Source organism: Juglans microcarpa x Juglans regia, chromosome 8S, assembly GCF_004785595.1.
Source record: "Juglans microcarpa x Juglans regia isolate MS1-56 chromosome 8S, Jm3101_v1.0, whole genome shotgun sequence".
In the NCBI taxonomy this organism is placed as follows: Eukaryota; Viridiplantae; Streptophyta; class Magnoliopsida; order Fagales; family Juglandaceae; genus Juglans; species Juglans microcarpa x Juglans regia.
This window is the reverse complement of record NC_054609.1, coordinates 1,221,400-1,282,347: the sequence shown is the minus strand read 5'-3', so window position 1 is coordinate 1,282,347 and position 60,948 is coordinate 1,221,400. Positions and strand designations below refer to the sequence as shown.

General features: G+C 35.5%; 7 protein-coding genes and 1 long non-coding RNA gene across 20 annotated transcripts in view; 3 read left to right on the top strand and 5 right to left on the bottom strand.

Moving 5' to 3' along the window:
• Nucleotides 1-2,243: 2,243 nt before the first annotated feature.
• On the bottom strand, nt 2,244-15,996 carry LOC121243904 (eukaryotic translation initiation factor 5B-like). 2 transcript variants are annotated; one of them, XR_005936324.1, is made up of 13 exons: nt 13,335-15,996; nt 7,214-7,785; nt 7,018-7,125; nt 6,827-6,927; nt 6,628-6,718; nt 6,429-6,539; nt 6,286-6,351; nt 5,579-5,638; nt 4,868-5,425; nt 3,273-3,392; nt 3,066-3,173; nt 2,533-2,652; nt 2,335-2,390 (listed from the first exon to the last, which is right to left on the bottom strand). XR_005936324.1 is itself a non-coding variant. In XM_041141963.1 (12 exons), the coding sequence occupies exons 1-12, from the start codon at nt 15,517-15,519 to the stop codon at nt 2,325-2,327; spliced, it is 4,158 nt and encodes a 1,385-aa protein (XP_040997897.1). In that variant the 5' UTR covers nt 15,520-15,994; the 3' UTR covers nt 2,244-2,324. The 2 variants fall into 2 exon arrangements, 1 of the variants encoding a protein (XP_040997897.1); XM_041141963.1 differs by lacking the exon at nt 3,066-3,173 and having other exon boundaries at nt 2,244-2,390; nt 13,335-15,994.
• A 160-nt stretch (nt 15,997-16,156) lies between these two features.
• On the bottom strand, nt 16,157-18,837 carry LOC121243953 (protein WHAT'S THIS FACTOR 1 homolog, chloroplastic). 3 transcript variants are annotated; one of them, XM_041142011.1, is made up of 2 exons: nt 17,231-18,837; nt 16,157-17,005 (listed from the first exon to the last, which is right to left on the bottom strand). In XM_041142011.1, the coding sequence occupies exon 1, from the start codon at nt 18,485-18,487 to the stop codon at nt 17,243-17,245; it is 1,245 nt and encodes a 414-aa protein (XP_040997945.1). In that variant the 5' UTR covers nt 18,488-18,837; the 3' UTR covers nt 16,157-17,005; nt 17,231-17,242. The 3 variants fall into 3 exon arrangements, with proteins under 3 accessions (XP_040997945.1, XP_040997946.1, XP_040997944.1); XM_041142012.1 differs by having other exon boundaries at nt 16,160-16,892; XM_041142010.1 differs by having other exon boundaries at nt 16,906-17,035; nt 17,231-18,836.
• A 683-nt stretch (nt 18,838-19,520) lies between these two features.
• LOC121243950 (ubiquitin carboxyl-terminal hydrolase MINDY-3-like) lies at nt 19,521-27,168 on the bottom strand. Its single transcript, XM_041142008.1, is given in 8 exon segments — nt 19,521-20,671; nt 20,806-20,877; nt 21,950-22,135; nt 22,278-22,398; nt 23,395-23,534; nt 25,861-25,939; nt 26,513-26,645; nt 26,648-27,168. Coding segments are annotated over 8 exon segments (1,818 nt in total). The 5' UTR covers nt 26,913-27,168; the 3' UTR covers nt 19,521-19,849.
• Nucleotides 27,169-27,346: 178 nt separating this feature from the next.
• LOC121243954 lies at nt 27,347-29,632 on the top strand. The gene is made up of 3 exons (XR_005936349.1): nt 27,347-27,763; nt 28,522-28,523; nt 28,990-29,632. It is a non-coding gene; the product is annotated as an uncharacterized LOC121243954 (long non-coding RNA).
• A 1,755-nt stretch (nt 29,633-31,387) lies between these two features.
• On the top strand, nt 31,388-34,732 carry LOC121243951 (pentatricopeptide repeat-containing protein At2g37320). The gene is made up of 3 exons (XM_041142009.1): nt 31,388-33,137; nt 33,928-34,015; nt 34,116-34,732. Exons 1-2 carry the CDS (start codon nt 31,533-31,535, stop codon nt 33,928-33,930), a joined length of 1,608 nt encoding a protein of 535 aa, XP_040997943.1. The 5' UTR covers nt 31,388-31,532; the 3' UTR covers nt 33,931-34,015; nt 34,116-34,732.
• Nucleotides 34,733-40,266: 5,534 nt separating this feature from the next.
• Nucleotides 40,267-44,498, top strand: LOC121244704 (fructose-1,6-bisphosphatase, cytosolic). Its single transcript, XM_041142881.1, has 11 exons — nt 40,267-40,660; nt 41,093-41,140; nt 41,299-41,373; nt 41,451-41,512; nt 41,617-41,683; nt 41,810-41,923; nt 42,181-42,267; nt 42,745-42,881; nt 43,440-43,526; nt 43,677-43,752; nt 44,207-44,498. The coding sequence occupies exons 1-11, from the start codon at nt 40,502-40,504 to the stop codon at nt 44,315-44,317; spliced, it is 1,023 nt and encodes a 340-aa protein (XP_040998815.1). The 5' UTR covers nt 40,267-40,501; the 3' UTR covers nt 44,318-44,498.
• Nucleotides 44,499-45,150: 652 nt separating this feature from the next.
• On the bottom strand, nt 45,151-48,280 carry LOC121244947 (sm-like protein LSM3A). Its single transcript, XM_041143199.1, has 3 exons — nt 48,061-48,280; nt 46,463-46,558; nt 45,151-45,385 (listed from the first exon to the last, which is right to left on the bottom strand). Exons 1-3 carry the CDS (start codon nt 48,175-48,177, stop codon nt 45,305-45,307), a joined length of 294 nt encoding a protein of 97 aa, XP_040999133.1. The 5' UTR covers nt 48,178-48,280; the 3' UTR covers nt 45,151-45,304.
• A 9,386-nt stretch (nt 48,281-57,666) lies between these two features.
• LOC121244500 (tubby-like F-box protein 8) overlaps nt 57,667-60,948 on the bottom strand; it is a 6,129-nt gene continuing 2,847 nt past the window's right edge. For all 10 annotated transcript variants that reach the window (XM_041142590.1, XM_041142589.1, XM_041142591.1 and 7 more), the window contains exons 5-6: nt 60,131-60,263; nt 57,667-58,674 (exon numbers count right to left, since the gene is read on the bottom strand). In XM_041142590.1, coding sequence (XP_040998524.1) covers nt 57,939-58,674; nt 60,131-60,263 — 869 coding nt within the window. In that variant the 3' untranslated portion in view covers nt 57,667-57,938. The remainder of the gene's footprint in view (nt 58,675-60,130; nt 60,264-60,948) is intronic.

Here is a 60,948-nt window from a genome sequence, read left to right as displayed (position 1 = left end):
TGGGGTTGAGTCGATTTGAGAATTGGAAATTCGATCAAGATTTTTCTTTTTTAATTCTGTTTTGTAACTGAACTTGGCCGGAAAGCTTATACAAACGTACAGTAATTGAACCTAACTCAGACATGGATTATTTGCAAATATGTGTGTGTGTGTGTCTGTGTGTGTGTGTGTATATATATATATATATATATATATATATATATATATATATATATATATATAAGAGAGAGAGAGAGAGAGAGAGAGAGTAGATTTTATCTAATTGTAAGCGATTTTACGTACTAATACGCGCACCTATTCAATCTGATTGATCAGAAAGTAGATTTTATTGAAAATATTACTAATTTAAATTTAGAATATGAAGGCAGCAATATTAGTATACAGATTGGTAAGTAAACTTGCTTGTACATAACAAAACTCTGAATACATATATATAGAGAGTTTTACTACTCATCATTCCCACACACCACACACCACATTTATTTTATTTTTTTAAATTCTTAATTTTTTTTTTGGTTTGATTATTCTTAAACTTATTGAATTTTTCTATTCATCATCTATATACCACATATTTAACAAGATTAAAAAATATATATATATATATAATATGTAGTACGTGAAGATGATAAATAGAAATTTTCATATATATATATATATATATATATATATATATATATATATATTACAATAGCTTGATTAACTTGCTGTCTTTTTCCTTCCTTTAGGCGCATAAAGCGAAGTTATACTGTTATAGTCAAGAAAGTTGGCACTTAGTAGTTCGCAAAACCTATAACTTTTATCCTGAAAGCACGATAAAAGATAAAGGAGCATGTATTAAAACTATCTAATTTAGTTGGTTACACAAACTATTATCTCATTTAATTATTATAATTTTTTTTAAATTTTTAAATAAAATATAAAAAAATTAATTTTTTAAATTCTAAAATAAAAATTATCGTACTTTCATTTCATCTTATCTCATTTTATTTATATAACCAGACGAGCATGAACCTAATATTTTACATACTTTCCAACATGTGAACCCACTGATCTATCAGTTATCAACGCAACCATGGCAACATTTTTTTGAAATCGACTTCATGGCCTTTTAGCTTTTCAATGATTTAACACTATATCCATACCTAATAGAATTTGTATTATGGTTGGCAATCTGAAAAAGCATTTGTTAGGGGCTTAAGTATTATTGATATAAAGAATAACGCTAGATACAATTTTAAGGTGTGCAAGTCTCGTGCACTCCCTTTAAAAAAAGTTGATAAATCTATAGAGTGTGCGAAACTTGCACACCTTAGAAATGTAAATATTATTTCACCGATATAAAAACTTAGACTATTTGGTTAAACTTTTATAGTTTTAAGAATGTTCAGTTACAATTTATCTTAAGACCCCATCCTGGATCCCTTCATGTATTAAACCTCAAATTAAGGTTCACTGTAGATCTTAGAGTCCAAAACACTTGAGTTCACACGTTTCATATCTTTATATAGGATTTGAGCATCTATCATCTTCGCCCAAACAACCCCACCAACTGAAACAGGCTATGTTCTGGACCAAATTTATGGAATAGAACAGGAGAACCACTGAAATCATCATCCAGTAAAATAGGAGATCCACTCAAAAATTGCAGCCAAATATGCTTTGCGCAAAATACCAATAGGAGCATGAATGCTATAACACATCATTTAGACCAATGTATCACTTTCAACTTTCCCCACTTCGCAACTGGATGGACCCTTACCTTAACAGCACTTCCTCCGATTCATTAATTGCTGGTTTGATCCATTCTTGGACATTATGCTTTTATTTCTTTCGAATGCAATGCCTATAAACAAAAAGAAAAGAAAGGAATTGCATGTTTCATACCCAAAATGTAGAAGGGAGACATGACAATAAATGACCAAAAGATGAAAAAAAACTTGATATCTTCTGATACTTGTCTGTGAATTACCATGAATGGGATCACTGTGTTTGAAAATACCAGCCGGTATATTATATTTTTTTCTTTTTTAACAAATTTATTGCCAAGATATCAACATCATATGACCCCTCTATATAATCATTATCACATTCCCTCGGTTGCCTGTTTGTACAGAAACCTCTTTCTTATGCCACCACCAAAAAAAAAAACAAAAACAAAACAAAAAAAAACAAAACAAAAAACAAAATAACATGATTTTCACAAAAATCAAACCAATTTAATTGGTCACTTTGGGCAAAAAGGCTTTGGCTTCTGCATCATTGTTTGTAACAGACGAGTCTCGATGAAGCTCCTTGTTCTTGAAAAGCTACTCGAAGTTGCCTCATCATTGTATCTTGAAAAGAGTCTTCAATTTCACAACCAACTTCCACTCCTCAATAGACAGATCATCCTGCATATTATAGAGTTACAAAATAAGCAACAATTTAAACATAATGCATGAAGAATGGCAAAACCAAGCCACCCGATGCCACCCAGGGTTAACGCGATGAAAGGTCAGTATACAACCCGATGTGTGAGATTCAATCACTTACCCTATAATTAGCTTTAAGTACATCAATTGACTTCCTTGAGATGTGGCTGACAAGTTCATCCTCAAGCTCAAAGTGCCTACCAAACATCTTTTGCTGTTCCTCAGGATTGGTGCCAACTATCTGTAAATGTCAACTAACATTATGGAAGCAAGGGCATTGCATTGAGATAAAAAATTCCCATTTCTTATATTCTTTTTTCTTTTATATGTAATCGAAGATTTTTTTTTATCAGTGCAATCAAAGATTTCTTTTTATCAGTGCAATCGAAGATTTTATTAAAAAGTTCAAAACGTATAGTTTGAGTTATGTATACAAGAGGAACACCTAAATAGGAATAATTATGAAGTCATTTGGTTGAAGCACATTTGTTTTTAAAAAAAATACCAATAATAGACAAATAATAATTTTATTTGATAGGTACCTAAAATAATTAGGATTTACAAAAGAAAAAAAAAAGGCAATTCACTTTCAAAAGCTTTTTGATGTTACTGAATTCTTGTAAAGGTCGATTTATGAAGAGTCTAGTGGTTTACCCAAGAAATTAAGAAGGGCCCCGGCATATTTATTTTATTTGGAAATGCCAGTGCAATGACTCAATGATGACATGTGCACATGGCGCAGAACAGAAAGCTGTATGGACTCTGAGAACAATTTGATGTAAGATTTTTAAGAAATTCATCACTAGACTAGGTTTGTTTTTAAAAAAGATTGAATCCTGCATCATAGGTACGAACATATACCTTAATTGCAACCTTCTGCCCTTTCTTTGCAATATCCACAGGTTTATGATTATTTTCAATGGATGCAATTCTTCCAATATCAATAAAATCCCTCTGAGGAATACAAATCGGAGTCCCAACCTGTGCAGAAAGCAAATAACATCAGACGCAATACACAAACTCTATGGGCATCTCATAATAAGCATCATCTGAAGCCCACAACTAACCCACAGTTATAAAAGTCAACATTGTAGAGAAATTTCGGGACTGGTATTCATTCACATCAAGAAAACTCATGAGTTATGTGCCATACATGATATTTACGAGTCTACGACAACAAAAACTGTAAATCAAGCAAAAGATCAGAGAAACTGAGTTAGCCTCAGTTGAAAAAGTAGACAGACAAGATGGAGCATCCCAGCCTCATTCAAGCCATAGAAAGAACTTTCTTTTTCCCCTATAAGGATGCCATAGAAAGAACTTAAGCATATACACATGAATTCTAGAGCTGGTAAAAAGTCATGATAAAATAAGTTCAAACCCTTTAATCACATTATTAAGATAAACGACAAAGCATGCTACTGCAAAAGTGTTCCCAAAATTTCAGCTACTTGATCTACAAGATCTTGAACTTTTAGAGTTTCATAAGCATATTATACAGAAAAACAAATAACAAAAGTCCCATATTTTGACAACTCTGCTAGGTCATACCATTCAAAATGGACTACGTCAACCCGTGAGCACAGAAAATAACAAAGTAGCATCCATGGGCTCTGTATCTGTTGACTACTATCTGACCAACGAACAAAGCCCCCAAATCATGCACAACTCAACAAGCTAACTAATTTGATATTATTATCATTATCGCCTCATGAGTGTGTAGTGGTAACATTTAGAACTTTACCATCTCCCCCTTCCTCTTACTTCTTTCCTGCATGACAGCATAAAGAAAGGATAAACTCTCAATTCCCTTTCCTTTCCCGTCTCTTTCCTTCATTTTTTCATCCCTATCAATTCTAGTGCAGTTTTCTAGGAAGGGGGAAGGAACTATGAAACTGAAGAACAAATAGAGTAGGTATATAAAACAATCTCTAGGGTAAACTTTGGCCTCAGAAAAGTTCACATATGTAGATGGCTTCATTGACTTGTTCTGTTGGGAAGTACTAAAGCCAGACCTCCAAATTGGGCACATAAACAACAATACCACCATGTGCTCAAGAAAGTTGATTTGGAGGTCACTACATAGCCCCCGGGTTTTATACACAAAGACACAGATTCCTTATGTACATACCCAGTTTTCCAAAGCATAACTCCTAAGCAACTCAGCAAGTTTAAAATTGAATGGATATTTCACGGAAATTATAGAGTACTTGTTAAGCCAGCTTCTTGTTTTAAGTCTATTAGTGGTTTCCCTTTTTTCTCACTTTACTGAGATCCAAAAGTAGCTGGTCTCAACAAGATCTCCTCTTTTCTCAAACCCAAGACGTGTGAGCAAGTACAGTGCAGAAATTATCTGGTGCCTATAAGGACATCATATCCTGACAAATGATATTTCACTAACATTATCGTGTCCCTCAAACAACAGAAAATAAGCCATATCGGCTGAAAAATAATACCTTAGCAATGCCTTCAAGGATATCAAGCCCCAATACAATTGGATCCTTCTTGTTGAAAATGCAGTTGGGTAAAATTTTAAGGACACATGGGAAGACCGCATCATCAGCAGTTTCCTTCTTCTTTTCCTCCTTGAGGTTGTCAATATAGGCCTTAAATTGATCAAACAAGTGATAAATGATATCAGCCCGAAAAATTGTCACACTTAGAGACTCTGCAAGTTCCTCAGCATCCTTCATAATTTTTACATCAAATGCCAAGATAGTAGCATATTCCTTTTTCTTTTCAAGCATTACACTGGCCTTCATGACATCCTTTTTATGTACCGGGCCTATGCCTATGCCACTAACAGGAATGTTTACAGCTGGGGACTTCAAGAACTCGAGCAGTGCTTCCAATGAGCCTAAGGTAGACGCTTGCACGTAAACTCCCTCACCACTCTTGTCAATCCTGCTCATGACTGACTGCATATCTTCCATAGCTGATTCCTTGACATCCTCTAAATCATCATCTGAACCTACAATATATAGACCAGTGCCAGCTATAGCATGGTCAAGGCCCTGCATTAAAATAAAACACAATATATCAGGTACTTCCTTCAAAAGAACCAACAATGTTCTCTTTAGTAGTGAAAATGTATGTATTGCTTAAATAATAGATAAAGCTAATAATTAGGCAGGATTGGCCTGACTTCAATATGTGAAAAAAAATACCTGTGCCGTGATCTTGATACCCATTGCTGCCTTGATTTCCTTATGGTGCAGATAAGTCCCCTGAAATCAGCATCGAATTAGATATAGAAAATGATACAAGAAGATAATCAAAACTCAGGTTGTTATAATCTATAGTGGCTGCCCAAAGGAACAATGTATTGAAAAAAAAGATTTTAAGCTCATCCATTGTCCAGCGATTCTGATATTGTGGCATAGCAGTTCTAAGGTCGTACAACACGACTTTCAGATACTGTGGCAGATTTTTGTAAACTTCTCTCTCATCATGTTGTCTTTAACCCTGCCTCAAAGGTTTAATGTCCCAAATAACTCACTGTTTAATTACCAGAGTGCAAGTAGTGCAGCTTAGCAACCTTTTTCAAGATTCCAACTACTCTCTTTGTGTCATAAGCAGATTCCAAGCATTCAACAGACTACTGTTGCAGATTACCTTCAAGACCTTGGCCTTGAAATTCAATCAAAGAAAGATTCACTTTAAAGTCTCTTCTGTATGTTTGTTCTTACCAAAAAAAAGTCTCCTGTATGTTCAGATAGAATTTAATGTAAGGCTCGACTATCTCTTTTTTGCCAGTTATTTTGCTAGCAGTTACGGGAGTTCTATTTTTCCTACTCGAGAACTTTTTTATATGTACTTTTCCTTCTCAGGCACTACGAAAACAATGTGAGAATGTCAAAAGAGAGAACCATACCTTGACTCGAAGTTCCTTCATTGGATGAGGCGTCAATAAAGCTCGAATTGTGGTGACAATAGGTCCCTACAAAGCGAGATTCATTATTAAGGATTTGAAAGCAAGCATGAGATCATGAGGAAACATGCTTTATAGGTGCTTGCCTGCATGCCACAAACAACCATTTGATCTCCTTCATGAAGCACACCATTGACTAAAACAACATCAATAGTTGTCCCATGACCTTCAATGACCTTGACTTCCAACACTGTACACTGGTGAACAATTTACTCACGATCAGATTTTCCACTCTACTATCTTGAGGTACTCAAGCAAATCAAACATATCGAAAATATCACAAACCTGAACTTCATTGCTATATGTAAGTTTCTCAACCATAGTTTTCTGAGTCCATTGAATCAATAATAATAACAAATCTGGGATGCCTTCGCCACTGGATTACCCACAAAGCCAAAATATCAGGACAATAACAAAAACAGTTTGGCAGCTGAAGAGCCCAAACAAGTTATGTCAATACAAGACTAAAGTCCACAATTTGTACCTAATAGCACTTGTAGGTACAATGCTAAAAGTTTCCCCCATTTCCTTATTCTTATAATACAATTCAGTATTTAGACCTTGCTCCTTGAACTGGGTTACAATCTGAAAACCAACAAAAACAATCAAAATGAATGAGTTATAAGTCAAACGGACAATAATGAAACAAATAAGAAATGGCAGAATGTACAAAACCTGAGTGACCCTCATGTTGAATTCATTTTGTACATCCTTAGATTGTTGTTTCATGGCCTTCACAATTGGTGCATTGCGACACGTTTTCCATCCATAGAGCCTATCTACCTGCTCAATTGAAAAAACAGTTCTTTTTTAGTATTGAAAAACAAAATAAAATACCCACACCAAATGCAAATTAAATAACGAACCTCACCTTATTCAATGCAACAATGAATTCTGTATTCCTCATTTTCAAAAGGTTAAGTGATTCTATTGTTTGTGGCTCCAAGCCATGCATTATGTCGACAACCAAAATTGCAATATCACATAAACCCGAACCCCGTGACCTCAAATTAGTAAAGGATTCGTGCCCAGGGGTATCAATAACCAATAGACCCGGGACCTTCAGTTTTGCATCAGCTTTCAGTTCCTTGGTTCTCTCGCGAATGTTCTCAGCAGGAAAATATGTCGCACCAATTTGTTGAGTGATGCCTCCAGCTTCACCTTCCTGAACGTTAGTGCCTCGGATACAATCCAGCAACTTCGTTTTACCAGTATCAACATGGCCCATGATGCAGCAAATTGGGGAACGAAGGTTATCTTCACTTGGTTTGGAGGTAGAATCAGACCTTGAAGCTTGTTTTTTCAAGGATTCATCTTTTCTATTATTTTTTTCAGCAACTTCAGCTTCCTGTTTTTCCTTGTTCTCAAGATTCAGACATGTTATTGGATGGGAAGGAGTAGTTTTCTTAGCAGCACCCATTGGTTTGGCAGTTGCAGGAGGTTCTGTAGATTGAAAAACCAAAGAAAGGCAATAGGTAGATCAGTGCTAGGACAAAGGAAAAAATAAAGAAGCACGATAGTTACTCCAAAGGCAATATACTTTAGCAGGGTAATTCCTAACAATGCCATGAAATGACAATATGCCTAGACCCTAGACCTTGCAAATTCAGAGACAGGTTAAAAAACGCACGATTTATCGACATGTTTATTTTTATTTTTTACTTTCTTCTTGTTTGGCAATGTGGGTTGTACAATAGGCATCTGCTATGCCAAGAAACTTGAGGTGATTCAACATCTCTGTAATCCTTACAAATAAAATTTCCCACTTATGCAGAAAAACATATATGTTGCTGGAAAGTAGGACCATAAATTCCCATTTCAGATTAATCAAGTTAGATCCAATACTAGTAACAAGTCATAGTTCAAACAAAACAAAAGAAAGAGCATTAGACAGAAAACAAAAGTTGTATGTAACGCCCCACTCAGTCCCATATTGGGTGAAACATGATAAAGGTGAATGTGCATTGAGTGCCACGTCTCAAATTGGTCCCTTAGTAAGTTGGACTGAGCTTTTTAAGGATACCAAAGAGCTCAAATTTCACCTTGCCAAATTGCTTCCTTCTAGTTTGCCTAGGTGTGTAGAAAAAGCTTCAGCAGAACTTCCTTTGGGGTGGGTTAGGTGAAGAGATCAAATTTCACCTCGACAACTGGCCGACGTATGCACTTCAACCTCTTAAGGATGGTTTAAGAGTTCGAAACCAGCTCTTAATTGATTGTGCACTCTTGGGAATTGGCTTTGGTGCTATCAGAACTAGAGAGACCTTGTGGAGTTCAGCTGTGAACTCTCAATACGGATCTTATGGGTGGGATTATGGATTAACACAAGAAAAGGTTGGGTGAAGTTTTTTTTAACATACTAGAATTGAAGTGGGAGATGGAGCTACAATGAGATTCTGACAAGTTATGGTAGTACGGCTCTCAAGGAACCTTTTCCATATGTGTAGTGTTGCTCATACTAAGATGCTTATGTGATGAACCATTAGCTTTATCTGAAAAGCTCATGAATGAGAGGTAGATGTCTTCACTGCATTCTTCAATTTGTTATAGACCCTTAGTTTGAGACGAGGACATAGTGATAACCTCCTTTGGGCTCCTTGCAGTACACCTCAAGAACATCACAAAACCACGGTGGTGGCAGTGCTGGCAAGCTGGAGAGACCTTTTGTGGAGCTTGTGAGGCAATTGATCCGCAGCTTGTGAGTGTATTGGAGAGACCTTTTGTGGAAGATGAGATTTTCAAGGTCATATCTGGTATGGCTAAGGACAAAGCGCCGGGTCCGGATGGTTTCTCAATGGGTTTCTTTCAAACTTGTTGGGATGTGGTGAAAGGTGATGTCTTGCGGGTGTTCAGTGAATTTCATGCTTATCAAAAGATTGAAAAATCACTTAATGCGACTTTTATTGCACTCATTCCAAAGAAATATGGGGCGTCGAATATTGTGGATTTTCGCCCAATAAGTCTGATTAGCAGTGTCTATAAGATTATTTCAAAGGTCCTTGCTAATCGGCTTAGTCTAGTGCTGGAAAATATTATCTCCAAGCCTCAAAATGCTTTTATTCATGGGAGATATATACTTGATTCGGTGCTCATTGCAAATGAATGTTTGGATGCTAGATTGAGGGAGGGAAGTCCAGGTATTCTTTGCAAGCTAGATATGGAGAAGGCTTATGACCATGTGAACTGGGATTTCCTTTTGTATTTATTGAAGAGGTGTGGTTTTGGAGATAGGTGGATTTCTTGGATGCGTTTTTGCATTTCAACGGCTCGGTTTTCAGTGTTAGTTAATGGCACTCCTGCAGGTTTTTTTCATAGTTCGAGGGGTTTGCGACAAGGTGATCCATTATCTCCCTTTCTTTTTGTCATAGTTATGGAGGCATTGAGCAAGATGTTGCAGGCTACTGTTAGTGGGGGTTTTTTATCTGGTTTTCAGGTGGGACATAGCTCTAGTAGCTCTTGTACCATTTCACATCTTCTTTTTGCAGACGACACTCTGTTGTTTTGTGAAGCGGATAGGAGTCAGGTCCAAACTTTGCGTGCATTATTACTTTGTTTTGAAGCAGTATCAGGGCTTAAGGTGAACCTTGACAAGTCTGAGTTGGTTCCGGTGGGTGTGGTCCCTAATATACGCAATCTAGCAAGTCTTCTGGGTTGCAGGGTGTCCTCATTCCCAATGAAATATCTGGGTCTTCCATTAGGTGCTACTTTCAAGAGTAGAGCTATATGGGATGGGGTGGTAGAAAAGATAGAGAAAAGGTTGGCTGGATGGAAAAGGGTGTATCTATCGAAAGGAGGTCGTCTCACTCTTATCAAGAGTACCCTTACAAACCTCCCCACTTATTTTTTATCCCTTTTTCCTATGCCTGCAGGGGTGGTGAATAGAATTGAGAAACTCTTCAAGGCATTTCTTTGGGGAGGCTTAGGGGAGGAGAAGAAAGTTCATTTGGTTAATTGGAAGACAGTATGTTCTCCAGTTGAGTATGGGGGGTTGGGTGTGTGTAACTTGAGAACTTTTAATAAAGTGTTGTTGGGGAAATGGCTTTGGAGATATCATATGGAAGAGGGTTCTTTGTGGAGGGAAATAATAGATGCTAAATATGGGGTTGATTGGGGTGGGTGGCGTTCTAAAGAAGTGAGAGGGGGGCATGGAGTGGGGCTATGGAAGTTTATAAGGAAGGGGTGGATTATTTTAGTAAATCATATTCGTTTTGTCGCAGGTGAGGGTGACCGAATCAGTTTTTGGCGGGATGTGTGGTGTGGAGATCATGCATTGGAAAGGGTGTTTCCAGCTTTATATCGTATTGCAATTAACAAGGACGCTTCTGTGGCGGAAGTGCGATTACTTGCCCATGGTTCGCATCAGTGGAATATTCTGTTTAATAGAGATATTCATGATTGGGAATTATCTATGGTTTCAGATTTTTTCAGCTTGCTACATTCTTTAGGGTCTACTATGGCGCAACAAGACAGCTTGAAATGGAGGCTCCAGGATCATAAGAAATTCTCAGTAAAAGCGTATTATAAAATTTTGATTTCACAGGATCACACCTCTTTTCCTTGGAGGAACATTTGGAGGTCTCGAGTGCCCTCTAGAGTTGCTTTCTTCGTTTGGAATGCCGCCCTTGGGAAGATCTTAACCACGGATAATTTGAGGAAGAGAGGATGCGTTGTACTGGATTGGTGTTACATGTGTAGAAAGAGTGGAGAATCGGTAGATCATCTTTTATTACATTGTGATGTAGCAAGAGGGTTGTGGGATGAGATTTTTCGACGGGTCGGTGTGGCTTGGGTAATGCCTAGGAGAGTGGTGGAGCTGATGGGTTGTTGGAGGAAATTGCAGGGCAGTCATCAAGTGGCAGCAGCTTGGAGAATGATTCCGTTGTGTATCATGTGGTGTATTTGGACGGAAAGGAATATGCGATGCTTCGAAGACAAGGAAAGAACAATGATGGAGCTGAAGAATTATTTTCTGCACACTTTACTGCTTTGGTTTTCAGCTATTGTATTAAATGGGGATGATATACATGAATTCCTATCTTTAGTTTAACGCTCTTAGAATGTATCTAGGTGTTCAACTGTATACTTCCTGTGTACTAGGTATATGCCTATTTCATTCACATCAATAAAGTTTATATCTTACTTATCAAAAAAAAAAAAAGATGATCCCTATATGCATTATGTGGTGTTTGTGGTAGAAGCGCAATGACCGGACGTTTGAAGACAAGGAGAGATCGCTGGAGGAGCTTAAAGATTTAATTTTTAGAACACTATGTACATGGGCCATAGGCCCATAACTGTTGATTTCAATGGCATGGACCTACATGATTTTCTTCTCCATAATGCGCCTACCCAGCCTAGGGGCTGCCTTTTGTATTCTCTTTTAGAATTCTATACATGGCTTTGCCTATTCTTTGATCAATATAATTTGTTTACTTGTCAAAAAAAAAAAAAAACAAAACATCTCAAAACCCACCTCACGAACTGATTAAAAGGTTTTGCAAGAATGAAACAGAAACATATCATTCATTAAATGGCTCATGAGCTTCTTTTTAAGGTCTAGACATTATTAATGAAACAGAAACATATTATTCATTAAATGGCTCATGAGCTTCCTTTTAAGGTCTAGACATTATTAGAATATAACTAAATCATGTATCCATTTCCATCATCTTCATTCCCATAATTCCATGCCGATGTGTTTACAACAGAAAGTTGTTGCTCAACTCGTTGCTATACTCCTGGACTGCTGGTTCTGCTTTTTTCCCCAAAATATCATTTCACAAGCATATACAAGCCAAATGTGCAGAACATGTGGCGCCAAATGCTGAATTGCTAATATAATTATACAGGTCTGCACAGGATGCTAAGAAAAAAAAATTACAAAAAAGGATAAAAAAAACAGATATATCAGCGACAAAATTGTAACTCTCCTTCCTTTTTATTTTTTTTTTAAGCGTAACTCTGCTTACTAACAAAGAAAATTGTACTTATAAAAAAAACTAATAAAGAAAATCAGGGGTGTTCAGCGGGTGCCCGCCACCCGCTGCACCGCCCCGTTCGCCCCGCCCCCGCCTGGGTGAGGCGGGGGATCCGCTCTGCACAGACGAGGCGTGGGGCCCCCTGCCCATATGAAAGGGGCGTTGCGGAGGCGGGGGACGAAGGGGGCTCGGCCCCGCCCCTCCCCGCCCCGCCCCGCCCCGCCAGGATTCCTTAGTTTCTCGAACTCTCTCGTCCCAGATCCAGACTCCCAAACAGCCAAACTCTCTCGATCTCTCTCAGATCGTTTGCCATGAAAGTAACAGACGCCAGCAGAGAGGACTCAATTGGGTTTGTTGTAACAGACACCGCTGAGACTGAGAGGAATCGATTTCGTTTGCCATGAAAATAACAAATGCCGAGGTAGATGAATCTCTCTTGGTAGATGAATCTCTCTTGGGTTTGTTCGTTGTTGTAAAAGACACTAAGATGAATCTCTCTTAGGCTTGAGTTTGTTGTAATCGATTGGGGGAGCCGAGGAGGAGAGGAGGGGGGCGGGGGGCAGACGGATGGAGGTCCACCCCGTGCAACGGATGGGGTACCCCGCCCCCACATGGACGGAGGCGGATTACGGGGAAAAAATCCCCACCCCCGCCCATGCGGTGGCCGGGGACAGGGAAGGGGTGGCCCCGCCCCGTAAGGGGCGGGTAGCACCCCAAAAGAAAATTGTAACTCTCGAACAAAAAAAAAAAAAAAAAATGTAGAGTTGGCACGGTGCTCAGGATTCCTTGTCATGAAAAGATTGTGACTCTCCAAATTCTGAAAATTCTATATGTAAAGAACATCTAAGGCTAAGGAGGAATAATGGAGAAGGTAGTAGCCGAAACAAAATGGACGCGAGACATACCCTTGCAGGTGAATGTAAACAAGTCCAAGAAAATTAAATAGAAAACCATCATGATAATATGCCCATCAGAAAACAAGAAAACAAGGAAATGATATTTCAACATAAAACTTACCTGCATTGTGAGAAGTTGGTATTGCAACCTTTGCCTCCTTTTTAACCACTGGTTCAGGTTCAGAGTCGACCTCTTCATCAGCAAACGCACTATTAATAGAAAGATTAACAGCAACATCATCCCAGCTCTTTGCATCCCATTCATCCTCATCATCATCTTCTTCCACTCCATTATCTTCGACAGCCTCGGCAACTTCAGACTTGTCCTCCATGTCAATAGACTCCTCATCAACTTTCTCTGAATCGATGCTATCCATCTTGGCCAGAGTCTCTAGTGGTTCTTCCTTTGCTTCTACATTTTCCACCCGCTTATCAGGGGCACCACCATTTGCTTTATCGTGAGTTGGTTTTTGCTTCTTGTTCTGATATTTGGGACGTTTATTTTGTGCAACAGTGTCTGTAGATGGGGGAAGCATCCCTGCATTAGCAAGGAACTGGTTCTTCATTGCTTCCAACCTCCGGGCTTCTTCCTTCTGCTTCGTAGTCAAAAGCTTGCCTTCCGCCTTTTTTCTCTGCAATTTCTCTTTTTCCTTTTCCTTCTTTCTACGCTTAGCTTCTTCTGCTAGTCTCTCAAGTTCTTCCTGCTTCCGTCGCTCCTCTTCTTCCTTCCTCAACCTCTCCTCTTCTTCCCTCTTCTTCCTCTCTTCAGCTTCTTTTCTCCGAGCAATTGCTTCTTGCATTTCCCTAACATGTTTTGGCACTTTCTTGTCCACAGCTTTACTCTTAGATTCGTTCTTCTTTGGCTTTGTTGGTTCAGTTATTACTTCATCCTGGGTTTCATCCTTCACCTCCAAAACAGTGGCAGCAGCTGTGGCTGCTGCTGCCTTCTTCTCTTTTTCCTTCTCCTTCTTCTTCTTCTTCTTCTTCGCTGCAGCAGAATCCACACTCTCTTCTTCACCTTCCTTCTCATCAGCCAGAGCAACTGGTTCAGGTTGAACCTCAATTTTCTCTTCTTGTGGAGGAGCAGCCGGCTTTGATATAGGAGGCGCCTCACCGAGCTCTGCAAGAATCTTTTCTAAATCATCCTCCTCCTCAGCTGTCCTTCCACTCTTCTTCTTTTTCTTCTTAGTTTTAGAAGTCCCCTTCACCTCTTCACTCTTATTAACTTTATACACTTCAGCTACCGCATTACTAGTTCCCATACTCGGTTGTTCAGGTTCATCTACACTTCTAAGTTCAGCTTCATCTCCCAGTTCAGTAAAAACACCACTACTTTTTTTCTTTGAAGACTTTTTCTTCCCCGAAAATGTGATTGCAGAGAAATCTTCATCCCTAACAGTATCATCATCACCAGCTCTAGTATGTTCAGACAGAGAAGTATCTTCATCATTCTCCTCATCAACGACAGCCAACACAGCACTAAAGGAACTACCACCAGTCTTCTTTGAAGACTTCTTTTTCTTACCCGAGAAAGTAAGCGGGGCAACATCTTCATCCTCTTCTTTCTTTTCATCCCCATCATCCAGCCCATCAAAATCAGACTTTGTGAACACACTACCACCACCACCTTTGCTGCCAACTTTGGCCTTGGATGACTTCTTCTTCTTTCCTGTAAAAGCAATTACTTGCTCATCTTCATCATCGCCATCCTCAACTTTACTTTCTCCCAAAGAATTATCCACCTCCTCCCCCTCATTATCATCAAGATTGTCACCATCATCATCAATAGCATCAAACGCAGATGCACTAAACAAACTACTACCACCCATACTGGAGTCCTTGGACGGCTTCTTCTTCTTCTTCTTCTTATTCCCTGAGAAGCTTGCCACTTGCTCATCATCATCTTCCACACTGTCTTTCTCATCAGTTAGTCCAGAGCGTCCATCCTCATCGTCATCCTCGTCTCCCAACAAACCGAACCCAGAAGCGCTAAACGTGCTATTCCCACCGCCCTTCTTCGACTTCCCTTTCTTCTTCCCAGTGAACATCGTATCAAGAGCCTCGTCCTCTTCCTTTTCGACATCGTCACCCTCATCGTCCTTGGGGTTCAAAGCTTTCGCGCCCCCCTTCTTACCCTTCTTCTTCCCAGTTACAGCAACCCTATCTTGAGCCTCTGGCTCCTCGGACAGCTCAACTCCGATAGAATACTCATCGTCATCGATGACGACCTCCTTCTTCTTCGACTTAGACACCGCAGCCGGGGCGGTCTCGTCGTCCCCACGAGCCATCGGCTTCTTTCGACCCATCAAAAATACGTTCTTTCCTTTCGACTAATTGGATTCGATAACTAGACCGAGAACCAGAACCTATACAATCAGATCCATCCTACAAAATTTCATATGTAAAAGACCTGAAATTTATCACTGAAAAATGGAAAGGAGTCTTAAAACAAAATCAATCAATCGAGAGCAGACAACCGTAGAGAGAGAGGTTACTTGGGGCGACGGAGGGAAACGAGAAAGAGAATCGGAGCAATGGCGAGAAAAAAGGAATTGAAAGGAGGTAAACGGAGTAGGGAAACTGGAAGGAATGGATAGCTGACACAGGGCAAGAAGTGGTTTGGAGAAAAATGCAGAGAAGACGAGAAGGAAAGTGGAGAGGGGAAGGCAATATATACTTTGTTCAAGGGTTGTCTTTTGGGTCTGTGCATGATTTATTCCATGAGTTTGGTCTGGTTGCAACTCTGCATCCGTCTTGGACTTGCGAAGAGGTTGCAATTCGTGTTTAGATAGCAACAATCACAATCCCATCGATTCAATCTTATTTTATTTTATTTTTATGAAAGAAGGAAAAGACCAAACTTTATTGATAAGTTCTACATTACCGCGACGAATACCATCTAATTTTTATTCTAAAAAAATTGATTTGAAGTAATAAAAGAATAATGTCAGAAACCGCATTCTTATATCAGTTTTAACACATTATATATAATGCTCATCTCTTATTTTTTAAATAAAAACACTTTGCCGATGATCGATGTTATCTCATGACAGTAAGATGAGAGTGTACTGTCTAGAATTTTTTTGTAATAATTAAGTTGCTACCAATAATACACTTTTTGGGTATGTGTGGGTGATTTCAATCACATTCTCACAAATCAAGAAAAGTGTTGGAAGGGAATGAGAGAGCTGTGCCCAAAATTGTCTCTTTCATAGAATTGCTGGACAAAGTATAATGTTATCGATCCAATATGTAAAGGCTATGCAAATTTCAGCTCGTCTAATACTCAATGCAAGGTTTGAGATTAATGTTACTCACCAATACACTTTTGTCTTCATATTACCTGATACCGGTTTCTATGTTCAATTGTTTCGTTTTGGCACCATACTCCCAATGAAAAACATAATGATGACTATGTCTGTAACACGCCTTAAGTAGCATTATCGAGATGTCATTTCAGTGCAATGTCTTGAATGATTCGGGTCTAAAAGTACCACAATTTCTTATTATTCAGAAGTTAAGAGATGTCATAATTCTGAAGACCCAGACAATCAGTGCCAACATGTTCTTTTGAGAGGTTCAGGTGTCGGCAATGGAGATTTCCTCAAGACAGGGCAGGAGAGAGAGAGAGAGAGAGAGAGAGAGAGCAAAAGTCTCAGTGGGAAGCAAATCGCCATTCCTGCCAACAAAGAATCCTTCATTGGAGTATTTATGCAACTTTCACCCTCAAGTCTTCTTCATCATGTCTTCTAAACTACCTGGATCGAGTCAATATTCAGATGCTTTCCTGACCTTTTTATTGTCAGAAAAACAGAATTTGAACTGTTACAATGTCATATATAATCCGATTACATATTCCCTGATACATAATTAAATTAAAAGAACCATCTTGAATGATCATTGATATTCCAATAAATAAGAAAAAATGGTGATGGGCAAGCCATGGAAAGATACGCAACCTCCAAAAACTGGGAAAATTACATACTGAAAGTTAATATCTTGAACCCAAGAACATACCTCAATTAGATTTTATGGAACAGCATCATCAAAGAGAACTTTATAGAATCTTTTTCTTTCTTCCGGATCAAACAGACCTCCCAACTTAACTCCCCCATCATCATTGTCGGACATTTCAGAGCTTCTGGTCTTGTTTTTCTCCAATCCCCTCAATACAATGTCTTTCTTTTTCTTCTCCAAATTCAGTAAATGTCGCCTCCGATTATATTCATGAAGTCCGTCCTGCATCAGTTCCCCAAAATTTTCTTTAGCAACAACCAGAGGATCTTTATCAATCAGCTCTGACCCCTTATATCCTTCTCTAAGAAGCACAGTATAGATTTGATACTTATTCGAAACGTAGAAAATGCCTGGATGTTTGAGCAACAGAACATTCAGTTTCTCTGGCAAGCCAAACTCTCTCCTAAAATGTCCTAGCTTCAAAATTGACGCTTTCTTCCACAGTGTCAACGACAACAGCTCGTGCACCAAGCCCACAGTCCTCTTCTCCATCTCCATTGATCCCTCCATCAAACCTCTGATTTCCAAGTATGGCGAAATGTACGGCGTTGAGTTGAATTTACGAGATCTCTCCCATGACTTCACCCAACTAGAGGGCAATGAACATGAAAAACATGGCTCAGAACCCTGCTTCCTAGCGGCGGCTTCAATGGCAGAAACTGCGAAACCAGGGTTCCAGGAAGCCAGTTCAATCTCCATCGAACTCCGTCTTCCGCTGTAATTAACAACCCGAAACATATCCGAATACTTGGGCACGATTCTAATCAGATAGTCGTCTGGAAAACCGAAATTCCTCTTTATTTCATTAAGTTTAACGACATTGAGTCTATGATTCGAGCTCATCATAAGCAACTTCCCCAATCTCTCGACGAACACCGGTTCCTGCATATCTTTGACAGCCTCTTCCTCTTCCACCAAAAACATCATCCGCTTTGTCAGCCGGCAGTAGTACTCGTCGCCTTCGAGATAAACGTCGAAGCAGCACGGGTATTTCTTGAGCCAGTTCAGAGCTTTGCCCTGTAGATCAAGGGTCTTGAATTTCTTCTGCAAGAACTTCACCGGCGCCACCCGGTCGGGGCACCGAAGAATGATGTTCTTGATCTGATTATTGACAACCCACCTACGGTTCCTAGACAGAGCGGATTCGAGATCCGGTTCTTTCTTCATTGACCAGAGTGAGAATTTTCGGACAAGATACTGAAGAGATTGAGGAACATAAAATGGATTGTTCCTAAAACTGGGGTTTTTCCGAAGCATTTCGATTAACAAAAAGTTCGGTTCTTTGCAAACTGATCTTCAAGACCCAGTACTGAGGGATAACACGGGTGCCTACCGTTAATCTCCTCGAGGTTTTTTCAACTTCGCCGTGCCTTTTTTTCTAACGAATATCATGCACATTGATTGTTGATTCTAAAAGAGCTGCTGCCCCTTTCCGGGCCTTCGGCTAATAAGAATAGTTTAATGGCTGCACAGAATGAGAGTACTTATTTTTTCTTTTTAGGTTGTTTTATTATTTTAGCAAACTTTTACTTTTATAAATTATATATTTTAATTAATAAAAATAGAAAAATATTAGTCTTTATTTTAAATTTTATCATTCCAAATCATTTAAATGGATCAAATATAACATTAATAGGTATAATTGTTGAAAGTGACAAAATATAGAATAAAGAATAATAATGCTCTTAAAAATAATCTAACATTCAACAAATTGACTCAAATTTCATAACAAAAACCTTCTTTTTCAAGTAGAGAATTGTGTATATAATCTGCAATTTATTGATGTTAACTAATGGAAATAATTTAATTTTACCGGAAAAATTGACTCAGCTCGACTAATCTCTTTAAATTCAAATAAGGTTCGCCCGACCTGACCCGACCTTCTAATCCAAATTTTGTATTTTTTCATTGGTATAAACAGAACTAACAAGTAGGAGTGAGTTAGGAGTCTGTTTCCCAATCCAAAAATCAATAGATCCCTTTATTTCATTTATTTTGAAAAGATTATAACATGAACTAATAATGATGGGGGGATAAGTAAAACAAGTAGCTCTAAAGTCTAAACTGCAACACTTTAAGCATTCTGAAACAAAACAAATCAAAAGCAAAAACAATACGGAAATAAATAAAATGATACAGAAACAAGACAGTGGAAAAGGTACCAGTTGGTTAACAGGTCAATATGTTTTCCCAGTCAAAACATCAGAGTGAGAAAAACTAGGGACAAAGGAAACCTCAAAAAGCTAAGGCCATGATATTATAACAATAACAACAACAACAACAACAGAAATGAAGAAAAAGAAAATGTTCCTCTAATAGATAAAGGTAGACATGAATGAATTTTACAACTCGAGTGACAAGAATATCACAAAGTTCCTTCCGTTTTCTTGTGTTGGCATATCAAAATCTAATTGGGAGTCAAACATACAGAATACAGAGTACAAATGGCTATGCACATATTTCAGACTGACAAAACCAGTTCATGGACCCGATTCATGTGCCCCAAACGCAATCAAACCAAACAAGCAAATCTATCCTCACTTTACCTGTGCTTGCTTTTCCATTCATGCTGTCTATGGTTCCCACAACTAAGAACGAAGGACCCAATCATTAAATCTTTCACACAATACTAGGGTGATCCCCCACCCAATTGCAAGTAGCACGGGGCCAGCGTGTTCTTATGCAGTCCACCAAAGGTGCATGCTGAGATGGCTCCGGTTTAGCTTCAGTCTCTTTCCCTCCAGATTCGTTTCCACCAGAAGCCGAGGACACTGCTACATCAGCCATGAATTCCTCAGGCGTCCACCTTGGTGGTACTGAAACCCTCAATTTTGTAAGCCTTGGTCTTTGCACGGGAGTTTCGCCTCCAGTTGATATGTGGCTGCCATTCAAATCTGATTTTGCAATCCCATTAAAATGGTAAAGGTCAAACACCTTCTTGCCCATCAATCCAGATGAATCCTTTAAACCTCCCAAGCTCTTGTCCAAATCTAAAATAACCTGCCAGAACTCACTCCATACAATAAAACCCGTGTTGCAAAGGTGATCAATTTTCTCAGGGGTGAGCTTTATGTTTGTGTCCCTGAGTACTTGATGGAAGCCTTCCACACTAATGAAGCCACCACCTCCACTCTGATCTTGAGCATCAAAAGCTTTCCGTACCTGTGATTCCCTTTCTTCCAGCTCATTCTCGTCTTGAACAGTTGTATCAAGAGAAAATATAACTGTATAATGTGACTCACTCCCGACAACCCATATTGGCCATTTTGGGCATTTCAGAAACTGTCCAACCTTACAGAAATTGAGAGATTCTAGCAGAGTTAGGAATCCAACTTCCACATTTCTGAATATGCCCTTTAGAAACATGCCACCACCCAAATCCATCCTCCCATCAAACACGTTAGGGACAGCCTGCCCGCAGAGCAGTAGGTTTACAATTTCCTGTTGCATAGCATTCAAGAGAAGGACTTAATACTATGTACGGTCCAACAGTGACACAAGATTTATAAGGGAAAGCATCCCACGGATCAATTGCCAAAGCACCAAATCAGATAAGTCAACACAGGCTTATATACCTGAGAGGCATGCCCAAATGGAGCAGTGACTAGAGGTAGGCTGGGATCATCCCTGTCAGCTTGAACAGAGTCCTACAAAAAAATAGTTTTGGATAAATTGGTAACATAGCCAACCCAAGCAAAGAACTGAAGAACAACAACAGTAAGTGCATTCAATTGACAATATCGTCACACCAGATTATGAGATTCAATAGATAAACATGATATGACTAAAACCTTTAGATGTATTTTTTATAGGTACTGAAAGTTTTAGATATGGGCTTATACATACTTCAATGGCTCTACAGATCTACTTAAGTCCTTAAAACCTCAGACTAATTGCTTCTTAGAAATCTAGATGGTACTTTAAAGTAATCTTGCAACGGACTTCTGATGAGGTTTCTGGCTTTTTCTACAATGATAACAATGATATTGACTAAGCAAATCTATATCAAACATTTCTCATGGAACATCCGTTAGAATTTGGAAGCTTCCATACATTTAGACAGCTTGAATAAATGGAGCCAATTTGAGCAATTGAAAAGAAGCCAGAGTAACACATGTCAACAGTTCTAAATAGACTTATTTTGCTTATATTGTGCCTCGGGACTTGTTAAAAGGTGAGTCTTAAAAGGACTTAATTTATGCATAACACATTGTTCGTATATTGTGAGAAGGTACAATATATGCATCTGATACTCTCTTTTGGCAAGTGCATGAGAATTGGTATACAACCTGGGTTGATAAGTAATGGATCATAGAATCCAATTCAAGAAGAATAAGTTTGATCCGCTAGACTTAACAATTCAAGAAGAATAAGTTTGATCTGTAGACTTAACATTTTAAAGCTTTGGGGTTAATGATAGTCTCAATACATAAGAAAATACTTCACTAACTTCGCATCTTCCAAACCATTAAAATCATCTACACTATGGGCTTGGAAATTTAATTATTATTAGGCATTGAATCAAGTTATATTTTCAAAATTGAGAATACAATTCCGCACAATTTTGATAATTTTACAGGTGGTACCCCATCTCTTGCCCTTATAATCACAAAATGAGCTCTAAGTCTAACTGAGAAAACATCAGTATATTTATATTTAAAAAAAATGTCTAAAAAAAGAGACGAGAGTACCCTGAAATACAGGGGCAGACAAGCATACCAGTCCTCGTGAAAGTAAAGCAGAAATAAGAAATAGCATTGCCCCCATACGACTTTGGAAAAAGGGAATCAATTGTTGGAGAATCTGAAATGCACTTTCTTGCGATGTGTATGTCTCAACTCTTAGAATTTTCTGCAAGTCAGATGCTGATTCAATTGACAGACCATCAAGTGATTTTGCAATGATCTGAGAAATAGAGCAAATTACCAATCAGAAATGAAGGAATGCAAAATGTATTCAGCAAAGAGAAATAAATGACAAGTTTGGACTTTCAATTCAACTAAAATTTTCAACTATATGATTCAGTAACAAAACAAATTCACATTACCTCCTCCCTCAAACTGTCTTCAGCCTCAACATTGTGGGTTATGACATTCAGAGTTGCCACCACAACACTTTTACCATCTCCGCATAAAAACAATATCTCAACCATACTTCTAACCAGGGCTCTGTAAAAAATCAAACATAGTTTTCAACAACCATATTCCATGAGTAGCAGTAATCAACTATCAGTCATCAAATAATCACCAAGTTGTCCAACATGAATCAATGCTTACCAGTTGGTATCACAAGAACAAAGTAACAAATAAGAGATATTATCCCCAGTTCACAATAATGAGGAACACTTTATCTGGATGAGAGAATATCAAGATTTCAAGCAACTACTCCAGGCTATTTTTTGTGTGACTAATACTCAGATGTGTTTATCAATGTAGATTAAGGCTTCGTTTGGATCATCAACCTATCTCAACTCATCTCAACTCATCATTATAACTTTTTCAAATTCCAATACAAAATATAATAAACAATTCAACTTTTTCAAATCCCAAAATAATAATAATATTAAAAAAATAATATTCTAACAATATTTTATCATCTCAACTCAACTCACTTCAAAATCCAAACACAACCTAAAACTACGAACAAAAACCCTGAAGATAGAATACGGAAGTAGTACATGTCATTTGAGACTTGACTGAAACCAATTAAGCTAAAAGATCACAAGCAAAAATGAAATTAAAAAAGCCACATTGTACAAAAACAAAGCGCTGCACATAAAACATAATAGAGAATATATTTAAAATTATGGATCAGGCACCAACACAGCCATAAAAAATTAAAAATAAAAAATTTGATTAGGTCAAAAGGAAACAACTTGAAGAAAAGCCCAAAATCCTGAATTTATGTTATAAAGCAATTTTTTTTTTTCTTTTTGATAAGTTATGTTAGTTAAAAAGGTATGCACACTTGCAGATCAACACGCAACCAAACACTACAACAGAGATGGCATAGAATCAATCTATGCATTCCAATACTTTTAATAGTCAAAGGTCTTTCTTTGCATGAAGTATTAAGCAATTGAACTTGAACTGTACAGTTTAAAACAGTGTCTGTACCTAGACTAAAACATGATGTATATGCTTTACCATGCAAATATGATTCACCTTGCTTTTGCATCTTCGGTGAGAGAAGGAAAATTATTTGATGCAATACATTCACCTGTAGACAATCTCCTTGAACCCAAATTCTGTGTCACGCTACCTAATTCATTTGGAAAGAAAAGAATGTATTTGAGAACATATGCCTGCAAAACCCAAAAAACAGTATTGAACACACATAAGTACCAGAAAAAATGTTACTTCTTGCCAATTTTAAAACCTTTGTTATATGTAAATTAAAGCAATTTTAAAACATCTTTAAATAACATAAACTTTGATCGGACTGGAACAAATTCTGTTAGCGACATATCTGATATATTAACCACATAAACAAATTTATCATATGTAGCAAAAAGTTCCATGATAGTTATTAACAACGTCAAATTGAACAACTAAAGATCACAAGATGAACCCTTCACGTGCCTTAAGAAAGGAAAGCAAAGAACAAAAAAAAATCAAGGCAAATGACATCATGCAAAGATTTCATAATTACATCAGTATAATGACCAAGATTTTTTTTATAAGTAAGAAGATATTTTATTAATATTGAAATAGGCATAGCCCAAGTACACTGGAAGAATACACGAGAATACACCTAGTTAGGAACTAGAAATAGATGCAAGGAAATCATGAAGGCTGAGCCCATCAAAATCTGTAGCAATGGCCCACATAAATAAAGTCTTCAAGAAAAAACTCTTGGCTGCTTTGGTTACACAAAACCAAACTATCTCATCTCATATAATCATTAAAACTTTCCCAAATTCCCACACAAAATATAATAAACAATTAAACTTTTTCAAATTTCAAAACAAAAATTATATTAAAAAATTATATTATAATAATATTTTATTCAATTTTCAACAAAACATCTCATCTTATCTCATTTGAACTGCATAACCAAACGAGGCCTTAAATTCTTCCAGGGAGTGATCCTGATCCTTAGAATTTCAGTCATTCCTTTCCCTTCAAATGCACCATAGTAAACAAATGTGAGCCATCTTCCACACGGCTGCAATCTTGGGGATACCCTTAAGCCCTCTTTAACTAGCTAACAGATCAACCACCCTCCCAGTCAAACAGACAAAATTACCAGGAGGAAAGTTGTCACATAAACATACTCCATGTATAATATAACAAACTTCTTTGCCTAATCATCTAATTTATTTGATGGTTTCTAACACTAAAAGTTCACCTGAGAGAATCTTTGGGAAAGGAGGGAATAACAAGCTGACGGGATTTCTAGGGCGATGTGATATTTGAACAGGTCTGGTCTTAGAAATTTGAGATCCCATTCCATAACTTGTAGACATTTCATAACTTCAAGACAAATGAAAAACATATCCCATTTAGTACTGCATAACTATACAGTATTTCAAATTAACTTTTTTTTATATAAGAATAATAATTATGACAAGTTAAACCTAATTTGTCGCCTTACATATTTGCATCTTCCCATTTAACAGCCTGTCATATGCCACAAACTTATAGTCCAGGAATTTTTTTTTTTTCATAGGTCATAGTCTGGGCACTTAATTATATATCTTCTCCAGTTTAGATTACACACTTTTAACCACGTCTTGTTGCACTTTAAACTAGAAGAAAATGAATTATAGCTGAAAGCATTCCAAGGAAGTCTTTTCATTGAAAGTGACCAGGTCAGCAAATTTTTTGTTTAGAGAAGAAGATTAAAAAAAAATAGAAAAATGGTGGAAGAAGACAACTGTAGTAATAGAACTTCTAGATGCATCCAAAAAAAACTTTCAAGAGTGAGGGACAAACACTTCAAATCACCCAGTTTTAAAACTGCCCGTGGTTTTCTTTCTCTGGTTAAAGTATCTCCCAAAGTGAATTAATAAACGGCAGAGCCCATATGTAAATTTCAATCCAACTTTCAAAACAATATATTAATACTGTCATATACAGACCCAGTAACTTGAAAAAATAGAGGAATAGTAGAACTGTAGGTGCTTATACGTGTTCAAAAGGATTTCTATTGTTTGTTTATGTTATGTGATTTTTTTAAAAAAATGATCTATCAGTTACCTTAACAGGAGTAAAAATAGCTACTAAAATTTAACAACTCCAACATCCAACTTCAAAGGTCGTGGCATGTCTTCTACAATTGCACTTTATACCCTTAAAGTTCCCATAAAGTGGTTTTTTTTTTTTTTTTTTTTATCGGTTACTTAAAGCTCCCATAAAGATCCACCAATCAACTAGTTAAATAACTCATTAGCCCAAAGTAGTAGATTTAGAGTTCAACATCAAATGAAATTGCAAACTCATCATGTTGCTGCAGGTATATGTCACAAAACTAGGATGTTCAAAACAAGAAACCATTTCAGAGAGCATATGTGCCATGGCACCACAAAATATCCTGAAAGCAATAGGCACAGCACAAAACAAAATTGAGTCACACACTGCATGATACAGGAAACAAAGATACACTATTTTGAGTGATTAGGGCATTACTTGTAGGGCTGCTAAGACGCCACAGGGCCCACCTTCATGTTGCACTAGGCCCATAGATGTTTCTGGATCAGAACTAAACCTGTATGAAAGTTGCTTTGTGATATTAGCAAATGGAGTGCAAGAACATGAAACCACCATAAAGATTAGTTGTTTAATTATTTTTTTTTTTATAAGTAAAAAAGATTAGTTGTTTAATTATTACAGGGAAGTATATACATTGGACATATTTTTGAAAAGGAAATGACTGTCATAGATATCAGCGATCTCAAAACATACTCATAAAAAGATGAAGGATATATGTACTTACCAAGCAAGATGAAAAAAGATGAAGAATGCATGTAGACATTCTCAAGAAAGGAAAACAAGCCTACTTTTTTATAATAATGCAATCACAATGAAAGCGCAGAGGAGTGCAATGCCAACCTAAATTCAAGACGCTAACATATAAAGAACTGCATTGCAATATCACCGCAAAACAACCACTACACCTCTAAAAAATCGACAGCACTAAGTGAATTTATCAAATTCCACATCCCATCCAACAAATCCTAATTGCCTAAACACAACGAAATGATAAGAAATTTCAGACTTGCATCGAATAGAGAAAAACTTCATCCTTTGAGAACCACGTTCACAAATAAAAGGTTACCACCTTATTCCCTGATTAGTCCATTGTGCGAGAATGTCCTTCGAAACCTCATTCCCAAAAACCATCGAAAACAACTGCTTCGCTTCCTCCCCCGATAGCTCCTTCCCCCAAGTCACCTCTTCCGCCCCCAATTCCCCTCTTTCTTATCAACCTGCAATGCGGAACCCGAACGCACACCCGCCATGGGAGTGGCGGTCCTTGCCGGCAGCATTCGCCTCTCTGCGGCGGCGGCCATGAGCTCCCGCTGCATCCGCCGGTTCTTGGCCTCTGGTGACTCGTTCGAAGAGTCAGCCGGAGATCCGGGTGGGGCGTCCCTGGGCTTGCTCCGTTTTGGCTCGGGGGGAGAGTGCTGCATACTCATCCTCAGGGCCATTTGCAGGTCCTCCTCTTCCTGATCCGCCATTGAAACCCTCCTCGCAGATCCAAAACCAAAAATCAATGCGAAACCGAACAGAATTGAGAAAACTCGGTCTACTTCAGTAATTCAAAACAATTCTTTATAGAAGTCCATCATCGAATCGCATGTCTAGAAGAACCGAACGAATTGTACGAAGAGTAATAGAACTAGGGCTTGGTTTAAGGGAAAGGAGAGAAGAGAATGACGACGAACGAAAAGAGAAACTCGAAGAGGGAGCAAATTACAGCGGCACCAGCATGACGATTGTGGGTCGGGGTAGTTGAGACGGTGTCGTATTTGGAACCCCGAAATGCACATGTGCAGGAAATGCTAGGAATCGGTGGCGGGATGACGATTGTACCCCCCGTTTATTGGGTTCGTAAGGGTAATAAGAGGTAAAGGGTAGTTTGGAGAGTACCGGGAGTGTTTGGATTTAAGTGGGCGTTGCCATGTTGGTGTACTTAAATGACCGGCGACAACTTTCCTTTTGACGGAGAGCCAGAGGAAAGCGATCGGAGAGAAACCTCGCCGGTGAAAGGCGGAGTTGAAGAAAAGTGTGGATTTTGAGTGTGGTTTTAAGGCCGGCTAGTTTGATGTTTGGAAGGAGAAAAAACAGCTTTTCAATGATTGATGGGGGACCATGAGCTCTATATCGTGATTAACGGGCCTGGCAACGACCGATCGAGGGCTGAGGTAGCAGGCTAGCAGCATTGACCGAGTGGTCGGTGATAAGGGGTTTCGGTTCTTCGGGGACGGAGGCCATGCATGGCTAGCTCAAGGCGGGATTAAATGTTGAATCAGATGACGACATTTTGAGAGATGCATTCATGATGATGATGGCTGCTTAAGAACGACTAGTAAGACTACTTCTTCCTCATCCAATCTTTCTTAGTTCAGTACAATGGTTTATTCTTTAGTGAGAATGTGTAGACAAGCACGGTCTGTGCAGGCAAGGGACCACGTTAACGTTCTGATCAATTACCCTGTTCATATACTTTCTGAATCTCCTAAAGGCTCATGATAAATTGATAATTGATGAGTTCTTATCAATCTCCTAAATGCAGATACGTGAGAAAAAAACCGCTTTATCTTTGTGTCTTTTCAACGCTATTAGAAACATTCTTAAAAAAAAAACAAACAGTAAAGATTGGTTAAGTTTTAATAGTTAATTTATAAATGCTTTAGCCAAATATCCTTTTGTTGATTCAAATGGTTATTTTATTCATTCACATTGATAAAAGATATTACTTATCTCAATCTAATATATATTTTTATCGATGTAAATGGTTAATTTCTAAAATAACCAAAATATAATATTACATGTTTTGATTATCAACTTGTTTGAAACACTATCTCCATGGTGATAATTCTTTCTAGTCGAAAGAGTTTTAGTAGGTTCAAACTCTTGGCTCTCTACTTATCAATATATAAATATATATATATATATATATATATACACACACACTTCTAGAATGACAGATTAACTCTACGGCTAATTAAATACACTTCCTTGAAATTAAATTTTTTTTTTTTATGCCGGAAAACCTCTCTAAGGTAGAGCCCTTCGGACCCACCCCTGTAAAGTAAATCTCAATCCCGTGCACCGTACCCTCAGAAGTTTTCCTACACGAAACTGGTTAAATCGCTAGTTTTTTACAGGGGGTGTGGCCCCAAAGGATCGTTTGCACCCATGAGGTGTTGATGAAAATAAATTCATAACAAGGGATCAAAATCTTGTAGAGCTTATTGTTAAAATTTATATTTTCGACAAGGCTTTCTCGAAGTGAGGCTAGTTGCTCTTTTGGCCTTGTCTTGTTGTGAAAGACACTTCTCATCCTCAATCCTTTTTCATACATTTTTTTTTATCTGTCTATTCATTTACTTTTGGAACTAGTTTAGGCTAGGTTATGTTGTATGATACAGGTACACAACCATTTCCTTCTTAAGGGTTTTTAGATTGGTACTATCCCTGTTCATTTTTGTGTTAACCCCATGGAGAATATAAGATGGGCTCCTCTTCCAAGTTTCCTCCATGATTGTTGGTAACTGTGTTGATGGAATGTTTTATTTTGGTTATGCCTAGGGAACAGCTATTGGTGTTGGGTTGGGTTGGCTATTTACGAAGTGGCATGGAATGTCAAGAAACTTACACATGTGATGTCTGCTGTAGAACAAGCCATCATTGATGGTGCTGATGTGATAAACCTTTCCATAGGTGATCTAGGGGCTGGAAAACCATTGTATGAAGATCTAGTGGCAACAGCTGCATTTGCAGCCATGGAAAAAGGGCACGGTGGTCTTAGCTGCTACGGGAAATTACGGACCATCATTGGAAACACTAAACAAGAAGTTCCCCTGGGTATTAATTGTCACCACAACCTCAATTTATAGACGGTTTGCTGTAGGTTTGAGTTTAGGAAACGGTGAAACCATTTTTGGACAGTTGATGTACCTTGGTGATGCCTTTTTGCAGAACCAACTATTGGTATACAAGGCTCTATCACAATCATGTACTTCACTTGGTCTGTACGAGACCCCTAATGGGATTATTGTATTTGATTCTGGCCATATTGATCATCAACTTGATTCTATAGTTAATTCAACTGCATCACCGGCAATTCTTCTTTCCAATGGCAATCCCATAGCACCAGAATTTAGACATTTTCCTTGCTCTTGCATTGTCGTTAAAACTTAACGATGCCAAGGTTCTGATGACATATAGAAACCGATAATTTGCCGATGGCCAACATTGGCTTCAAACAAACCTCCACAGGAATAAAGCCTGCACCAGCTTTACTTTTGAGGGGTCTGTCAAGGAGTTTCCTAGTAGGTATCTTGAAGCCAGATGTAATGGCACCTAGTTCCCTAGTTTAGTCTGCTTGGATGCCAAACAAAGTGGTAGCTAAGATAGGGTTAAGCAGTTACTTGAATACCACTTACAATATTACCTCTGGTCCTCTGGGACATCCAATGCTTGCCCTCACGTTGCTGGCGTGGCTGTGCTTCTAAAATCTGCACATCCAAATTGGACTATAGCTGCCATTATGACGACTACAAACCCATTGGATAATACTCATAATTCATTGAACGCTATCAAGCATTAGACTCAGGTTTGATTTATGATGCGACTCCACAAGATTTTGTGGATCTCTTATATTATTTGGATTTCAACGGATTTCCTCAAGATTGGCAAGCAGAGTTCTTGTTCCAACCCATCTCCTGATCTTGATTACCCATCGTTCATCTCCTTGTATTCTGATTACACAACATCATGTATTAATCAATTTGTGAGGACTGTGACGATCTATGAAGCAACCGTAGTTGCACCAACAGGTTCCACAGTTGTAGTCTCTCCCCCAATGACGTTGGTGTTCCAAAAGAATTATGAGCAACAGACTTACTATGTCATGTCAATATGGCATACGAAGGAAACCAGGTTTTGAAAGTTTAATTTGGTGATCGAATTTGGGTCCATATAAATAAGAAATAAAAGATGACTAAATGAAAATGATGTTAAATTATCTGTAGATTACACTGCTTTTATTGTAGATTGTGGTATAAAATAAGTTGGTCTATGTAAGTGCCTTCATGATGAAATCATTAAGTCGTTTTGAAAATATAAATTTAAATGGGTAAATACATGAAGCCTCGTCAAACTAATATGCCTTTGCAAAAATCCTAGATAGGTACTTTAATAGAGGCAAGAAACAAAGTAAACTCAATTTATCCCAACTCATCTCAAATCAATTATCGATGGAACTTACTATTTTTTCAACTTTTCATAAAAAAATAAATTTATTTCAACGTATTCCATACATTTCAATCTAAAAAGTTAAACTCATCTCAACTTAAAAAAATTAAATCAATCTGAATGGGACTCACAAAATATTATTATTTACAATTCAACTCAATTCATCACAACATCCAAGCTTATCCTAAAACCTCTGATTTGGAATTATTTTCCTGGCAGATTATGGATGCCTACAGAGAATTGATGGCGCAATACAGGCTGAATAATGAAACATCAATTTGAGCAAGAAGATCTATTTTTGAGATATATGCTCTCTCTCTCTCTCTCTCTCTCTCTCTCTCTCTCTCGTTTTCTTTATTTTTCTTCCATCAAAGATTCAAACATACCAAATATAAATGAAAGAAGATGAAAATGTCTAAGAAAAGGGAGAGATTTTGTTTCCCGCAAATATAAAATAATCTAAATTGTTTTGAAACACATCCCCCCAAATAGATTCTATCATTGTAATACACAGAGAATATTCACCGCTATATGCAAGCTCTTAGATTTAAAAAGGAAGAAGTTTGATGCATTTAAATTTTTAGAGAAATATTATGCCTATAAAGAAAATTATAAAAATTATTTTATGAAATAACATAATTTGATTGATGCAGTTTGTAATAAAAAGAATCTGAAAAATATTTAAAAATATTATTTTTATTGAAAATTACATCATTTATGCCTTTCTTAATCAAAGCTTTCGAATAAAAAACAATCATTGTTGACGGGCGCAGATGGTGGCGGTGTTGGGGATGGAGGTGAAGGTGAAGGATTCGGGTCTCGATTGGCCTCAAAGTTGTGGCCGATAATGGGGATAGATCTTGGGCCAAGCTTCAATGGGGGCACCAATTCTATCTCGGTGGGCGAGTATTTCTCCGTCTCGGTGGGCGAGTATTCGCCAAAGCTGTTTTTGGATGAAGCTTTCTTATGGTTTTCAGACACTATTGCCCCCTAAACCTTTCACTTCCCACAAACGGAAACAGACACCGCAAAGCAAGAGACTTGGCAAGGCGTTGAAAGTTCTTGAACTTATCGCTCCGAAATCCAGTGTCAACACAACTAGCCAGAGTCATCTTCGGCTTGTTCAAGACATTTTACGAGCAGGCTCAAAGCAACATTATTGCGATGATTTCTCTGGTTCAAATCTAGAGTTTCGAATCCCATATGTGGTTGATGGAGTCCTCAAACCATCCTCTAGGAAGAATTTGATTCCTAAGCGGAATTTGCGACGGGAATGTTTGGGAGTCGATGCGGATATTTTGTCTCATGCTTTGAGTTTATGCGGGTCTACACGTGATCTTATAGGTGGTATTCAATATCATTGCTTGGCAATAGGAACTGGGTTTGTCGACAATGTCTATGTTGGCAGTTCTTTGATAAGTTTGTATGGGAAATGTGCAGAGTTAGAAAATGCGTATAGGGTTTTTGAGGAAATGCCTGTTAGAAATGTGGTGTCGTGGACATCTATTATTTCTGGATTTGCTCAAGAGTGGCAGGTTGATGTGTGTTTGGAGCTTTTCCATCGGATGAGGAACTCGACGTCGGAACCCAATGAATTTACGTTCACAAGTCTTCTGAGTGCTTGCACGGGAAGTGGAGCTCTTGGACATGGGAGAACTGCTCATTGCCAAACAATTCAAATGGGGTTTGATTCGTATGTTCACATTGCTAATGCTCTCATCTCAATGTATTGCAAATGTGGGGTTGCTGAAGAGGCGCTTTACATTTTTGAAAAGATGGACAGTAAAGATATTGTATCGTGGAACTCCATGATTGCAGGTTATGCCCAGCATGGGCTCTCAGTTCAGGCAATTGATCTTTTTGAAAAAATGAGGAGGCAAAGCGTAAAACCTGATGCCATTACTTTCCTTGGTGTCCTCTCTTCCTGTCGCCATGCAGTTGTTGTTAAACAAGGCTTGTTATATTTCAATTCAATGGTTGACTATGGTGTACAGCCAGAATTAGATCATTATGCATGTGTTGTTGATCTTCTTGGCCGGGCTGGTTTACTGGAAGAGGCTCAAGATTTTATTGAAAAAATGCCAATCTCTCCCAACGCTGTTATGTGGGGTTCCCTGCTATCTTCTTCAAGGCTTCACGGGAATGTCTGGATTGGCATCCAGGCTGCAGAGAAAAGGCTGGTTCTGGAACCAGGTTGCCCTGCTACCCTCGTGCAATTGGCAAATTTGTACGCCAGCGTGGGCTACTGGAATCAGGCTGCAAGGGTGCGAAAATTAATGAAAGATAGAGGGCTGAAAACGAATCCAGGATACAGTTGGATTGAAGTTAAAGATTGTGTCTACCAATTTAGAGCAGAAGACATGTCAAACACCAGAGTGACTGAAATTCTTGGTATATTGAACATTTTGATAGATCATATGAAATCTTCAGGCTATGAGCCTGAATTGCAGTGGGAACTTGATAATTCAAAATTCGATTGGGTAAGTTAAGATGAATGACTATGTATATGAGTATTATTGGAGGCCATTATTCTATAATTTTTATTAATCACCGTTTTCCTTATTTTATATCTTATATTATTATTATTGTTTTATCTTTCCTGGGCTTTTAACTGTCTCGGATTTATTAGATTCAAAGATACATTTTCATTGAAGTTTGGCATTCTGGGAGGGAGAGTAGCTATTCTACTCTACGTTCTCTTTGCAGAGATTCTGTTTTGGGTGTGTTGTGGCAGGCATTTTGTAACGACTGGGCATATACTGGAAACTTCATATTCTAATGTTACTTGCTAATTTGAACTTTGTTGATATTCTTGCCTTCCTTTTCGTTCAAGTTGTAATGGCGGTTAGTTACTGGCTAAACAGTCAGCCCTCTTACCTTGTGTTTAAAATCTGCAGGCGTCACAAGCAAACTAGTTCGGTTGTCATTAAACTTGGTATTTCAAGTGGCTTTACATTTTAGTTTTTGGTCCAACCATTTGGAGAGTGTTAATTGTCTTATAAACAAATCAGATTGGTTTTCAAAATATTCAGTTGGAAAGTTGGATTGCATCTTTAAGAGTGTTGAGTTTTGACATTTTGAGAGTCAGAAAGAATTTTGGGAGTAAATTAGAAACTCAGTGAGGTCGGAAAAATTCTATCCAAATTAAATTATTAATGTAGATTTTATATATTAAGAATTGTTATTTTGTGTCCAATTAGGATTAAACATTTAGAGTTAAATTCTGATTAGTATTTACTTTCTTAAGAGGATTCAATTTCTAATCTACAGTGAAGCTATTTAAAGGAACTACTGAACACACAATTTACAATTGAGCGGCCCACATCCCAGCGAAGAAGCAAGAGCTCGTATGTTGCAGGTGAGTTTTCAAGAGTGCTTTATTTGACTATTCAGTGCAGTCAATCTGTGCTCAGTCCAGGATTCTAATTGAACCCTTTTCCTTGACATATTGGATTCAGTTGAGGAAGACGAATGTTATCCAGATGTAAATTTTGAGGAACTGGCTCGGTCTACTGATGATTTCAAAGGAGCACAGCTAAAAGCTGTTTGTATGGAGGCAGCCATGCTAGCCCCACGACTCAACGCGACTGAATTGCTTATTTTCCCTGATTTATGAAGCATCAAGGGAAAGTCTTGATTATGTTCGACTTCGGGTGAACCATGAAGACTTCAATGAAGGTATCGTTCAAGTTCTGGCAAAGAAAAAAGCGAGCTTGAATTACCATGCTTAGACTGCAATGTTATATTATTCAAGCTTGGCCAAGAAGAAAGGAAGGGTAGTGGTTAGGAACTTGTTCAGAGACGTGAAACCTTTCTTTGTAACTGTGTAACTGGCTTTTGCATTTTGTCTTTCTATAGGATCTCAAGCCAAGTTTCTTTGAACTCTTTTGCATGTCATAGATTTATCAAAGAGTCGGTATGTTAAGATCTTCAAAGACTGCAAATTTGCCCACAAAAGTTCGTGCTTTTTTGGGGATATGAAATCTACAGAACTGTAATTGAGTCAAGTTCGAGAACTTTTCTATGTCTTAGCTCAATTTGAGATTTGACAAAAAACTGATTTGGTTTGATTCGACTTGCTTATCATTTTAAAAGTTTTTCAGTATTAAAAAATAAAAATTTAAAGTTTTTAAATAAAATATCAAAATCTTATTCATTACTCAAAATATAAATAAAAAGAAATAATATTTACAGTCTTAAGGTGTGCTAGTTTCATACTCCCTTTGAAAAAAGTAGATAAATTTATAACCTATATGAAAAAATTATTTTTTTTAATGGTAGATCCTACTGTTTTTTCAAAAAGAATATGTAAAACTTACACACCCAAGATCTGTATCTAACATTACTTCTAAGAGAAATACTACTATGCCACCTCACTCTTACCGCTCCATTTGACCGCTTGGCATATTTTTTTTTTTTTTTTACTTAGTGAAATGATTTTAAGTATATTGGTATATATATATTTTTAAATATTTAAATATATTAAAAAATATGAAAAAAAAAAAAACGCTGGGCGGTATGTATCCCCACTCTACTTCTAAATCCATTGGACAAGATTATAAATAAAAATTTACTTTTATCTTATAATTACAAATATAGTTCACAAACACAATCATGTAAAGGCCATGATCTAAAAAAAGACAATCGTGTACATTAAAAAATGTTTCGTCTCTTCCATAATTTTCTCAAGGTCTCCTAAGTTGAAAAATATGCCACAATGGAGGTTTGATAGAAACATAATGTCTAATTTGCTTTTATAATAGGGATGGAATATCACAAGTTTTCAAAGGTCTTGACTAATGAACCACTAAATTATTTTTTATTAGATTTAATTCCCTAGCATTATCTAGGTACGGTTTGGATAGTGAGATGAAATGAAATGATTTTAGATGAAAATTGAATAAAATATTATTAGAATATTATTTTTAATATTATTATTGTTTTGAGATTTGAAAATTTTAAATTTTAAATTTTTTTATTATGTTTTGTGTGAAAATTTGAAAAAATTATAATGATAAAATGAGATTAAACGCTTTCACTATCTAAACGGGCCTCAAATTTTGTTAACTCGGTAAACATTTCAATATATAGGTTCATAATAACATTAAACATCTGAAAATCATACAATACCTCAGTTGTTGACAACTATTTTTTTTTTTATATACAATTGTTGACAACTACTAAAGCTCGATAAGATTGCATTATGTGACAAAATTCATCAAAACCTAAATAAGTGCCATTAATTTTATAAACATTATCAAATTATGGCCATGTCTAGAATGGAAGAAGGTATCCTGTTGGTAGAGGATGTTGAAGCTATTGCAGCCTTACGGGCCTTACAATTTATTTCTCACTTGGGAATTTCTCACTTGATCTTGGAGAGAGATTCACTTGTTGTAGTTGAAGCCATTCAGTCAAATACTATTGAAGAGTTTAGTTACAACCCTATTATTAGGGAGATTAAATTGTTGTTATCTCAATTCCAATCTTATGATGTCTTACATGTTGGACGGCAGGGAAATGGGATAGCACATAAATAGGCCAGGTATGCAAGGGTGGTGGAGAGTACTCTCCAATGGTGGCATTACCCTCCAGATTTTCTTCATGCCAGTTTGGATGTTGATGCTGAAATTAGCCTACGGGCTTAATGTATTTGTTAAGTTTGTTTGTCTTGTGCTTTGTATTACACTTTATTTTCTTCATAATGGATGAAGTTCTTTGGTTCTCAAAAAAAAAAAAAATTAATGGCTCAAAATTCACTGAAGTAATTACTCATTATAATAATATTCATAAATTATAAAAAATTAGCATCCAATTTGGCATATTTATAACATTCATAAATTATCAAGCATATAGTATTAAATATATACAATATTAAATATACTTTTTCTATTGGCCTAATAATGAATATATCTCCTTATACTTAAAAGCCGCTATAACGTGTGAACAGTAATAAACAGTAACATGAAAACACTATATTCCTCCTTTCGTCCCTCTCTGCCTCCGCGTCCTTCTCTATCCGAAACCTACAGCAAAATCTCACAGCAAATCACCACACAAATACCACAAAATAAAAAAATCACCGCACAAATAACCAAATCAACACACAAGTTTCACATAAATCACAAATCAACGCACGGGGAGAAACCAAATCACCAAACAAATACCACAAAATCAAAAAATCACCACACAAATCACTAAATCAACACACAAGTTTCCACACAAATCACAAATCAACACACGGGAAGAAACCAAATCAACACACAAGTTTCACATAGATCACAAATCAATGCACGGGGAGAAACCAAATCACCACAAAATCACCAAAAAAATACCACAAAATCAAAAAATCACCACACAAGTTTCCACACAAATCACAAATCAACACACGGGGAGAAACCCGTGCGTGTAGAGGAAGAAAGAAGGCTACGGGCTTCGGCCTGTTGCGGCGGGAAAGAGAGAGGTCTGTGGGGACGAGCTCGGCGGGCTGGTGGTGGTGGTGCGGTGCCGTAGAGGTGGCTAACGGTGGCGCTACGGGGAGAAACCCGTGCGTGTAGAGGAAGAGAGAGACCTACAGGCTTCGGCCTGTTGCGGGGGAGGGGGAGAGAGAGAGAGGTCATTGGGACGAGATTGGCGTGGGGAAGGTCGCCGGTGACTGGGCTTGGTGGTGGCGCGGTAGCGGCGGCCGATTGCGCTAGGCAGAGCCGAGGAGAAGAGATCGAGAGGGAGAGAGGCGTGCGGCTGGAGGGAGGGAGGAGAGAGAGAGGGAAGAGGGAAAATGAAAGAAAAAGTTAGGGTTTGAGATTTTAAATCTCAACCCTTAATCTTCAATCTTCATAATTAATCCAACGGTAAATGTTAAAACATTAAAAATAAATTAACTTAAAATAGATAATTACACTATAAATTTAACTTTAATTTATAAAATATTAATATTTCATCATTAAATAAATGATAGAGTTTTGTTAAATATTTTTAAAAGAGTAAAATCATATAAATAATTAGAATTTTTAATATAATTTAAATCTCATAATATTTTTAATTAACTAAAATCATTTAAATAAAATGATTTTCTACCATTATAATATTTTTGGAATTTTCAAAATAGAAGAGACTTACTTTAATGATGAAAAAATGTGAGAACAATATAGAAATAAAAGATTCTGTATTTTTTTAGTGCTTTCCGGGTCATTGAGTAGTATAGTTAAATTCTACAATTCATATATTGCAAGTGAGGGGAAAAGGGAACTTTTTGGAATTTAAATCTAACCCTTCATCATAATTCTCCAAATTTGATCCAATGGTGAAAATTTAAATACTGATTTTTTAAATTAATTTAAAATATATAATTAACATATAAATATCATATCATAAATAAATTATCAAATTTAATTTATAAAATACTAATATTTCATCATTAAATAAATGATGAAATTTTGTTAAGTATTTTTAAAAAAGTAAAACTATATAAATAATTAAAATTTTAACATAATTTAAATATAATAATATTCTTAATTAACTAAAAAGAACTGCAACAGCTACCGAAAAGTAGCTCGAAAATACGTCCTGAATGTGTATTTCATTTTTTTATTTTTATTTTCTTTTTTTCATGTATATTTTTAATCATCATAAACATTTTTTTAAAAAATAAAAAATTTACAAAATTATTAAAAAAACACTTACTTAATGACTAGGTTAAAAAAAAAAAAAAAAAAAATTAGGCAAACGTCCCTTGGACGTTACCCTACTGCTAGTATATATATATACACGAATTTATCTAAGAGTAATTTTATATACAAAATTAATGTGTGCAAGCTTTTTACCAGCTCTTTGAGTAGTGCATATGGATAATACTTGGGCCACCGAGGATTCTCACCGATTTGATTTTTTTATTTATTTTACTTAATAATTAAGGAAATAATTTTTAATGAATTTATGATTTTTTTTAATGTTTAAGGCGTTTAAAAAATTATTTGAAAAAAAAAACAGAAAAAAACAATGTACTATAATTATTGCGTGTTTTATTTTTATTTTGAAATACTGTGTTTAGAAAAAAAAAAAAAAGTCTAATCTACGTAGAAATTTTATGAAAATAAGTTTATAAATTAATATGATTTAATGTAATATAAGTATCTGATATGGTTTTAATTGATTTTATGAAACACGTACAATCGTTTTTACAATTCTTTATATAATTATATTTTAAATTAAAAATATTTTTATAAAATGATATTATTTTTTAATATTATCCTTTTAAAACATATTGTTTAATGGCTCTTTTGAGGTGGCACTAAATGTGACAATATGTGACACGATCCGTTAATCCAACACGAACACGACACGATAAAAGCGGGTTAAGGTTTAGTCTTAACGGGTTCGGGTCAGAACAGATTGACCCGTTAAGACACTATTGCTCAACAGGTTGATAACGGGTCAACCCATTTTGACCTATTATAACCCATTATGATCCGTTAAGAAAGTTAAAATTATAATTATACCATTATACCTAAAAACTAAAATTTTTAGAATTTTAATTTCGATATTTTTATTATTTAGATTGTAATTTTGGACTTGCAGTTAATTTTATATTTTTTATAGATATTGTGATTTTAACATTTATATAAAAATATGCTAAACTTAACTAGATCAAACGGGTTAATTTTGGGTCTGTTCAATCCATTTACATAAACGAGTCAAAACGGATTGACACGACACGATCCGTTATGTTAATAGATCGTGTTAGGGTTTGAGATTTTGACACGATAAGCTTAACGGGTCGGGTTAGGATTGACCTATATAGTATAATATACATGTCTTAACACGACACGAACACGACCCGTTAACACGATTTGATACCTTTATGTGGCACCACATCGCGATTTATTAAAAACAAAACACAAAAAATTATTGTCAAACTAAAAGAGTGTTTGAAAATACAAAAAATAATGAAGACTAAAATTTTAGATTCTCTCTTCCTCTTTTGTGTGTTTGTGGTTTTAGTTTTTTTCAATAAATCAAGTCACATCACATGTAATACCACGTAAAAAATAATCATCTAAACGATAACTTTAGACTAGGTTTGGAAATCAAAATTTCATTTCATTTCATTATTATAAATTTTTTCATAAAATATAATAAATTATTTAATTTTTTAAAATTTAAAATAATAATAATATTAACAAAAAAATATACTAATAATATTTTATTCAACTTTTATCTAAAATCATCTTATTTTATTTCATTTTACTATTCAAATCCTAGCTAAGATGATCAAACATTATTCTTTCCGAAATAATAATAGATATAAGTTTTAATAATTATTTACAATTTTTCAAAATGAGATTGACATTTTTACAAAAATTTACGCGTATTTACGTTAAGTATATTCCTTTTATTTCACAGCATCTTTGCGTAAAGTCTCCCCTGGGGCCCTGAGAAGAGGAGTTTGGAAACATCATAAATTTTGTCGAAATCAACCATATCTCTCGGTGGTCCTATTAGGACATAGAGAGAGAGAGAGAGAGAGTGACAAGTGACAGCAACCTTATAACCGCCAGATCTGAGCAAGGAAGAAGACGGAAGGAGTTATCCGCACCCATCAGTGACCTCCACTCGCTCACTCCTTCCCTCCACGCCCGCCACGTGTCGTGCGAAACTTCCCTCGACACCGGATAGGCCCATCTCCTTTCCTTCCCCAAACTTTATCTCTGGCAAGCCCAGTCATTCTTATCCATCTCCCTCCTCGAACCGAGCAACCTTAGGAACATATATAGAGAAAGAAACACAGAGAGAGAGAGAGAGAGAGAGAGAGATTTTGTTTATCGGAAGCGAGTGAAAGAAGAAGATGGATCACGCGGCGGACGCCCACCGGACGGACTTGATGACCATAACTCGTTTCGTGCTCAACGAACAGTCCAGGCACCCGGAGTCCCGCGGCGATTTCAGCATCTTGCTCAGTCACATTGTCCTCGGCTGCAAGTTCGTATGTTCCGCCGTTAACAAGGTATTCCCATCTCCACCTCTCTCCCTTTGACTTCCTTCCTTCTTTTATTCGTATATTTTTTTTTTTTTCCAAATCCTAATTCTATAGTTTGGTTGGCGATTGGGATGCGAATCTTTTTCTATTCCATTTCATTGCCTTACGTTGTTTGCTTTTTTTTAGAACTGTGTAACATAAGACACAAGAACAAATTTTTCTTTTCCCCTTTCTTATCACAAATTCAAGTATCGGACAGATTGTTCTGTTGTTAGATATTTAGCGGAAATGCTAATGTTTTCTTCTTGTATATAGATTAGATAGCCCGGAAAATTTCAGATACTTTTTCTTCGGGGAAGAAGCTAAATAATTTTGCGATCTATAGTTGCAAGGATAGAGGATTTTGACGTTTGACTTTTGATTCTTAATGGGAAAAGTTCTCTACTTTTCTATTTGCAGGCGGGTCTTGCCAAACTCATTGGACTTGCTGGAGAGACCAATGTTCAGGCTAGTAATATATTATTTCGGAAACCCTTGTATGGCTTTTCTGTGTTCAATTTTTACTCAACTTACACCATCCTCGTTTTGTCCTTTTTATCTGCTCTTTAGAGATTTTTAACTTCTTATCTTGTTTATGTGAGGTTTTTGTGCCTTTGTGACTCTAGGGTGAAGAGCAAAAGAAACTGGATGTGCTTTCAAATGAGGTTTTTGTCAAGGCTCTGATAAGCAGTGGCCGAACAGTGAGTCCCTAGAAGATTGTTGATGGTTATTATCTGAACTCGTTATGAGTTTTCTAAAAGCCTGGGTCTTCTTGCAGTGCATCCTTGTATCAGAAGAGGATGAAGAGGCAACCTTTGTGGAGGCATCTAAGCGTGGAAGGTGTTTGCTTTCACCCACTGTTGTTCAGGACTTCATAGTTGATTTAAATATCAGATATGAGATTTTTCTATAGATCTTATCTTAAATGCTTTCTTACAACACAGGTATGCTGTTGTTTTTGATCCATTGGATGGATCATCCAACATTGACTGTGGAGTTTCAATTGGAACTGTATGCCCCCTGATCTCTTGATAATTGTAATGATGTTATGATTTGCTGATTTATATGTGAAGTAATTATTGGTCGAGAATAACTTGAAATTGAAGTATCTTATTGATTGCCTCTTCTTTCATCTAGATCTTTGGGATTTATATGGTTAAACATACCAATGAACCAACACTAGATGATGTGTTACAACCTGGGAAGAATATGGTGGCAGCTGGCTATTGCATGTATGGGAGCTCTTGCACGGTACAGATTCAGTTGATCCTTTTCTAACTTTTGCCCTCAATCTTTCCTTTTGGTGGCGCACTGATAGTGTGTTCCCATTCTGATAATGGGCTCTGTCATGACTTGTATATTGAGTGATAGGCGGACCTATAATTAACAACCGTTGACTGAATCTTCTGTGCTGATGGATACAACTAATAATGAAGTTTCCTTATTTGCATCCTAGAATTGGGCTTTGTTATGTCTTTATTTTCTCATGGAACTTTGTAATTTTGCAGCTAGTGTTAAGCACTGGAACTGGTGTCAACGGCTTTACTCTTGATCCATCTCTCGGGGAGTTCATTCTTACTCATCCTGACATCAAGGTATATATATGTTACTCAAGTACTTATAAAAAAAAAAATATGTTACTCGAGTACCACATACGGCATTCGTAGATATTTCTGTTCTCCATGAATGCTATCCTGGACGTTCCCATCTCAGAGTATATGTAGATTTTTTTTCCTATTAACGAGTCAAATGAGTGAAATTAAAAAATTTCTCAATTTTTTTTATCCAGATAATTGACTACGGTAAAGTGATTTATTTTCTATAGTAAATTCTCTTCAGGCAACTTTACATGCTTGTAATTTATAAACATCTATTGTTTACATTAGGTTGGTGCACATGTAGTATACTGACAAAATTGGCTTCATGGTGATCATGCGTGTGTTCTTTTCTTAAATGGGAGAGAGCAATAATACAGTGATATATATGTGATAAGAGGGACATGCAGCTCTGTATATACCAGCTCGGGTTTATTTGGTGTATTTAGAACATGTTTACTATATTCCTTTTTGCAGATTCCAAAGAAAGGAAAGATTTATTCAGTAAATGAGGGAAATGCCAAGAACTGGGATGGTCCAACGACTCAGTTTGTGGAAAAGTGCAAGTTCCCTAAAGATGGTTCATCATCAAAGTCTCTAAGATACATTGGAAGGTATCATGGTTCCGAACCTAGCTACTAAATATTTCTAGGTGTTGAAATTGTTTTTCTGATATTTGGTTGCTGGCTTGCCACAATTAATATGGTAGTTGTTGCCACGTTTGAATGGCAGCTCTATTCATTAACTAAAATGGATGCAATCTTTTTTAGGCAGTGGTTATATAAGGGATTAACATTAACATGCAGAAATATTGAATTGTTGTTTCTGCTGACATCTATGCAGAGTAGACCGTGGCTATGTCCATTCATGCAGTCTTCCTGACGTTAATCCCTATGCTTATTAGTTACATGTTTGTAACCACTTTAATTCCGATGAAAAAATGTTTGTGGCCACTCTTATGACTCTGAATGCAGTCAAGATAATTTTCTGCATATGCTGGTGTACAAAAGCAGTGACCAAAATGGATGTTAGGCTAGTTAATTGCCTTTCAACTAAACATCATGTAAAATTGTCAACTTACAATATTGGTTGATCTTTGTGTTTGGTTTACTACCTGACTTCATCTCTTCCAGAAAGATTAATGTGGTTTCATATATTATCATGATTGACAGCATGGTAGCCGATGTCCATCGCACATTACTTTATGGGGGTGTCTTTTTGTATCCTGCTGACAGGAAGAGCCCCAGTGGGAAACTGCGGTATGTTATGTGCGGTTTGATTACTGGTTTTCTCATTCTAAGTAATCAAAACTTGATGTTAGATCTTAAAGCTTTAGGTCATAAATCTTGGGGAGGATTAAATTTTGTGAATTTGACCCCTTTTTTTTTTTCTTTTTATAATCTGGACAGTGTTCTTTATGAAGTTTTCCCAATGTCATTCTTGATGGAACAAGCGGGAGGTCAGGCTTTCACCGGGAAGCAACGGGTATTCACCTGATGAACTTTCTTGACTGAATATGATCTAACTATATACTAAGATTTATCATGAAAATAATAAGTTTGGTTTTGCTAAAATTCACCTCCAAATATCTTGTTTGTGAACCTTTTTTGACTAAAAAACTAGTTCTTGACCTGATGTTTTCGAATTTAAAACTTTGAGCAAAACTTAAGCAACTTTTTAGTTCTTTTCAAACGCTTGATACCAAATCACTACTTATAGTCTATACAGAGCGGATAAATCCAAAATAATCAAAGGTTGAGTTGCTCTGTTTTTGGGGATTGGTTCTGAGTCGACTGCCCAAGTCCTGGTCTACAGCCCCTCGGAAGAATATTTTTTTTTTTGTTTTGGCGAATCCCTCGGAAGAATTAACCGTTAAGAAAATCTATCTCGCTACTGTTGGCTAAAACCAGAAACTGATTGAAACGGGTTATCTTTGCAGGCACTTGACTTGATTCCAACGAAGATACATGAGAGATCTCCGATATTCCTTGGAAGCCATGATGATGTTGAGGAACTTAAAGCTCTCTATGCTGCTGAAGCTAAGGAATAAAGTCATGCTTCTCATGTCATTCGTATCACTACGATAGCCTCAACAATGTCTGCAGTTGGGGGAATTTAATACGGATCTTCAAGGAATAAATAAATAAATACGAGTCTTCAATGCAAAATCAGGTTCTCTGCCATTTCACTCTTATCTTCTTAAGATAAACTCACTGAGGTTTTGTAATGGGTCATTCTTATCAATTGACGAGAATGGATATCTGTGTGATTCTGACTTAAGAGTAATATTAAATACAATCGTAACATGTCCAAACTACATGTACTTACTTTTAAAAAGAAGTAAGGTTTATTATTAAAAAAATAATTCTTTTATATGAATTCCAAATTTACTTTTTCTTTTTAAAGCGTGCGAGACTTAAGGCTTGATTTGTTTTCACAAATCTTCTCATCTCATTTCTTCTTATCTAATTATTATAATTTCTTCAAACTTTCAAACAAAATATAAGGAACAATTCAACTTTTTCAAATCTTAAAATAAAAATAATATTATAATAATATTTTATTCAACTTTCAACTTTCTATCTTATTTATTTAACTATCTCATTTGTATAACTGAAGGAGGCCTTCCACACCCTTTGACTGTAAATATCACTCTCTAAACTTAAATAATTTTGCGGCTATGCATGTGTTCAATATTTGGAGTAAGCTACTCTTGCAACGAAAGCCACCCCTTTTAGCCATCGGCCAAATTTAAGGAGTGCTCACTCTTTTTAGCCATCACAAAGTATGATCCTGGGTCAGGTCCAACATATCAGTCTTATCCAACCAATCCTGTGTAGTGTGCACTGACATCAGCCTTACATTTTTATGCGAAAATGAAAATGGAATCAAGTGTTATCTAAATCAATAAGGAAACTCCAGAATATGACTTGTACATAATAATTCAGTCTATGCAAAAAACTTAGGGTTTAGAATACAGGGGCAATAAGGTGTGTGATAGCAGGCATGAAATAGACTGGTATGCTTCCTCTCGAAATCAAGCTGTCCTCAATGGCGGGGAAACCAATATCACACCATCTCCTCTAACAAAGAGGAATGGCACTGTGCGCCTTGTAGTCTGTAATGGAGAAAAAAAAAAGTACATCAGTAATAAAAATAAAGTGGTCAAAGAACCAGCTGGACCGACCCAACCGGAAAGACTCGTTCCGGCCAGTTTTATCAAAATCTAGTCCAAGATATGTTTTTTTTTTTTTTTTTAAGTAGTCCAGGCTATATGTAACTGCAAAAAACCGATCAAATTAAACCTTAGAAACCCTCGATACATTTTTATTCTAGACTTTTACTCTGCCGTGTTATTTCTCACTCACCATTCTCAAACTCATCTACCCTGTGCCGCTGTTCAGACCGTCAAGTCAAGTCTCTCTCTTTTTCTCCTCTCACTAAAGTTTGGAAAGGTACTAAGTATTCTAAGGTTACTTTTCCAGTATTAGAATTTGAATCAATATAGTGATTCATAAATACTACATGCTTCAAAGGGGTAAATCACCAAAACATAGTAACTATGCATTGCAACACAAGGAGTAATGATGTCCCATTAGTGTCAATATCTACACACCAAGTTTCACCTATATGTAATTCCTATGTATATTTGCCAAAATTGATTAAAAAGGATAAAAAGAAGAGTAAATCCAGACTATAAAGTGATAAAGAAGATTATTAACAATGCAAAAAAAAAAAAAAAAAAAAGATGTCCACTTTACTTCCATCTTGAACAATTTCTTCCATGCATAAATTAAAAGGTTTTCAGACATATATGAATTTGAACTCTCAGTATAGGGGTGGATATATGGGACCAAACTCCTCAATGCAACAATAGAAACAAACTTCCATGACTGTGAGTCTGACTTCATGAATCATAATATATAGCCAAACGTTTCACTAAGTTAGCATATATTTTTACTTATAAAAAAAAGTAAGCATATATTTCTCGTTTTCATTGGCAATAAAGGTTGATGTCCTGAATAATGCAAGGTTCTTTAACTATTAAAGCTACCAGAAACACCAGGGTGGCCTCTACCCAAGGTGCAAGGCATCCCATCATTTCTTCCATTTCCATATTTAGCTTCCAGAGGAGACAAGATAACCTTTTATAAATGATAATAATGTAAAGAAACAAGGTGAGATTAAAACATACCCGAACTATCTCTTCATACGTTTCATCATCAATTTCAACTGTGGTAACAATTTCTTCAACATCACCAAGAATCATATTCAAGTGCTGATCGTAGGCCTGCAAGCCAGATTTTCAACCACAATATTTATCAATGGTTGCATAAACACATCCGTTGCTTAATGACCAAATTGCAAGCTGAAATCAATGAGAATATACAAGGTCTTGTTTTCCCCTTTATGTTCATTTCCCTTTCAATACAATTGTCTTCCTGAGAAAAGCTTCAAATCACCAGTTCAAACATGCTGCATCCAAGTACACAGCCTTCACAAACTTGAGAACCAAAAATTATTTTTATCATTTTTATCTTCGAAGATCAAAATACTTCAGTAGATGACTACTTTGTCTTGCAATTTTTTCTTTTAGAAGAGACTGCTATATAGATTGTTGTGGGAATTTCTACTGGTTCAAGTAGAAATGTAGCAAAGGTCAAGTGGGACTATAAATATATGAATTGGGAAGTGTTCTTCTTAGCTCAGTGCCAGCTAGAACTTTTAAAAAAACAAAGTTAGTGTCAGCTAAGAATAACTCTTTGGCCAATACCTAGACAAACTCACCTATGCAAACTCTACTCTTACATGTTTAGGATTGGGTGGTTTTGGACAGAGAGAAAAGTTGAGAAGCATAAGGTTGAGCCTGGGAATCTTTTCAGGGATGGTCAAGACCAGTTATAACGTTGATGATCCAAATTAAACACAAGCTAATGTACAACATTGTAATATACACTAACAAATATTTATGCTAACGAGAAACCCCAACCAATTTGATGATTGCACAATCAAATTGCATTAAATTACTAATTTACAACAAAACTAAGCTTCCTATCTCACTCATATAATTTTTTTTTATTGGCACTGGATATCCGGGAGAAAGTATCGGCTAATCCTAGGGGTGCACATGCTCTCAGCAAGGAGTTTCCGACAAGGGCACCTTGGGTAATTTAAAGGAAAATTCCCCCAATTCAATGGCTCCAAGAGTGTGAATGTGGAATTTTGAACCCATGGCGTCCGGTTTATACGGCTAGCCCCAGGCTGACTCATGTAATTTTGTCGGATATACATTTCTCTTAACCAAGACTTTAAGAATTCCCGCATTTCATCACTACAGCTGAAAAAATTATCAAAGCTCGCTTGACATTCTTAATTTGCACAGATTGCACCGAAAAATATAATTTTTACATACTCTGTAATTTCCCCAGTAACAACCGGGTAATGTACTTAAAAAATGACACCTTTTCAATGTTATCGAGCTAAGTCAAGTGGACCACCAATTTCTTCAAAAGGAAACATCTTCTGAACGACTCCCTAGTCCCTTGAAATCACACATGCCCAAAATTAGTTTCAACGAAACATTATCTTCCGCTATTGCTAAAGAATGTTCTTTCCTCGTTTGAAATAACCAATCCATTCACTTCAGAAACCCTAACCCCTAACCTTCATTGTTTTAGGTCCGTAAAGCAGAACCCTAGGAACACGAGAAATGGATAAATAATACAAATACAGCCCGCGTTCAAGTTTGTGTTTGTGTGTGTGTGAGAGAGAGAGAGAGAAAGAGGAACCCACATGAAGTTTGCCGCGGAGTTCACGGTCTGATCGGAGCTTGACGTAGATGCGCTCGTCGAGGCTGAGCCTAATGAGATCCAAAGGCTCCTTCACCGCACTATCTTCCTCGCTCGCCATTCCTCTTTTTTCTCTCCTTTCTTCCTTTTGCTAGCCCGCCCCCGATACAAACTGAGAAACTCCACAACACCTCCTGGCACTCTAAACTCACCCCAGAAGTTTTACGGTAAAAAATATATATATATATATATAAATTAATATAATTTTTTTCTTATAATTTTTTTTAAATATATTTTATAATAAAAATTATTTTATAAATTAATATATCATTTTAAAATACATCAGTTTATAAATTTATTTTTATAAAATTTATCTATAACTAAAAAATTTCTCAACTCTTTTGACTTGTAAAACAAATTTCTCAACTCTTTTTCTCCTTGTAGGTCGGTAGATGAAGCATAATATTCATATCAATCGCGAGTATATTAATTTACACGATAACTTATAAATAAATTTTTTTTTAATTAAAATGTATTCATTCACATGAAATTGAATTTTATAATTTTTTTAAAAAATTAATGGTGGCTGCTTGTCCTTCCATTCCATCGATGGCTGGCTATCGGATTCCGGCGATCGGCCAACCAGTTCTGACAAATTCTGACTGCTAAGTATCAGATAACGGCCAATTTCAACGATTCTCCAAGTAACGATTGGAATGGTGATTAAGATTTATATTTTAGAGTTCCAAAATTTTTCTTTTAAAAAAATTCAATTGGGTATAATTTAATTTGTTGTAGCGTTGATAAAATCGTGACCTTGAGTATGATTGAAGGGTATAAAAAGTAAGAACAACATTATTTCTACTTACAATTTTTAATTACATAATCATTCGGCTGACGTATGAGTTATTGAAATTGTTAATATTTTAAAATTTAAAATTTACAATAAAAAAAATCTAATAAAATGAAATTACTATTTAATATATAATATTTTATGCGTAAAATTATATGTACTCATTGCACTACTCATATATTATTCCTAAGCCAGAGGAAGAAAAATAGTAGTAAATACGTACTACTCGTTTGGGTTGACATTTGAAAAGGTTACTTAAGTTATTCTTCTAACTAATCACTTTTTAGTCTGATTTTAAAAATAATTTACATTCTCTCGTAATTGTACAAGTAATGTTAGATGTGATTTTAATGTGTGCAAATTTTACGTATTTTTTTTTAAATATGAGATTTATTATTAAAAATATTTTTTTTTGTATCGATCCTAAATTTATCATTTTTTTTAAATAGAATATGCGAGACTTGCATATCTAAGATTGTAAATATTATTTCTCTAATTGTAACTCATTGAGTATACTTGAATGCTATAGACCTCTATTATTTTTGGGATTTATTGGTTACTCTTTAGTGTAGAAAAATTATATTTTTGAGCCGGTATGTTAAGCAGACATAGTCAATTGTTTATATGATATATAGATAAATTTTAAAATTTAATTTGACAAATTAAATCTTATCATTTAAATAATATATGTGTTCTAGTCTACATATTGACTTGAGTCTAAAATACCTCTTTGATATAAGAATATTAAAGACATGGACAAAAGTATTTTATAATTCATTTTATAACGTGCCAATCAAACATATTATTTTTATTTTTTTAATTTTAAGATTCTATCTCATTAGAATCTCAGATTTGGCATATGTACCTTTTATTTTATACCAAATTATTAAAAAATTGTAAAAAGGATTACGCATGAATTATTACTTACCTCGTAAAAGAACGGTATGCATTATGCTCTTAAGCATCATTTAGTTACACAAATAACCAATGAGAGTGAATGAAAAATTTGTAAATAGTCCTGAGATAGTTTATAAATAGTAATAAAGTAGTTTGAATTAAGATGTTTTATGAAATTTTAGAAAATGAGATAGAAAATATTGAATAAAAATATTATAAAGTTAAAATATTATTATAATATAATTTTTTATTTTTATTTTTATTTTGAAATATAAAAAAATTGAATTGTTTTTGTGTTTTATTTAAAGTTTGAGAAAGTTGTACAGATTAAGTAATAATTATATGAAAAAATTGAAATTTTAAAAATTTGAAATTGAAAAATGTCTGTATTTAAATGATATTTGAATGTTGAGATGAATAAGATAAAATGTGATAAGATGGAATGAGACCATCTATAAAGTGAAACAGGGCCTATGGAGATGTTTAGGCAAATTATAGGTATTGGAGTTTACCTAAGAGACATTCTTAAAAAACATGGAGCACAAATGTTGGACGAATTGGAAAATTTTTTTGATCGGTTGGACGAATTAGAAAATGAAATTAACACCTGCGAGTTAGGTTTTTTTTTTTCTTTTTTTTTTTCTTCTTTTCAAAAAATAGCACTTAATTATTTAAAAATCACATAAAAAATTGTTAAATAAATTAATGGAAATACTAATTTAGATCAATAATGAAAAATATTTCTCTTCATTTTAAATTATCACAATAGAGATCCTTAAGCACTCTCAATAGATTGTTCATCTTATTCTTTAAAATATATTAACAAAATTCACTTTTTCTATTTTACATATTAATTTTTGCAGTATATTATACATTAACTTATCTATTTTTTCTTCATATTATTTAAATATTATACTTTTTAATATTTTTTTATTCATTTCAAATATTTTCTCGAACTATCAATGATATCCTCAAATATTTTGATATTTGTAATATCTCTACATATACAATGTCATATAATTATGTTATATTTTAAATTAATCCAAATTTATAAACTAAACTAAAATATAAATTAATTCAAAAAATAAAAAGAAGAGATTATATAATGAAAATAAGAGATTAATTCAGCTTCAGATTTTGTCTTTGACGCACAACAAAGAAGAAAATGTGAGAATGAGAGAAGATTTGAAATGAAAATAAATGACTTTTAAAAAAATGGAGAAAATCAAACAGTAGGAGAAAGAAACTAATTTAAAATGTTTACAATGATGAATAGCTCCCTCCACATCTGTAGTAGAATATAAAATAAATGATGGAATACAAGATCCATTGGAGAGCACTTTTAAGAATTTTTTTTTTATATTTTAAAGAAAAATGTATTATAAGGCATCCATTGGGAGTGCTATAGCTATGACATCTTATTATTTTAAATTATCACAATAGAGATCCATAGCCATGACATCTTATTACTCAATTATTAAGTTCCGGTGGAAAATGAATGCTCAGCATTTAAGGAAGCAAATAAAAATAATAATAACAAGGCATGCACGAGAGTCACACAAAATAGCCCACCTTTTTATAAGTCTTCTCCGAGCTTACTCCGAGGAGAAAGCTTGAGTCAAGGGATAGTCTAGCTTGCTTGTAGAGTGAGGGAGGACGGAGGAGTCGTCTTCCCTAGTCAATTTACAGGACTGGGGTAAGCAGCGATGGAGGATCCGAAGAAAAGGTGGGACAAGCTTCAACTTAGGGAGGAAAATGAGGTAATTGAGTTGTAACAGCAGAAAGAAGTAGAAACTTAGTAGGAAATTTTTTTTTAGATCGTAAAATAAGCAATGAAGTGATTAGATCAACTATGACTAAGATCTGGAGGCTAGGATCGTAAAATAATTTTTAAAAATAATTAGAATTAAGATTATTAAGATTTATATTTTAGAGTTCCAAAATTTTTCTTTTAGAAAAACTCAATTGGGTATAATTTAATTTGTTGTAGAGTTGATAAAATCATAATGTTGTGTATGATTGAAGGGTATAAAAAGTAAGAAAAACATTATTTGTAATTATAATTTTTAATTACATAACCATATGACTAACGTGTCAGCTATTGAAATTGTGAATATTTTAAAATTTGAAATTTAAATTAAAAAAACTAATAAAATGAGATTGCTATTGAATATGAATATCATAAAATTGTGCATACTTATAACACTACTCATATATAAATATTATTCCTAAGACAGAGGAAGAAAAACACTACTCGTTTGGGTTGACATTTGAAAAGGCTACTAAGTTATTCTTCTAACTAATCACTTTTTTAGTCTGATTTTAAAAGTAATGTTAGATACGATTTAGTGTGTGCAAGTCTTATATAATTTTTTTAAAATATGAGGTTTACTATTAAAAAGATTATATTTTGTATTAATTATAAAGTTAAAAAAATTATAAAGTTAAAATATTATTAGAATATTCTTTTTTAATACAATTTTTATTTTGAAATTTAAAAAAACTGAATTGTTTTTTGTGTTTTATTATAAGTTTTGAAAAATTGTAATAATTAGATAATAATTAAATGAAAAATTTAAAAATTTAAAAATTTAAAATTAAAAAGTATTTATGTTTTAATAATATTCAATATTGAGATAACATGACATGAGATAAAATGTGATAAGATAGAATGAGACTATCCGAAAAACCAAACAGGGCACTTGGAGATGTTTAGACATTGGAGTTTACCTGTAAAGACATTCTTAAAAACCACAAAGCAAAAATGTTGGACGAATTAAAAAATGAAATTAACACCTGCGAGTTAGATATTTTTTTCTTCTTTTTAAAAAATAGCACTTAATTATTTAGAAAACTACATACAAAATTGTTAAATAAATTAATGGACATACTAATCATTTATATCAATAATGAAAAATATTTCTCTTTATTTTAAATTCTCACAATAGAGATCCTTAGCTATGACATCTTATTACTCAATTATTAAGTTCCGGTGGAAAATGAATGCTCAGCATTTTAGGTGGCAGAGGAATTATTGGAGAGAGTTATTATATTATAAGCTGATTTATAGAATATATATACCATCCACGTCGTTTAAAAAGTAATATTAAACATATATGTAAGTTATGTGCATTCCTTTTAAAAAAAAAAAAAGATCTATCATTTAAAAAAAGAGTAATATTACATAAAGTCGTAGAGTACACAAGCGCCGTGCAGTCATTTTGAAAAGGAGTGTGGTCTATTATTAAAAAATTATTATTTTTATGTGAGTTTCGTATTTATTTATTTTTTTCAAAGTGATTGCACAATATTTACGCACTCAGAATTGAAACTATCATTTCTCTTTAAAAAATGAAAAATGACATTTGCAATACTCACAGTGTGCAAGCCCCGTGCACTTTCTTTAAAAAGAATTGATAAATATAAGATCTACGTGAAAAAATCATTTTTCTAATAATGAACTTCATTTTAAAAAAAAAAAAAATACGCAGAACTTGCATACATTAAAACTGTATTTAATATTACTCTTAAAAAATAATACAAGGACTACCTCCCTCTCGACTCACCACCTAAGGGTATGAGAGGCACTTTAAAAATCAATACAAAGTGAGTCTCAAATTTATCAATTTTTTTTAAAAGAAATATTGTGCAGAATTTACACCCACAAATATCATTATAAATTATATATACCTTATGGATAACACCATGGAAGCAAGCAGCTTAAGAAGTTTGATGAAGGAAATAATTAAATTTTGCAGCATTTAAGTGGGCTCGAGAAACAGTGAACTTCAATTTGGCCTAGTAGTAGCAGATTTATATATCGCAAATTATTTTATCTCATGCAGCATTAATATTGCTTATTATTGGATATTATTTCTGTGCGCTATTAATTGTCATCCTCATACACTCATTTATGTACCCCGACACGATAACTAAAAAATAAAACAAATGTATTCTTAAAATAATTTAAAAAATATTCATATTTTGTATTAATTAAATATATATAGATTTATCTGTTTCATGACTTGAAATGTTTGAGGATTTTTATGGTAATTCCGATGGAGATATTTACTTTTAATACCTCTAAATCGACATTCAAGGAAGACATGAATATAACTCCATGATTGGAATATCAAAATTCTATTTAATATATATATATATATATATATATATATATATATATATATGCCCGTGTGAATACATCCAATAATGTGCTTATATGTCCTAATTTGATTTGTACGAGAAATTTTAAAATTTGAATCTTATAAATCAAATCTTATTAATTTAAGTGATGTGAATGATATACATTACACACAGACTTAAGAATATAATAACTCATTAAAATAAGATTGACCAAATCTTTTGCAGCTTAGGAGGGTCAGACTCAATTTGATCAGTGTATGTATCTGATCATGCCCTAATGGCCAGATGGGAGTGGGGTGGAGCAGATCTTGAAACTTGATGAGTTGGCTAGGCCAAAAATTCATTGGTATATTTGTGATTGTAGTTGTCAAATATGTAGAACCACATGAATGGTGCATGTTTTACAAGCAACTGTGATGGTGTGTGAGTCTCACGCGTTGATAAGATGGTAAGAGTACTTCTAGCATCTGAGTTTTATTTGCAAAAAAAAAAAAAAAAAAAAAAAAAAAAACAAATTATAAACTCAAATTTTGCAAACTTTATATGCATAAATGGTTATGGAAGAGGTCCCACCCATTCCAGGTTATTACCAACCATTCCAATATAAAATTCAAAGTGCTTTTATCCTCTAGAAAGATGCACTAGTGACCACTGTGTGCAATCCATTCTTGCACAAGCACAACCATTATCTTTATCTATAATTATTAAATTAAAATATATGAGATGATCTAGTGCTCCACCAAACATCAAAATGGAGAAAATCTAGCTATCTCCATATCACAATCTACATGCATGGCCAAAATCTAGGGCATTAAGGAACATCATCTCTTGGCAATCTTCTGAGTCAGATCTGTAAGATTTACCTCTTTTTGTGCTAGAGAAAGATGATACTGTGAGATCAGCAAGTTGCTTCATGATCATTTTGTGATTTCATTAAATACTAGGGTGCATAGGGCAGATTCAATATTTTTGTCCCAAAGTTGTTATATTTTTAAGAGCATGTCTCATTCATAACTTATAATTATTGTCTATAATTTCTAACAAAGCATAGAAACAAAAATTTTTGGTTGGATGTTTTTTAGTTTTTGATGCCTAGGTTTTGGCCTTTTTGTTTATCTGTATCCCCCATGCGTCTGGTTGTAACTACGGTTTTCTTCTACCACAAGTGAGGGCTATCAGTAAAATTTGGAGTACGGTCCTCTTTCATTAAAAAAAAAAAAAAAAAAACGTAGAAACAAAAATATGCATTTGTTGTGATTTGATTGGTGACAGGAGTACTAAATCAAAACAGTTTTCCAAAATTGCTAAAATTTGAAACACATTTTTTTTAAACCAAAAAAAAAAAAAAGAGAAAAGAAAATTCTCTGTCCATCAGATATGGACAGAGAAAATTGTCGACTATAGAGATTACAATCATAAAATACAAAACCAATTGAGTGAAAAGATGAACAATATAAAAGGGGATCATGGAGATATTTTTGGAGGAAGAAAATAAAAGATGCTCATTGCTTGCTGGGGCAATACCTGGCAATAGCAGTAGTAGAAATAGTGCAATAATATTGCAGCACCTTCTACGAATTAATACACATTTATTTCACAAGCTAGCTACGTAATCAATAGATTATGCTAGCTACTTATATATGTGTATATATGTGTGTGATCTAGCTGTACTGTGTGTGTATACATATATTGTCGATCTGTGTGCTTTTGTGCTTGTCTCCCTGAAAGAGAGAGATCAGCTCTAGACCATCTCCAAACCTTTTGGATTGGCTCCGTAATATTTAGAGTTTTCGTAGTACTCCACTTCTCGAGTTCTGGGACCCTAATGATCGGAGTAACCCTGACCCACGTAGTTGATCACTTCAGAGAGGATTGGAGCATACATATTCCTCCATGAAAAGCCAAGAAGATCAAGTACTACTCGTTCCAAATTCTGAAGTGCAGCAGCTGGGCAGTAGTACTTCAGTCAGCTAGATCGATATGGCAAGTACCAGTGCTCACTCTCCCTAATTCTGTCAAGGAGGCTCAACCAGACTTTTTCTAGCATATTACATGAGTATTGTCGTTTTCGACAGTACTGTCAACCCATGAAGAATTATTTCTAGGACTACGTAACGTACGTACGTTTAATTTGCTGCAATATTGCAGACTTTTGGGTCGTCGGTTTTGTTTGTTCAAGCTAGCAGAACTGATGTAATCATTCAAAAGTTTGCTCTCTCTCTCTCTCTCTCTCTCTCCATATATATATATATATATATTTCATTTGCATGGCACTGGTTCTTTTAGTTCCATTCTTGTAAGAATGAGCTTTGTTGTAACATGATGAAGTTGGTGAATTCAAAGTCATCTAATCTATATGTTTTCTGCAAATTTATATGGTTCTATGATCACCTACTTCTTTTATGTTTCTTTACCGGTTCCTGTCTTTTAACTTGGAATGTAAATTAAGAATTTCATTCATTCATATAAATATATATATGCAAATTATATGTAAGAAGCAAGAAAGACTGAAACCTCTACATGAGTACGGTGTCCAGCCAATTATATGTGTGTGTCTGTGACTCTGTCCCGTACATAGCAATTAGCTAAATAGCTTCAAGAATTAAAATCTCTAGCTTTCACAAAACTACACATTGAATGTCACCCCTTCAAAAAGAGAAAGAAGGTATGGAAGTTGGAACTTCTTAGATTAACATGGGATGGATGAGTTAGCATCGTTTGTTTTTACAGATGAGATGAGTTGAGATTAAAGTTAAAAATTGAATAAAATATTATTAAAATATATTTTTTTAATATTATTTTTATTTTGAGATTTGAAAAAGTTTAATTGTTTATTTTATTTTGTATAAAAATTTGAAAAAATTATAATAATTAGATGAGATGAAATGAGTTAAATGAATTGAAAAGTTTCTTAAAAACAAACGAGGCAGACTGTTCAAGATTTCTAAGACTGAGAAACAATCGACCAGAGACTTAACCTGGCGTAGTACTACCTGGGCCCAGAGAAATGGTGAGCTTTTTGCATAGTGTGATATAGCTTCAGCCTCAAGGAAATTTATATTCATCAACAAAATCAGTTCATAATCTGTGATTAGGAAAAGGCTGTGTTATGTGAACACACCGATCTACCTGTATTATTTTCTTACGGCAAGTTGGCATGACCTGCCGATCTCATATGCTTTAAAACAACTAAAAAGAAACTAGCATCATTTATTTATTTCAAAATGAGCGGAGTTTAACGTTCACTGAAAGATAGAAACTTCAAGATTACTGTAAAACAGACAAGATCCTCAAATTTTTATTGTACCTCGAACTTCTTTTATTTCTTGTTTGTTTTCAGTTTAGCACTATCCTTGATTCCTTACTCCCAGTGTACTGGACTGTTTAGCAAACTTGCATCACTTTCTTGGTTGGATTTAACATCGCATTCATCACACCACTAAAAGGAAAAGAAAAGAAAAAGAATTGTCTGGGAGGATGGTCATGAAAACTCAAACCGTCAAGAGGTGTAGAGAATCACGAACGCAAGCATACAAAAGGACATGGGTTGGACTTTTTCTGTAATATTGGGGCCGGCAACATTGTCGACTCCGATCGGCACTAACCTCAACAAACAAAACAATAAAATGGCTTGGAATTTCATGAGGCACACAACTGTTCCGCTGAATTCATTTATTTTCTTTGGTATAATTCATGGAATTAATTACCGAATACAGATAAAGAAGAATGTAGTTTCGTTAACCCAAGATAACTGTATGTTAAAACTCAGTTTTAACGACCAAAGATAGACAAAGGAAGCATACAGAGCAAGCTAACAAGGATAAACAAAAGGAAAAGGTCCTCATGTGTTAACCAATATCGTTCGATCTGCACTTTTTTTTTATAGGGCATTGAATTTTACATACAAACAGCCCATCCTATAAAAAAAACTCTATAAGAGAAGAGATTACCATCTAGATTTTCTATTCCTCACCATTGTTATTTGTTTTCTATTCACATGCCAACTTAGTATCAAAGCTGCTCAAGCAAATGGCAAAAGCCTGAAAAGCAGACAGAGGATACCGATAATCCATGGTAAACATATCCTTGCCGACTTTACCAAACTGCAGAATTACCTTGTCATGATCAGGTTGGGTTGGCTGCCTTGGTATTGGTGCACCAGCAGCTGGCTGTGATGGTGTTGGTGCACCAGCAGCTGGCTGTGTTGCAGCAATTAGCTGAAAGTTCTTGACAGAGGCAACAGTCACCCTTCCACGGAAGTTGAGGCACCAACACTGCAACTGTTCATGCCATCTTGGAGCCTTGTTTCGGAGAACCAAAGGCCTCACTTTTCCGTCATCTTCTTCATTGTGGGATCCAATAATATCTGAGAACCTGGAGCTGCCAAACTCAGTTGAGGTATCGATTGATTTTGCAAATGACAAGCTACGAAATGAGTCTTCAAGGGAGCGAGGGAGGAGCTCAGGTTGACCAGGAACAGTACCACCTGGTTCAAGAGCTGAGGCAGGGATTGAGTGCATTGTGCAGTGCATCTTGCGTGGACCCCGAGTGCCTAGCACATTGAGCTCATATGTGACTTGAGCAATGTTATAGGTTCCAGTGGGGACCTTTGGAGAAACCTTTTTCGAGTAAAACCGACGGCTTCGGCTGGGTGGTGAAAACTGCCCATTGTTATAGGGAGGCTGTGTATCATAAATTATGAATTTGGTGCCCAGGAAATTTGACCTGAAACAAAGACCTTATGCGTTTGAACAGAAGAGATTGATGCAAAGCAATCCATGGAATGTACTTGATCATAGGCTTGAAGTTACAAAATGAAGACTACTTGCACAAAGTACATAGTGGGCTCTGGTGATTAAGAACAAATAATAAATATACAGCTTCCTGTAATATCATTATTTTGTCTTTTGGGGTGAAATGCTAAAATTCAAGAAACATGACCAACAAAGCAGCACAATCCAAACGTAGGTTCCAATATAAATATAACAGGCAAGAAACAAGTTATAAATTAATAAAGAAAAATTATATTTGCAAGCCAGTGTTGAGGACAAACCTTCCACACTGGCGACATGACATTGTTTGATTTGCAATAGTAATTTAAAATTTTGAATCTTACAAATAAAATCTTGCCAAGTTAGTGGTGTGGATGGTGCGTTCTTCACACCAACTTGCAAAGTAGAAGAACTCATTAATAAATGATTAAACAAAAATATGAGGTGGTGCCAATTATGGACAAACTCAGAGAAGTTTATCTAGTATGGTTTAGGCATGATGTGAAACAAATAATACTTAGCTGTGAAACAAATAATGCTTAGCTGTGAAACAAATAATACTTAGCTGCAGCTCCAAAGGTTAAATCACCTCAAGAATGGGGCAATAGGATTACAATGACTATAGGATATGAGAATTAGACATGTTTGAACATTATTTAACAGAAGATAAGCCAGATAGATACTGCGAAAAGGACATGTCTAGATTACCACAAGTAGAAGAGATCAAGGCACAGACTGAATGGTCCTTATCTGCATTTTTGAATTTCTCATGCTGATATACTTGCAATCAAAATCTCAAAAGGTACATAAGCTATTCAATATATCCATATCATGGCTTATGAAAGACCCCAACAAATAACAATTCAGCTCTCTCTGGGATTATAATATAGAAGTCACAGTCTATTGATTTTCTTCTTTAGAATCTGTACAGAAGGCACAAATTGTGATTAACGGTGAAAGAATTTCACATTGATCTATTCATGCTGAGAACCTCATTCAAACATAAATTTAAGGTTAGCTTTTACGTACCAAAAAGAACACAAAATAAATAATACTTTTTAATAATCGGATAAATCTATTCATTTGAACAAGACATAAATAATACCTATTACTGAAATATAAACAAACATCTAATTATAATCTGAATTACAAAAAAATTAAAAAATAAGTTATAAACCATTGAATGAAGTTGTAACAATTTGTTTGACCACAGATTCACACACATTGCACCATTGCATACTTTCTTTGTTCTTTACTTGAATATCTTTCTCCTTTCTGTTAATTTATTTTTTATCTTTTAGGGGGCAGTGGAGGGAGGAAACCATTAATACAAGGACTTTGCCCCACATTAAAACATTACAGTGAATTGAATCACGTATAAAAGAATTAAGAAGTTTAGCAAGACCTACCTCAGTTTTCCAATGTAAGTGCTGCTTGATCTTGAAATGCTATCTGCATCCATGGAAATCACATATTCTGTGCAAGTTGTTCGCCGGGTCCGTTTTGCAGAGAGAAGAAATTTCCCATTTTCGACAAGCAGAGCTGCAGGACCATAGATGGGTTGGGAGTTAGGAGTTCATCCCCAAATAGAATGATAATGAACAAACACAAAAGAGAAGATGCACAAATACATTTAAGGGAAAGAAATTGTGCTTAAGATGGAAAAAGGCCGCCAACATACAGATGCAATCACACGGCATAGATAATTGATGCAAGCACTAACCTAAATCAATCACAAATGAAGAAGACATTCAATTTAACACAGCACACAGCCCAAAGAAGATACAGCTGATACAAATGCCCAGCTAAAACTTTGCAACTGGAACAAAATTTCAAGTCCATGGAGCATGAGAAATGAAATTTTCATAAACCTAACGTAGTTCGTCCTCTGACCGTTCAGGAACCCATACAGAGTGGGCCTGCAGGTACATACCCAATGAGTTCTTAACTCACGACCCAAAATTTGTCATTCATTATAAGTTAAACATCAGGCAAATTGACCTCAGGAGAAGGGAATCACCACATGTTTTCTAAACAGACTTAATAGGAATTGGATCAAATTCATAAACATTGAGCCAAAATTTGCCACTAACCAAAAGAGCCTGAAAAATTTACATCAGTGACACTGAAGCAAAGTGAAATTTCAGTAAAGTTATAAGCCACGCAATGGAATCACATCTCATGTGACCATGAACATTGGAAATGGCCATTAGATGTCTAAGGCATT

Bases quoted from the DNA above. Each gene is read 5' to 3' on its own strand.
- LOC121244947 (XM_041143199.1), bottom strand. From the start codon at position 48,177: ATGGCGAGCGAGGAAGATAGTGCGGTGAAGGAGCCTTTGGATCTCATT. The intron at 46,559-48,060 runs GTGGGTTCCTCT...TCTGGCTTGCAG, and splicing joins AACTCCGCGGCAAACTTCAT to GCCTACGATCAGCACTTGAA. The intron at 45,386-46,462 runs GTATGTTTTAAT...TCTCCATTACAG, and splicing joins CGTATGAAGAGATAGTTCGG to ACTACAAGGCGCACAGTGCC.
- LOC121244704 (XM_041142881.1), top strand. From the start codon at position 40,502: ATGGATCACGCGGCGGACGCCCACCGGACGGACTTGATGACCATAACT. The intron at 40,661-41,092 runs GTATTCCCATCT...TTCTATTTGCAG, and splicing joins TATGTTCCGCCGTTAACAAG to GCGGGTCTTGCCAAACTCAT. The intron at 41,513-41,616 runs GTGTTTGCTTTC...CTTACAACACAG, and splicing joins GAGGCATCTAAGCGTGGAAG to GTATGCTGTTGTTTTTGATC.
- LOC121243951 (XM_041142009.1), top strand. From the start codon at position 31,533: ATGGGGGCACCAATTCTATCTCGGTGGGCGAGTATTTCTCCGTCTCGG.
- LOC121243904 (XM_041141963.1), bottom strand. From the start codon at position 15,519: ATGGGTCGAAAGAAGCCGATGGCTCGTGGGGACGACGAGACCGCCCCG. The intron at 5,426-5,578 runs GTATTTTTTTTC...ATTTTAATGCAG, and splicing joins GTATCAAGATCACGGCACAG to GGCCTTGACCATGCTATAGC. The intron at 2,653-3,272 runs GTATATGTTCGT...TGACATTTACAG, and splicing joins GGCAGAAGGTTGCAATTAAG to ATAGTTGGCACCAATCCTGA.
- LOC121243953 (XM_041142011.1), bottom strand. From the start codon at position 18,487: ATGCTTCGGAAAAACCCCAGTTTTAGGAACAATCCATTTTATGTTCCT.